Raw genomic sequence first — 71,625 nt, forward strand, 5'->3', positions numbered from 1 at the left:
AGAGATATACTGGTTTAATTTGGGAGTAGCCAAAGAAGCCAAGGTTTCCATTCACCATTGAAATATGAGCAAAAATATTCAGCAGCCTAAATTACATTTGCCTGCCAATCCTCTTCCATTTAATTTTCATTTATGCTTATCTAATATATGAAAAATAAACACATGGAAAATGATAATATATACGTTTAGAAGAATGTAAGATTCTTTAAGAACATCTGGTAGTGTTATGAATATAAGTTGAATATAAGTATTTGTTTTGAAATATTGAATTTATATAAGGTTTTCTCAATGACCTGTTGATTCATTCGGCATTTGCTGCTTAGAATGTACTCTTTCAGTTGGACCAACTGTTAGAAAATAAAGTATATAAGGTGGCCAGTCTTAAATATTTTTAGATTTACAGCATTTAGCTGACGCTTTTATCCAAGGCGAATTACAATCATGACTGAATACAACTGAGGGATAAGGGTCTTGCTCAGGGGCCCACCAGTGGCAACTTGGCAGTGGTTGGACTGACTGGCAACCTTCTGATTACTAATCAAGTACCTTAACCACTGAGCAGAATGTAGTTTTCTATATACAGCATTATTAGCAACCGTAACGGTAGTAGCCGTATAATTTGAGTGTTTCAGAAAACTGCGGTCGATAGAATCGTGAATGTACATTATGCACACTAGGAGGAGCCATACAGTGGCAGTGGCACATTTCCTTCCAACTTTAAAACACTGCGCCAGCCGAGGCCGAAAGACATAGAATGGATTCAGTTTAATCCTGTATCAGTTTTATTTGTCCCAAACCCATGCTACCATACCAATGACCGCATCGACGTTTCGGCAACTGACACAAAAGAGGTTTTATTTGCCGCTCGCCGGCATGGTCCTCGCTATCGCCTATCCGCGTGCAGCCGGGCCTGTGACGTAGGATTTCGGGAGTCGTGGGAGGACCGCGAGCTCGCCTCGAGTTATCAACATGGATGGAGAGAATTAGAAATAGCACTCAGATGAACACGTCTAACTGGGTAAGTGAAGCTAGTTTAACGCGAAATGCTAATTTCCATACGACATGCATAACGTTTGTGTATGTTTACGAAACATATGCTGGCGAGTGTTGAGGTTTTTCCGCACCATGTGAACACAGCTGGCGTGCCGTCCATACCGGCTTTCTGTCGGATTGCTGTGGCACAGGTTTATCAGTTTAACTAGAGTTTTAATTAAAGGTATTCAAAGAGACTAACTCCACTTGGATGGATGGTAAGATTTGGCCTTTTTTATATGTTGGCTAGCAAGCGTATCACAGAAAACAACCTAGATCTTTTTCTGCAGTTTTAGGCCAGCGAGTCCTGACGGTGAGCCCTTGCGAAATGGTCCTATTCGGTATATAGTTACTGCATGTTTCCCGTGTTTCTTTCTCTGTCGTACCTACAGCGATAGTGAGTAGCACGGTGAGGTAAACAAATCTGTCCTGCAAATGAGGACCGTATTACTCGTCTGACTAGTTTTCCCCACCCTGAACTCCTTACTAGAAACGTTATGTCGTCGTGACAAATACCTCCAACCAGTCATGGACAATACACGTCTCGGTAGCTATTTAAGAAATGGTTATCGGCACAGCTTGGCTTACGTTTATCTGACATTTAAGTTTAGTTGGGTTAAATCCTTCCTAATACGGAGAAGCAAATCAGTCAGGCAGCCTGCCAAAGGTGTAGCTACTGGTATGGAAGAGTTGCTGGAAAGTGAACCAGCATTTGTAGTCTGAAAGTATCTTAAATGCTGTGAGTGTGGACTAGTGAACGAGAATTTACACCACACTTTTTTTTTTCGGCATAACGTGCTACAGAATACACAGACTTTCTGCTGGTGTTAAAATAAGCTTTATAACAACAATAGCCTCGCCAACAGTAAAGTCCAACTCTTGTTACTGTGTTTTATGAGTTAAAACAGTCAGCATAGCAACAAGTAATTTTGGCATAACGCGTGCGCCTTTTTTCCCTTTCCCTTTTTCATGGACTTACATAACGATCTAGAGTATTTGATTTATTTGCGAAGAATCTTGAAAGTGTATGCGCAGTTCAGCAACAAGTTGCACTCCAAACACTTCAATCTTAAGGGCTCTTGCACTATTTTTGTGTAGTTGGAAAATCTCGGAGCCGGGCTGGACCCTCGCACAGGGGCGCGTCTGCTGATGTGACATGGTTTTGCCACTTTGCGTCATCCCTCTTGAACCCCAAGGACGCTTCAGACGCAGATCAGATGGGCTTCGAAGTGCTTTATCAGCCATGCCCTTGCACTCGTGAGGGTTCATGTTGTGTGACGTTCTTGGCTTGTTTTTTGGTACATTTTCAAAATGATTTTTATTTGGGTTTTTTATTTATTTATTTATTTACTAATAGATGGTTGCTCACCACAGCACAAAACTTTCCCTGCTGTGATCCCGTATGTGGTGAGAAAAATACCAGTGGATTCTCAGGACCAAGAATTCTACAGAGCTTTCCCCTAGAGGGTCCTGAGCCTCAAATAAATACTTCCACATGACCCCCTGTCCTCATGCCAGAAAGAGCTGTTTCTGTACTCCCAGTGACGTCCAGGAATTCTTCATATGTCATCTGAAGGTTCTTATTGCGTCTGGGATTTGTCCATGGGGCTCCCCTTATTGTGAGATTTCTTGGGATCCTACTTAGCCCTGGGCTGTACTCAATTAGGCCTGACCACAGGCTCATCTTGGCCCAGGGAGAGGCTCTGTTGTACAGTCTGCAGAGTACATGCAGCAACTAAAAGACCTTATAGCCACACAGTCCTTGGATGGGAAGAGGTTTCGTGCTTGCATAGCTGATGTGAAAGTCGCAAGTTTGAGTAGTTGTAAACTCTTTATCTCATTCTTTATCTCATTCAGACTGAAGCCTGAAGCTACTCTAGTTTTTATTATTATTGTTTTCTCCTTTTCCTCAGTGGAGTTGGGCCATCCATCCTCATCTCTCGAGTACGATGCTTATCCGCTTCTACAAAATGAGTGTAAATAAACAGCTGCCTGTCGGCGGCTTTGAAGCCTGGCCTGAGATCGATGGGCATCACAAAGCAGTTGACCAGCGACAGTTTTGGGTCACGTAGGCTGCTGCAGATAAACGGTTGTCCACCACACACTACAGGCATGGCTGTCAGGGGGGTCTTACTGTAACAACAGGTTTCATCTGCTTTTTGTTGCATGGGGCATTCAAGTTGGTCCAGTAAGTTTTATTCAGATAAGGAGTTAATGTCTAAAGGCTTTTATTTGAAACTGCCGAAGCACACGTTTCTCCAGCCTTGGAGAGGCACATGGGTTTGTGTTTTTGTACTCAGCTGCATGGGTTTTCACTTACTGATGCAAGATTTTGTGTTCACATGGTTTTAATAGTGAGACCAAAAATCACTTGTCAGTTTGCTAGAGTCAAGGGCTTGTTCATCAGAGCTAATGTGTTTGCACAGGTTTTTTTTTTGGTCTCAACAGGATCACCAATGTTTACAAAAATGTAAATGATCAAAATTTGAAATAAGAACCTTATAGATGAACAAAATATTCAGACTGCATTTGTTTTCAAGCAGGCATACACATTACAGGGGACCTTTGTAACCGTTGCTGAGTAAACATGTTGGCTGTGTTGTTTGACCCACCAGGGAGCTAATTAGGTTGTGTGCACTACAACTCAGAAGTTCTGGAGTGTGACTTAGTGGCGAGTGACATTTCACTGTCGAAGTTTACTTTCCCGGGGCATTTGGCTCTTCCATTCCAAGTAGCATACTTTAAAGGCAGAGAGCCACAGTTTAAGTCACATGATCATTTTAGAGCTTCTGTATCACTTGCTTCCACTGATATGCTTGTCAAAGGGCTGAAGATACATGGAGAGGTCAAATTCTGGATGTGATTAGAGCAAATATCAAGAGCACTAAATGGGTTTAGGGTTGGGCTGTATGACCTTGAATCTATATCATGATATAATTTGATGCATGGATGGTAATGGTATATTTGTGTTTAAGATTTTAATATAATTGCTCCTGAAGGGGTAAACATTGGTATGGCAAGTGCATGACGGCTATTACTGTATTCATAGCTGTATTACTACATATTTCAAAAAGTACAGAAAATAAAATCTCTATGCTTTCACTAGTCCTAACTACAAAACATTATTTCTGCATGAAATATGAATTAAACATTATCTGTCTAGGGCTATTATGAACCTGCGACTTCAGTGAAAAATTGTGATCATTTAATAAAACCACTTGTAACAATAACTTGGGTTTAAATATTAGCAGGCTACATACATGTAGTATAATTTACCTAAAGTAGAAGTGTTACTCCTCTGAAGGCCTTTGGTAAGTCAAGGCTTCCTTGAACATTTATATACTTGAGAAAAGTTTCTAACACTCATTTTCTGGAGGAAAATTTACTGACATGGCAATTTTCTGGGAATTAAAATAACTTGGTTATTTATCAGTTGTTATATTAGGTGAAATGAGCTAGAATCATTACGTTCTCATGTTTTGTCTGTAAAAATGATTGAAATGACTGATTCAGGCAGGACTAAAAGCACTGAGGTATGTGTGTACACACAGGTTACTCTTGTCACTTTCTCATACTTACAAATGTGTGGTTTTCAAGTGGTGAGAGAGAGATTGCTGGTGTTTTCTAAATTTTAGCTAATAAGTGTATCAGCATAACTTGCACAATATAGTTTGCTGGCTAAGGTCGGAAACTTTGAATGTAACCCAATTCCATTTCCAATTACAGAGGACAGCTTCTTTTTGGAACCAGGTCTTTGAGGTTTGCTTTGGTCTCGGTTGCATTTACGTTTTCCTACAATCCTCTTCTACTTGGTTTTGTTTCTCCAAAATAATGGTTAGGAATCGACTTAGCAACGTGTACTAATGTTTCCACTCACGTGGGAAGAGTAACATGTGTTTACTCTAGTAGCCTGAGTAACATGTCTAGCAGAGCAGTTAAATGGAAGTCGAGTAATAATCTGCTTGTACATGTACGGTTTAACACTGCATTTTTGTTTTGAATAATTAATAAGAGTGAAGGTCTTTTATGTTGCCAGCTGCAGATGTTCATGTTTATTTTGTCTCGTGAGGTGGCTGTTACTGATTAGCTTTTCTTGGGCTTTTTGTGTTGTGGCAAAATCCATACCATGGCACTGCGTCATACCAGTATACTCTTAATACCGGTATGCCACCCACCCCCACATTTTAGTGACTTGCCTCTTAAACTGTGATTATTTAGTGCTAATGTTAGAAATTAGTCAATGCTTCTGTCAGGATTCCTATTTAGAGAAACCCCCTCTTCACAGCCTACATCATAAAGAAAGACACCATCCCCTCTGCTGTGCATTTCAGGTTATGGAGCTAATTACATTAATATTTAAGTAATAGCTTATGTAGAAAGAAAGTTTAAAGATTCCAGAGTTGAATGGGATTTTATGAGTGATGCATGTTGGGGGCTGTAGTTTTAAGAATGGGGCAGGGATTAAAGGAGTGACATGAAATTAACTTCAACTAGGTGTTGCGGTGTCAGTGGTGCATTCTGACAGGCCGTAGTCAAAAAAGTCTGTGGAAACCATATTGTTACAGTAAAAGTTCCCCATTGTTGACTCTTCTCCATAGTAGAGAAATGTATTGTTCTGATTTCATGAAGTATTTGTAAAAAAAAAACCCTCTTTAATTAAAGAACCATGGGTTGCTATCCAAACTTTAACACAACTGTAACTGGGGGGGGGGGGTAAACATTGTTGTTGTTTTCTGTTGTGTTGCTACTTGGTCTGGCTGAGCAAAAATCATGAGTGGTGATCTACCAATGAGTACAAAGTTTCCATGTTAGCATCGCAGGCCTATAGAGTTTGTGGAATTTTCATTAGGATGGAGCCATGGCCACGAGGGTTGTGCCTGGATCTGTCCTAGTGCCTCATGCTCTTCAAGAACTGGACATTTCCATCTTCGAGCCCAAAGCAGAAAAGTGGCGGTTGGTGAGGTTTCGGCTGGACTGGGTACAGAAGTGACTGTGTACTTCAGATGGAGGAGGTGGAGAGTGGAACCCTCTGTGGCAGAGGGATTCACATGGCATTTCACAGCACTGAGAATTTTGAGGTTTACTTTGCAGTGTCAAGTTAAGACCTTTTCTCCAGCTTTCAGTGAAATGCTCTTGTTTGCTGCAGTCACACTGAGATACTGGATGGTTAATTGAACACAGACATAGTGGCTTTAAAAAACTTGATTCAAGCAGGTGTTGTCAGGAGATGAGTGGTGCATGAAAATGGCATTGGAAATTCAAAGTGAGGCTCTTGTCATTTCGGAAAAAGCTGTAAGTGTTTGTGCTTTGTCTCACAGGTCAACCCCCATCTGCTATTGCATTGTCTTTCCCTTTTTTCCTTCTTTTTTTTCTTCACGAGACTGAAGGTCCAGCTGCAAGTCTCAGACAGGAAACCATCTCACATCAAAATAACATCACAGCTGCAGAAGCAGAGAATATCCCGCAAACAAAAAAATCCTCCATATAGTATAATGCAGCGTGTCCTTTTAGTTTTTGTCATATTAGATCATGGTGTATTTGCACCTGCATTTTATGATTTTCCATTATTGTAAGTAATGGTACCTCAATTTGTTCAGCTAGGTCACAGTACTGCAGTGCAGTGTGCTATTGGTATGTCTTGTTCACATATAAAAGGCTTGAATGCTCAGGTTTCACTGAAAGATGCTGAGAACTTTGTCATTTATTAATGAAATGCTGCTTTCTCAAACTTTGCTGAAGTGTATGTATGTATGTGTGTGTGTGTGTGTGTGTGTGTGTTCTCTCAGGAGGCAGGATAAGGGATTTCCTGCGTCATGTTCCCCATCTCTGGTCTGACAAATTTGGGCATTCCTGGCCTATCTGAGTGCTATTGGAACAGCAGTCCCTGATGTGCTCCTCTGAAGAGGACATGAGCGAGTATAGGCTAGTGAGTCGGTATGGTCGTGCTTTTTCATAAGAGGAGAACGATGAAGTACAAAGCGTGTTGCACTTTAATCTTATAGCTGTATTGTTAGTTTTACATCTGGCAGGAAAAGGCACCTGTTCTGTCACCCTAACATCCTGTGTTGCATTTTACAGCTGAGTGATCATGTGGTTAAAAAGAAAAACAAAACAAGAATAAGTCAGAATGTCTACAAGTAATTTTCCTCCACCTAAGATGGCTGCATGGCGCTATTGTGTCTTGCTGAGTCGGCTTGCTGTGTAGCTCTAGGTGGGCGTCTGGCAAACAACAGAAACTTGTAAAGTGTCCATAAATCTCATAATTACATGATGTGGGATTTGGTGGAGGATTATTTCTTGGCTTGAGTATATGCTTTACTTGAAGGCCTGTGGATTTTTGTGGTGTTTCTGCCTGAAGCGTTTGTTTTTCCCTCTCAAATCTACAGTACTGGTCCAGTATCAAATCTTCTCCTTAGCTCAGGAGAAATTGTTAATGAGGACAAGGTATCTGATATCACTCTGTCAAGCTGTTTGAATTAGAAATGCAAACTGGTTGCTTTAAAAGGGGTGAGGTGCTTGAAATCGGTGTCTTCTTCTGTTAACCATAGCTTCAAGGCATCCAAGAAAATCCAGCAAGGGTCAGGAACGTCTCCTAAAGAGGATTCAGCTATGGGATTGGGTCTCTACCGGGGCACAGCTTGTTTAGGACTGGCAGCAGACAGGTGTGAGTGCATCTGTAAGCACAGTGAGGTGGTGGGTGGCCTGGTGTCAAGAAGGGCAGTAAAGAAGCAACTTCTTTCAAAGAACAACATCAAGGACAGACTACAGGAAGTACAGGGATTGTACTTCAGAGGACTGGGCTAAGGTTTTCTCTGATGAAGCCCCCTTCAAACTGTTTGGCACATCTGGAAAAATGATTGTCTGGACAAGAAAAGGTGAGAGCTACCATGAGTCCTGTGTCAGGCCCACAGCAAAGACTCCTGAAACCATTCGTTTCTGGGGTTGCTTCTCATTCATGGGCTCACTCACTGTTTTTGCCAAAGAACACTGCCATGAATAAAGATTGGTATCAAGTTAGGATTTGGCCAGAAAGCTGATATCCAGCATGCCAGGGTAAATTGCAGAAGTCTTGAAAAAGAAGGGGCAGCACTAAATATTTTTCATAAACTTGATGTATGTGTCAAAGTTAAAAAAAACTTGTGAAATGCTTAAAATTGCACTTGAGTATACCATAGGAACATCTGACAAAATATCTAAAAACACTGAAGCAGCAAACTTTGTGAAAAGCAAAATTTGTCAATCTCAAGCTTTTGTACCTCTAGTTACCATGGTAATAGGCACCATGTTTAGCCATGTAACAATTGATGGCATTAATGATGATGGTATCAGTAATGTCAATAATAACTGTAGTCAATTGGTTTGGTTGCTGAGTAGCTACCAGTGTCACTTCAAAGACAAAACCTTCTAACAAGGGTGTGGTACAATAGTGCTATTTTTCTAATTTTTTATTTTTTTTAAGGTTGATCTAAAATGGCTGAGCTACAGTGGCATAGATGGACAACAGTGGTTCAAGAACATGCACAGTGAAATGAACTTTGCAGAATGTGCCAGGTGGTACCGGTACCTTTTATAGTTAAGGTGGTTTGGCTCTAAGACAGTGATTATTTTCAAATGACAGTGATTCAGTGGTCATACATGCATGAAAATGTTAACTTTTACAGCATTTATCAGACACTTTTATCCAAAGTGACTTACAATTATGGCTTAATACAGCTAGAGTAATTGAGAGTTAAGGGTCTTCCTCAGGGACCCCACAGTGATTGACAGTGGTTGGGCTTGAACTGGAAACCTCCTGATTACTTGTCGAGTACCCAGTATTTCCTAAAAATCATTAATGCCACGGCAGAAATTGCAGGTTGTATGTCTTCTTAATACTTGAAAGTTTACACGGGTCTTCTCTTAGAAGATGATGATGATTTTCAAAAAAAAGACCATCTTTAAGAGAAATATCCTCTTTTTTTGGTGCTTGGTTATAACATGTTTGAAAATTGTTCCAGCATCTTCCAAGCAAGATTTCTCTTGTTGCCTTAAACAAATCACAGGCTACTTTGCTCCTTAACTAAAGTTAACATTGCATTAACTTTACTTCAGTGGAAAACTAGGTTTGAACCTCTACATTTTTGTGAAGAATACAAAATGAATAGAATATGTAAACAAAACATTATATTTTATTAAAGTAGTTGTTAGTTCCATCCCAGGCCACGTTTGACCTAGTTTATTTCGGGTTGTAAATGTCAAGCTAGTCACCCTGACGTGGCATTCTGAAAACCTCCAGTAACAGTTGCTTTCTGTGCAACCAGGAGAAAAGGCTTATTGTGCAACTCTCATAGCCAGAGCCCTTCCAAGAGAACAGTGCCAGGCTCCTTTTTCTTTAGATATCAAAAAGCTGTCACAAACAGATTGTTCATAGCATGGCCAGGCCTGTTGTCTGTGATGTCTTCTACGTTGTATGATTTGATGAAGGACAGATCTCATGCGAGAGCAGTTTTTCCGCTGTTGGATCTCCATGTCCTGCCCTGGGGCTCTTGCATATTGCAGGCCTCTTCCTGTTTTTCGGCATGACGGAGTATGGCTATATCTCCAAGCTACTGACTGGAAGCTATCAGTGAGGAATGTCACTGCAGGAACCGTGAGGTGGTCACAGAGTCTCTTTGGGTTCATTATAAGGCCATTTCCGTTAGAAACTGGGCACCCACTATGAGATTTAAGGTCCTGAGTTGGCATTTATGCCAAGTCTTTGGGTATCTCCTTTTCTTTTTTTTAATTGCCAGTTAAATCACTAGTTATTATGAGATGTCATGTTAAACATTATGTGTTTAATTGTGAATGTGTCACTATATGACACACGAGAGAGTCTGCATTAGAGTAACTCTCTTTCAAGGTCTATATCTCATTTCAAAGGGTAAGGGCTATTGTGTGTTTGTGTGTCTTCCCCTTTTGACTATGGTGATGTTCGGGAATTAAGATTTTTTTAATGGTCCAGCTGGTATAAAAGGTCATAAATTTCACAACATTCTTAGCAAAACAACATGTAATGTATAAAAGGCAGTTTCGTGTGCATTTTAATTACAAGAAATGGTAAATTGAATTCAGTGTTTTTCCAGAGTGCCTGCAGTTCTGTGTTTTGCTCAAGACATGGAGTCCGTCCATCGTGTACAACCTGTTGCAATGATTTGCTCACCTTAAACCTCTCTGCTGTCAAACACACCTCACTCAATTTATACACACTGTCATGAAAACTTACACGTACGCAGACATCATATCACCATCCATCTGGACCTTTGCATTACAAATTTGAGCCATGCAAATGGATGTTTGCCTTGAGCATCTCTGTATTGCAGCTCATGGCTTTACAGACACAGGGAGCACATTTCATATAAAAGCACTGGGGAATGTAGTCAAGACTACCTCTCAGAACGTTTGGTGAAGGTTATATAATCATTAATTAGACATAGGAATTCACTTTATTTGTAGTACTGAAAAGCTACAAAGATCTCTCCAACACTTATCTGTATTCAGAGAATAAATGACTATAAGTTTCTTGTTTCACTTTTGAAGTAATGAAGTGCCTGTTCTCTTTAGGGCCATGGTCATGAAAACTCACATGTATGCGGACATCATATGTACATCCATGGTAGTTTCATGCCTTTGAAATTCCTAGGAGGTCCCCAGTTATGTGAAATTGCAGAAGAGCTTGATGAGGTGGCGTAACAGATTTGCACCTGAGGGGGGTGAGGGGTGGGTTTGTTCTGCTACACAGAACAGCAGTCCTGCTCACATGAGCGTTCCAGGACGTCACACCACATACGGACCCACTGGCCATTAGGGAAGAGTCTTGTTCTATTATGCAACATGCCATTGGTCATATGATGTCTCATTTCCTTTCCATAAATTCCTCGGCAATTAAACCTGTATGCTGAGTTGGATGAGTCTTTCATCCCATCACGCTGTAGCTAACTACATGATGAGTGAAAGTGATTACCACGATGCTTTATCTAAAACTGGCAAGTATATCTGTTATGACACAGTAACAGTCGTGCAGGCTTCCAATATGCCTGTTCATTTTTGATAGCATGCCTGCAAGATAAATTCGTCATGTTTTTCAAAAAATTAATGGTTGCTGCCCCCCACTTACAGCATCCAGAGTCAATTCAATTACAGATGTTTCCATTGCTCAGATTGGTACTTAGTCTATAAAAGAAACCTTGCTAAGATGGACTGATTTTAAAAACATGTTGCTTGGCTGTGCTCGAGATAAATGCACCACGAGACAGCTGCTGGGGCCTATTTTTACCAGGCAGGTGCGTCAGACGCGGTGAGCCCACAGGCCTCAGTGCTGGAAGGTACTGGTCAAAACAGCCCTGCCCTGTCTACACTGAGACCACGGTCTACATTCTGGGCCAGCTCTGTGGGCAGTCCTCACCAGGACTCGTCACCGCCTCTGTGGTCATGGCTAAATGGTTCCGTTTTAAATACAGGGGTTGTCAGCTTTTCTGTCTTTATTTTCTTTGATTTTATTTGGTATGAAGTTGACGAACTTACTATGTCCATCACAAACTGTTCAGGGAAATATTTGCTACAGATATTTCTGCGTTCAAGAATGTCTGGAATGATGCACAGACCTAAAAATTAAAAGGTGGGGGGTTACGCCACCGCTAGTCAGACATATCTGAATGTTGTTCTGCATACCATCACTGTCACCTGAGGATCCAGTGCTGAGCTTCCTCTTTTCTTTTGTCCTCGTCTGTGGACCTGGTTAGTGAAAAACAGCAACTCAAAATACTGGTTCTGAATGTAACATGAACTACAGAGCAACAAATTCTACAAATCGTGGTGCTTCCAAGAAATAACAAATGGAGTTCTCTAAGCTGTTTCTACCTGCTTGTGTCTTGGCAAAGTGATGAAAGGGCATGTGTCTTGAGTTGCAAGTAGGCCTAAGGAACCTCCGTTTCTCTTTTGATGTGTCTATTCATATTGCAGTGAAGCTGAACTAGCTAGCCCCACCTTCCCCCTTAGAAATTCCTCTTTGCTGTCAATTAAACTGCTATTATCTCCCTGTGTGGGTGATTTTTTTTCAAAGCACTGTCATACAAACTTCCTAGATGCCCACAGCGACTCTTCAACTCGTCAGTGCACATGTTTACTTGTTATTTTTGCGCTTATGGGAAAGGGCTGTTGTGTTGAAGACGATAGGTAGTGCAGTTCACCACAGCATCACAATCACCGGTCTGTAGCTGCGGATAAAAAATCTCCCTCCTCAGCCTGTGCTATGAATACATGGCAGTATGATTTTTTACCCCTCTTCTGATTCAGACAAGTGTGTCTGTGTTTGTCCATAACCCCGGTGAACAGAGAGTGAAGGACCTCACACAGCTCTTTGGATCATCGCTATCGTACTTTCGTGCATTAAAGGGTAAAAAAGCGTGCTTACCGCCCTTACCCCCCCACACACACAGAGAGAGAGACAGGGTGTGACGTTATCTCACGCTTTTCTAATCCATTTTCCGAGTTCAGCATCTGTTTACCGGCAGGAGGATCACATTTTTTTTTTATATGAAAATGTCGGTCCAAAGCTTTAATTTAAAATGCTTGCTTTTCGCTAAAAGATCTCATTAAGAATATTTTTAACCCATCTGGATAGCAGACCTATTCCCATTTGAAGTCGGTATTGTTTCACAAGTTCAGGATTAGATTTGTGTAAAATCTTTATAATACATTGGCCTATGAACGGCAGTTGTTTGATTTACACTCCGATACGTTTCGAAACAGGGACGCGCACATTAACCGCTATCCGACAGCAAGAATTTTGACCGATCAATGCCATCAGTAGATAAGCTGTACATGTGTCTACATGTGCAACCACCCACATGTAACTTCAGCTGCGTGGGAGCAAAAAGGAACACGACCAAGTACCGTGTGGGACCATTTCGAGATTATCTTGTAAAATGTGCCATACCGTGTTGAAATATAGCAGTAGTAAAAGCACAATGCAATGCCACTTCCGAAGCAAATATCAGTTGATGGAGGACAAACTTTGCTTTCCATGTTGGCGGGTGGAAGAGATAAATTGGAGAAGCCTTTCAGTGTTCGTGAAGGATATTTTGCCCGTTGGCGTGCTCTGTGGTGCGTTTTAAGGTGCTTTGTCGAGCCTAATTACTAAATGCATTCAGGACCGACTATTATCCTTCGAATTGAAGCTCGTTTGATTTGACTGGTGTTTGTAATGTCACACTCCTCTATTCTAAATCGTACACTCAGGAAAAAAACTTCAATGAGCGTCACCAAGAATCATTACTTCGGCGCGCTGTTTTGTGGTATGTTCAAGTAAATATGCTTTTTTTTTTTTCTAAAGGTCGGTGAGTAAGCAAACGAAGCATCTCTAATCTAAAGTAACTTTCGACGATAACGTGGCAGATTTGGGTCGTAAAATGTTATCACTTCCCGACATAACTTGAGACTCCAGAAAGCCGGTCAAATCTTGGGCGCATTTATTTGTAATTGACCCATCGTCTAGAAAGTTTAAAGTACCTTGCGCAGGGTTACCCGTGTCACTAGCTGTGATGGCTGGCTTGCAAAGAGAAATTGCGCAGCAGACTTACGCTCGGCTTGCTTTCGTCTGTCGGCGCTCTTTTTCGCGTACTCTGTTTCACGCCCCCAGTGCGCCTCTCGGAATAACGATATTTTCTTAACAGTTTCTGAGTTGAATGTTTTCCTGACTTGAACGAATTCACTGTGGCTTTTAAAAGACACAAACATATGTGTTATATTTTGACACAATCCACTTCAAAGGTGAGTGCGAGTGTTTATCTGAAATGCGCTCTAGCGGAGCGCAGGTTGCAAGCCAGCTCCGGGTAAACCAATTTATCTATGAAAAACCGCAAATTAATCTAAAGCTCAACGTGCTAGTGATGCATGTTTACCCGTGGATTTGAAAATATATATTGATAATTGATCTGGATGGCTAAAATAAATAAACTTTTGAAGGTTTGTGGATTCTATGAGAGAATCACATTGTCAGAATATTTTGCACTAGCTAAGACCATGTAATATGAAGTTTGTGTAGACACATCAGAAGGTTTTTCTATGCTTGTGACGTATTCTGATAAACCATACACCAGGTGACTAAAGTTTCTTATGATGTATGAAATAAAAACTGCCAGATGCCTACAACAGGATATGTTGTGCAACTCTGAAGTCTAACATGTTGGTACATGTTGGTACATGACGCTCCATCTCGGGCTCTGAAACTGAAACCAATGCAGTATTTGAATCCTTTGTGCCATATTTGTTTCAAATCATGAAATTACACAAAATATGAAACTATTTCTCTCTCTCTCTCTCTCTCTCCCCCGCACTCTAGCAGTTGGAGTTCCTGCTGTAGTACTATACTTCATGGCTTTCTTGCAGAGAGCTGGAGACTACTGCCACGCTCAGCATCGGCGCTTTTGAGCCAGGGGACGATGCTCTGCGTTGCACCCACCGGCCTGTACTGATCTCCACCTCATCAGCCTTCTCCCTGCCCCCTTGTCTGACCACCTGGCCTCAGCAGCTAATGGGGTGATCTTTGCGTTCCTGCCAAAAGGAAGCTTTCACACAGAGGCTTGTTAAGCCAAGGGAATACAATTTAAGCACCCCAAGTGTCTTGAATGAGCCTTAGTTTATTTTCATTACAAACAAACAAACAAAAAACACTGAATACAATTCAGCAAGGCCAGGGCTGTTGGGTTTACTTTTCACTGCTGCGTAAAGTTTCTTGGAGAGTCTGTGCTGTGGAAAGAACCAGCATGGCCCGGATGAACAGGCCAGCCCCTGTGGAGGTGCGCTACAAGAACATGAGATTCCTCATCACGCACAACCCCACCAACTCCACCCTGAACAGCTTCACAGAGGTGAACCATAGCTCTAGCTTCACGACCCAGCACCACCAGTCATTTTGTTGTTATGGGAACCACTTTATTTCATGCTTTGCACTCTTTCTATGTTGTCCTTTTCACCCACCCCCCACCCCCACCACCAAAAAAATCACTGTTATCCTTTTACTATGGTTCCTCCCATCATCCCTCACTCCCCCGGAAGTACATGTGCATGCACAGCCACACAAGTGTGTATATATATATATATATTTTGCCCTCGTCTCCGCTTGGCTCATGCTCTTAAAAAGGCGAGCCCTAACACTGCATCTGCAAAGCCCCCATTACTGCAGTGACCCATCCCATGCTGTCACATGGCATGGAGGTGCAGGTGCAGCTTGGAGGCTTCTGTGCCCGCTCACATGGCAACCATGCATCTCAAATGCATCGTCCGCGCGCTCTTACTCACACTCACCTGATGTGCTTGCCTTTTATTTATATATATATATATATATATATATATATATATGAAGGGAGACCGATCATGTTAGATATAGCACATGTAAATGTTTGAGTTTGTCTGCATGCTCTGCTATTTTTATATTTAAATGATACAAATGTGTGTTTTGTTTGTATGTTGAAATCTTGTTTTCTTTAGTCTTTTTTGGCTCTTTTCAGGACCTGAAAAAGTATGGCGCCACAACTGTGGTTCGTGTGTGTGAGGTGACCTATGACAAGACCCCACTTGAGAAGGACGGCATTACTGTGATGGTGAGTGTTTGTGTGCTCTCCTGCTTTTCAAAACCATGTTTACAGAGAGAGCAATAGAGCGAGAGCGAGAGAGAGAGAGAGAGAGAGAGAGAGAATGAGAACCAGAGGAAGAGACTTGCACACAGACCATGAGATTGTGTGACAGAGCCGATCATTAGGAGGCCGGTCATTAAAACGGTTATCAGAGACACAGACCTCATGTACCCCTTATTTCTCTCTCTCTCTCTCACACACACACACACACGATGACACTGACTTCGTAATGCAGAGCTGTTCACTGAACTACACATGTTTCTTATTACTTATTCTAGCATCAACATTTCCCTGTTGCTAGGAAGCATTGGTGCTTGCTCTGTCTGAGCTCCCTACCTTCTTCCTTTTTGCTTTTTGTTCATATATATATATATATATATATATATATATATATATATATATATATATATATATATATATATATATATATATATATATATATAAAAGCCAGAGTCTGTTGGCTTCTCTGCCTTCTGCTGAATTGAAGGCCACACAGAATGTGTTATACTGCTTACGACAGGCACAAGAACACTGGCAAAGTGTTCAGATCTGTCTCAGTCACAAAGCACAGAGCAACTTGAGCCTTGGATGTTCATATGTACATTCAGGCTGAGCAAGGGCACGGGACGTTGGACATGCTGTGGTGTTTTCAGGACGTTGTTTCATGCGTATGGTAATGCTGTACCCAGGCCCCCTGAGAGCTAGTACTCAAGAGATATGAGTGACAAACAAGGCTCTCATGGGAACAATCAGCAGTTCTCTCTCTCTCCCTCTCTCTCTCTCTCTCTCTCTCTCTCTCTCTCTCTCTCTCTCTCTCTCTCGGGAAGGTGGAGTAAATGAAGAACTGCATCTGTAATTTGAAGTCAAATACCTGTTTGATTTAATGAGCAAACATATCATACCATGCATTGTTTGCAGCTCTTGTCACCATGATTATGTGCTTGTTCTTTTGTGTGTATGGGCAGAGACAGAGACAGAGAGAGAGAGAGACAGAACTTACTACCTAATTCCCAAACTAGGTCAGGGCTGTTTACCCAACCCACATTACATCAGTGGACCCCATCTGCTCACATTCAGAAAGTTCTTGACTAAGCTGCCTTTCATCCTTTGGAAGGTGTGAGGATAGTTGTATCAGGGCCTTTGAAAGGTTTCAAAGAGTTTTTTTTTTTTTTTCCCTTTATTGCTCACTTTCCTTCCAGATTTTATCCTGGGAGGTGTCACATACTCTCCTGCCCTTCCTGAATGTCATGTCCCTAGAGCTTTGGGGGGAGGGGGGGGGGTGCTGTTTAACGTCATATACTTTTCTTTCTCTCAACACTGCAGTGATATAAGCACTGTACTGCTTCTATGAGCAAGGCCTGTAATCAGAGCTCAGTCTCTGCCCAGTCTCTGTGGCTGTGTGTTCACGGGCGCTCGCACTTATGTGGACGTGCTGGGCTCTGTGTGTGTGTGTGTGTGTGTGTGTGTGTGTGTGTGTGTGTGTGTGTGTGTGTGTGTGTGTGTGTGTGTGTGTGTGTGCGCGCGCGCGTATGTGTGCATGGCACGTTGCCGGTGGCAGCTGTATTGCATCAGGGCCCCTTCATGGTGTTTTGGGTGGGCGGGAATGGGCTTGGTGGGGACGGGCAGAGAGATGGGGCAAAATGTTCCGTAGCAGTTGTGAATCAGGGCTCTGACCCCTCTCTTTACCTTGGGGTCAACGAGGCATGAGGCAGATTGCACACATGTATGCCCACACTCGGGCAATGACAGCTATCATCTACATGCTTCACCACCCCTCATCTCTTACACTTAAACACACACGCGCTCTGTAACAGAAACAAGTGCCTCTACTTTACTCAGTATCACCATCAATAGCTTAAAACCTTGTATTCCTTCTAAATAAATATGTGGACAAAAAAAGGCCTGAATTATTCTCTCCCAAACAGACTCATTTAAAAAGAGAAAAAGCTAAATAAATGGAAATCATATTGACTATAAATTCCTCCTGCAGCTGATCCTATACCAGAGGTTTAGGTTTGGCCTCAGGACCTGGATTTCTGTTCTGTTCAGGCACCCAACATGCTGTTGCCAGGTTATCAGGTTCTGCAGCCTTCGGTGGTTCCTGAGTATCAGGACTTGGAATAGAACAAACCATGGGCTTGTTAGAGGTCACTGTGAACTGGGTTGAGAGCCCCCTGCCCTAAACCTTATTCAAATGCTAGGCTTTGCATGTATGCTTGGTTCATTTTTACCCTGCATAACTTAAGCTCAATTCAGGTGAGCTTACTTCATTGTTTTCTTGCAGACCACCATCTTACTCACCTTGAAGTGAGGGACATCTAGACCAGGTGTTCTCATCTCCACTCCTGGTGTCCCACTGCTCTGTGCCAGTGAAAGCTATTCCCTCAATTACCTAGCTCTTCACAAATTGGGTTAGGCAGACCAACAACGCTGACTGTGTTGCCAGAGGCTAGCTATTGACCGCTACGTGTTTGTGTGCAGGACTGGCCGTTTGACGATGGTGCTCCACCTCCGTCGAAAGTGGTAGAAGACTGGCTGAACCTGCTCAGGAAGCGCTTCAATGGAGGAGCCGGGGCTGCTGCGTGGCCGTTCACTGTGTGGCTGGCCTTGGAAGGTCAGTCGGTGTCCAGTCTGCCTTAGCCAGCATCCACTCTGGTTCTGTTTATTTGCTACGTTAAAATACCCTAGGATGCTTCTGCCATACATGCATACAAAAAATCACCATATCATTTAGAAGAAAAAGAAGAAGAATTCACCAGGGAATCATAAGGTGTGGTGAAGTTAAACAGATTGACACTGAGTTGCAGACAGCAGCCGTATGAACGGTGCGAGTGTGTGTATTGGAGAGAGGTGCCTCCTAGGGTTTTTAGGTTCATGTACACTTGCCTGGTGCCACATACACCTCTCTCTTGCTCAGCCTTGAAGCTTAAGCTGGAAAAGAATGTGAACTGTGTGCACTCCAGAACATAAACCTCTCTTCTCTCAGGAGACATTTTTTTAATATTTGTTTATTTTTACTGGTGATTGTTGCCAAGGTTGATGAGCTTCTTTGGCCTAGTGCCATGTTGTCTCAACTGGCAGCAAGATATCTGTCTAAAGCTCCAAGTGGGCCCTCAACCACTCCACTGCATAGTCTCTTGTCTGACATACTCTTGTTGTTGTTGTATTGGTATTGTTATTTTATTATTAGAAACACTGTGGGGTGAGAGCCCGAAGACAAAACAGGAAGTCGCTTTTTACTTGCCTTCTCCAGTGTGTGCTCTTTCTTTAACCTACAACATGAGACTAGGGTCTCTCCGCTAATGGGGTCTTCGTCCAGTCTGACCTTTCCTGCGGTTTTGATCCCTACTGTTCTGTTCTGATGGAGCATGGTGTCTGACACCAGCGGTACACATCTAGGCCTCCATGTGGTGCCCTAGATGCAGTTTTGCTAGAGGAGCATAGAAGATTTCTGCCCACAGAAACCTCTGAGCAGCACCACAAAAACTCTGATAGAGAGTGGGCTGAAGTATGAAGATGCCATTCAGTTTATTAGGCAGTACGTACACACACACACTCAGACTCACTCACACACTCACTCTCTTTCTCACACTGACACACAACAGCTTGTATGGTACTTACCAACCTGGTGGAAATACTTTTCATATCTAAGCCTGCTTAGATATGGAAGCAAACAGTGCTGGTTATATTTGGAGTTATGTTCCCATAAGGGCCTTATGGGTTCTGTTCATACTATCTCTCGCTCTTGCTCTCTCTCTCTCGCTCTCTCTCTCTCTCTCTCTCTCTCTCTCTCTCTGTCAAACACACTAAACAAAAGGCAGCAGGGCTAATGATGGTTGTTATAAAGGCACTGAGTCGAGAATCATAGTCGTATTGTTTGCGTCTTCAAGGTGGGGAAACCCACCCCCACCCCACCCCCCAGTTCTAATGCACATTTCTCTCATCCACAGGGAATTGACTTCAGCTCTTGAGAAACTGCCAGTGTTTTCTTGGCCTGGCATTATTTTCATTTAATTCAGAAGGCAAATTCTCCCTTCAGCGGGGCTTGTTCTGAAAAGTGGGAGGGGAAATTACTGTTTGGGAATCTTCTCAGAGGCTGTCATTCAGTATTTAGGAAGAGCTCTGGTTTTTATAAACTCATTTTAAGTCTTAATCTTAACAACTCTGCATAGGATCCCCATTAGTAGAATTAAGGAAGTAATTTTTTTTGTAATGATGGTTAATACTTAACAGTCCTAGAAGTCTTTGTTTTCTCTAAGTATCAGTAACTTGACCCATTTTATTCTTGATTTAAGACAGATGGGGGGGGGGGGGGGGGGTTTATCTTGGAACATGACTTTCACTTTCCACACTCACACCCACACACCTGTTTGCAAAAGGGGTTTGTGTCCCATTCCTCATGTGTAGCTTTTCTGCAGGGCTCCAGTGCTGGTGGCTTTGGCTCTGATAGAGAGTGGGATGAAGTATGAAGATGCCATTCAGTTCATCAGGCAGTACGTACACACACACACACACACACACACACACACACACACATACACACACACACACACTGCAGCTGCATGTGGTCATCACACAGTCCTTGCCAGAGCTGGAATGTAGTCAGATGGATTTAAAATGGATTCCTGTGAGGTTGGATAATTCTGTTGTTTTTATTAAGCTTATGAACTTTATCTTGGGTGACCCTGCCCTGGTAAGTAACATTTTGATCGGGAATAAAGAAAACAATGCTTTAGTGATTCTTGAACCAATATTGAAATTCTTGGGCCGATGCGATAACCAGTGATTATCATCTGGTTGTGATGAAATCCAATATTAATACCTGTTAATTTTACCTTTATGCATTTTAAAGCAAGAATATACTATAATCTTTATATGGAGTGCAGTGGGTATAAGACCTGTTAAACTAAAAAATGGATCATTAATTTATTGTGCATAACCATGCATAATAAGTAAATCAGACATTACTGTAGAATTACTGTAAACATACATTTGCTTTAAGTAAAATAGTTTAATTCTGTTTTACTTTCTAACCTTTCTCAAATGTCATTTTAATATAACTGCAAAACTATAGTAATCAGACATACTTTGCTCAACACATAAAAAGAAAAAAAAAATGTAATTGCCCATTAAAATTAACCATCTGTGATGATCATTTTACAATATACAAATGAGACCTAAATTAAACAAGGTTTAATCTTTTGGATAAATTAAAATTATCGGCCAAAATTCCAATATCGAAATGATAACAATTCAAAATTGTTCTCACCATGAAACTGTGCATTAGTGATACTGATGGTGATACTTTGATAGTGATACTGATACTGTACATCTCTAGTGATTTTTGTGTGTTGTAAACAGAGTTTTAAATGGTCAGAAATTCCACTGTAATATAATTTATAACAACACTCAGGTTTGCTTAAACCAAGTGCTGATTGTTCTGTTGACATCTTGCTCATGTTTTCACAGGAAGCGACGGGGAGCAATAAACAGCAAACAGCTGACATTTCTTGAGAAGTACCGGCCCAAGCAGAGACTGCGCTACAAGCACCCGCATATCTTCAAGAACAAGTGCTGTGTGATGTGAGGCTGGCACCTCCGCAGTCGCACCTGAGCTCGACTTCACGCCCTGAGCCGTAGTGGACGCACTCTGGCGGCCTGCCGTTAATGTCGCAACTGATTTGGTCTGACTGTCTCCCCACTGGTGCCTAAAACTCCCCACAGAGTGAATACTGCCATTGCGCCTCTCAGGTCAGAGGTTGCCAGGGGTCTCGCCCCCTCCCAGGTCAAAAAGAAGCACCAAAGTTATCTAGGAATGACACCTATAAAAAAAAAACAAAAAAAAACACCTCAAATAAAAAACTTTGGGCCTGATGGACTAGCTGATGTGAAGCCAGTGGGTGTCATTCAAAATTATTATTTTTTTGGTATGTTTTTGGCCTTCTGTTTCTCTCGCACTCTGGAGACTCAGGTCCAGTATTTGACAGCCTTAGCTCCTCTGTTGCTGCTCTGAGACACTGTCGCTTACTGTAGACTTTTCCCATGACATTTAGGAATTTTGTGAATAAGTGCAGTAATGGAAACGGACTGTAAGGATGTGAAGAAGGTCTCATCAACACTTCTTCAGACATGAGCGGAGACTTTGAAGTCTTGTGGAGAAAGTCATGCCCCCTGTATTAAATGGCCTAAGAGGAATAAATAAAGGCTTTTGTGAACTTAGTATCAAAAATGCTTATATATAATGTGGTTTTATTTGTTGATCATGTTCTTTCTCTAAGCTTTTCATGAAATGGAGATGAATTGTTCCAGAAGTCACTTTATGTGTGAAAATGGGTCTTTCAGGGTTTGGTGGACATGGGTCCCTATTAGTGATACCATTGCCTGCCTGTTGCATGCAGGTCAGAAGACATCTGACATTGAACAGGTGGCCTTCTGTGGTTGAATTATTCTGATGAGCTCATGAACTGGTGTCAAAGTTTAAGATGCCTCTCTGATTTTGAGAAATGCATACCTCCTGCTGTAATGATGATGATGACTATAATAAAGTCTGTTTATGAATCATCTGGTCTAGCGTCTTTTGATGCGTAATGAGATGACTGCATCATGCGTGAATAGAGACATGACTCAGCTTATGTACTGCGGTCATGTTTAAGCTTCACTTTAGACATGAGCATGGGGCCCTCTGCAGGACAAAACTTAAATTACATTCAGTTCCACGTGAGTCAGGTGCAAATTACATGTTCTAAACTGCACAAGGATGTGCAGACTTCCAAATGTAACCCTCAATGACCAAAGCTACATTTTTATTTTAGTATTTATAAAGCTATAGTCTGTATTTGGTGTATTATATTGGTGTATTATATTGTGTATATTGTGTTTGCGATCTTGGTAAAGATGATTAAATTACATTAATTAAGAGCAGTGGTAGCTCAGTGATTAAGGTACTTGACTAGTAATAAGAAGGTTGCCAGTTCAAGGCCCACCACAGCCAGGTTGCCACTGTTGCCCCCTGAGCAAGGCCCTTAACCCTCAATTGTTCAAGTTGTGTTCAGTCAGAAGTCACTTTGGAAAAAAGCATCAGCCAAATGCTGTAAATGTAGTGTGTTTGCTCTGGGCTGCAGACAGTGGTGGGTATGAGAACTGATCATAGCTTTTCCCTTAGTCAAAAGGCTGATGCATTCTACTTGCTAATTACATTGAATGAGGTTAGTGTGAGGATGGTGTGGTTGAACTAGCATTTATATAATCCATTCAGGAACATTAATTAGACCAGCGGCTGTCACTAGTGTGACATTTTAGCATTCTCTGTTCCATCATCTGTTTCAGCTTATCAAACTATCCAGCCCTTAGTGTACAGAGTAGCACAGTGAGTGGCAGGCTCCTCCTGCTTCAATACAGACCTAAGCATCTTCACAGAGCCTTATCATTACCTCATCCAGGTAATATGGACAGTCCATTATGTCATCCAGATAATATGGACAGTCCATTACTTTGTCCAGCTAATTTGGACAGTTTCCTCTCCTGGAACTGCACACAAAGTTCAAAGTTCAAAGAGGTTTTATTGTCATTTCAGCTATATACAAGTACAGAACAAAAACAAGACAATGTTCCTCCAGGGCCATAGTGCAACACAAAACAGTGCAACAGACAACATGCTACACAAGTGTAAACAGTACAATATAGTGCAAAAATGTCATTAAATAAACATTAAATAAACAATAATAAATACAGGACAGGACAAATACAAAATGAGTAGACAGTGCAATTATTTAGTCCAGTACACAGTACTGGGCATATGTAAAGTGAGTTGTGCATAAGAGTCAGTGACATGCTACACTGAACATAGCAGTCACCGGTAGCAGCCAGAACAGTTCAGAGTACAGTGCTGGTTTAGTACAGTACTCTAGCAGCAAGTAGGATAATGCGCAAGTCTGCAACAGGAGTGCATAGTTAGTTTATTTGTGCACTAGTCTGATGCAAAACAATGTGTGAGTGTGTGTATGGATATGTATGTATGTATGTGTGTGTGTGTGTGTGTGTGTGTGTGTGTGTGTGTGTGTGTGTGTGTGTGTGTGTGTGTGTGTATAAGCATGTGTGTACGTGTGTGTGTATAAAAGTGCCCATTTTTGGAATCTGAATTAGAATTGGAGTTAGCCAGAGTTCAGGAGTCTAATGGCTTCTAGGAAGAAGCTGTTGCACAGTCTGGAGGTGTGGGACCGGATGCTGTGGTACCTTCTTCCAGATGGCAAAAGGGTGAGGGGTGTGTGGGGCCTTTCACAATGTTGGTGGCTTTCCAGATGCAGCGTGTTATATAGATGTTCGTGATGGAGGGAAGAGAGACCCCAATGATCTTCTCAGCTGTTCTCACTAGTCTCTGGAGGGTCTTGTGGTCAAAGGTGGTGCAGTTCCCAAACCAGGTAATGATGCAGCTGCTCAGGATGCTCTCTACAGTACCTCTGCAGAAGGTAGTGAGGATGGATGATGGGAGATGGGCTTCCCTCAGCTTCCAAAGGAAGTAAAAATGTTGCTGGGCTCTCTTGGTGATGGAACTGGTGTTCAGGGTCCAGGTGAGGTTCTCTGCTAAGTGAACACCAAGGAACTTAATGTTCTTGACGATCTCCACTGAGGAGCCGTTGATGGCAAGCGGGGAGTGATCTCGCCTTGCTCTCCTGAAGTCAACAACCATTTCTTTTGTCTTGTCAACATTCAGATACAGGTTGTTGACCTTACACCAGCTCACCAGTTCTCGCACCTCCTTTCTGTATGCTTACGCGTTGTCTTTGTTGATGAGACCCACCACGATCATGTCATCAGCGAACTTGATGATGTGATTCGAACTGTGCATCGCTGCACAGTCATGAGTCACCAGTGTGAACAGCAGAGGGCTGAGTACGCTGCCCTGGGGAGCACCAGTACTCAGTGTGGTGGTGTTGGAAGTGCTGTTCCCGATCCGAACTGACTGAGGTCTACCAGTGAAGAAATCCAGGATCCAGTTGCAGAGGGAGGTGTTCAAGCCCAGTAAGCTCAACTTTCCAATCAGATGCTGAGGAACAATGGTGTTGAATGCTGAACTGAAGTCTATGAACAGTATTCTTACATAGGTGCCCTTTTTATCCAGATGTGTGAGTGCCAGATGAAGTGTTGTAGAGACGGCATCATCTGTAGAGCAGTTGGAGCGGTACACGAAATGCAGGGGGTCCAGAGAAGGGGGAAGCTGGGTCTTGATGTGTCTCATGATGAGTCTCTCGAAGCACTTCATGATGATGGATGTGAGTGCGACTGGACGGTAGTCATTGAGACATGACATCATGGGCTTCTTAGGCACGGGGACGATGGTGGTGGTGTTGAAGCATGTTGGGACCACAGTGCAGCTCAGAGAGATATTGAAGTTGTCTGTCAGGACATCTGCAAGCTGGTTAGCACATTCTCTGAGCACACGACCCGGGATGTTGTCTGGTCCAGCAGCTTTCCGTGGGTTAACTCCACTCAGAGTACGCCTCACATCAGCCGCCGTCAGGCACAGCACCTGGTCATTTTGAAAAGGGATGGACTCTGCTGCAACGTTGTTCTGCGCTTCAAACCGTGCATAGAAGTCATTCAGTGCATCTGGGAGGGTGGCATCACTGTCACAGGAAGGTGATGTTTTCCTGTAGTGAGTAATGGCCTGAATGCCCTCCCACATGTGCCGTGTGTCACCAGTGTCTTTGAAGTGTCCATGGATCCTCTGTGCGTGTGCACGCTTTGCTTCCCTGATTGAACGTGACAGTTTGGCTCTTGTTTTTCTGAGAGCCTCTCTGTCACCCGTTCTGAAGGCTGAGTCATGGGTCCTCAGTAGCATGTGCACGTCAGCAGTCATCCATGGCTTCTGGTTGGGCCGTATGATGATGGTCTTGGAGACAGTAACATCATCAATGCACTTGCTGATGTAGACCGTCACTGATGTTGTATACTCTTCCAGGTTAACAGTTCCACCGTCAGTAGCAGCCTCCTTGAACGTGATCCAAGTCGTCTGCTCAAAACAGTCCTGAAGAGCAGAGATGGCTCCTGCTGGCCAGGTTCTCACCTGCTTCAGAAGCGGTTTCGAGCGCCTGACGATCGGTCTATATGCAGGGATCAACATTACAGACATGTGATCAGAGTATCCGAGGTGGGGGCGGGGCTCCGCCCGGTACGCACCGGAGAGGTTTGTGTAAACGAGATCCAGCGCGTTCGCTCTTCTCGCACGTTGATTGAATTTAGGCAGTACTGACTTGAGATTGGCGTGGTTGAAGTATCCGGCGACAATAAATAGTCCGTCTGGATGAACGTTCTGCAGTTCACTAATCGCTCCATACAGCTCCTGGAGAGCCTCTCGTGTGTGCGCACTGGGTGGAATGTACAGCGCGAATATAAAGACGGAGGTGACTTCCCGCGGTAAATGAAAAGGTCTGCATCTGACAATAGCAAACGACAAGCACAGAGTTTTTACACCAGGACTCGCTGATATAAATGCATACTCCTCTGCTGCGTGTTTTGCCAGAGAGTGCATTGTCTCTATCGGCACGGATTGAGACTAATCCAACCAGATGAATGGCGGCGTCTGGAATACTGTCGCTGAGCCACGTTTCAGTAAAGACTAAAACACAGCAATATCTGAACTCTCGCTGTGAAATCTGCTGGAGTCTGATGCAGTCCAGTTTAGTAACCAAGGAGCAGACATTTGAGAGAAATAAAGATGGTAGAGCAGGCCTGCTAGGATTAGCTTTTAGCCTAGCACGGACCCTAGCTCCCTTCCCCCGCTTCTGCTTCCTTGCACAACGCTTGCGGTGTCTCCCCCTTCGGCATTCGGACTCAGGCGAGGCCGTGGTGTGCAGGCCTGGTACGCATAGCAACGCGAGCTCACAGAGCGTCTGAAGCACGCCGTCGTCCAGGTAGGTTTGTGCATTATGTCTTAAGTGTAGCAGGCTATGACGGTTGTATACATGGAGGTTGGTTGTTTCCATGTATGTGTGGTTTAAATTGCTGGAAGAATGTAGTAGAGACGACAGATAGTAGCACAATAGCACCATTATCGGACCTGGTGTGGCCGCTGCGTGCTACCGCGCCGCCATCATTTCATCAAAAATGAAATTGCTTGTTGTTACACATATCACTTTTCTAAAATCCAGCTGCCTTACTGGTGTTCAAGTAGACTGTATATCAGTTCAGCTACAGCAGGTCTTGTATGGTGTTCGCAGTAAGAGTCAGTGCTCAAGCCTCAATGGTGTGTGTGTGTGTGTGTGTGAGGAGTGGGAGCTATCTGGTCTAATTCCACAGAACAGTTGCTTTAGCACAAATAGCTGAAAAGGTTCATGTTGGCAATGTCAGAAGGGTATCACAACACCCAGTGCATCCCAGCTTTCTGACCCCTGTTCACTGCTGAAAGTGGCAACAATGAGCACATGAGCATCAGAACTGGACAATGGAGAAATGGAAGATAGTGGCCTGGTCAAGACATGACACAGGAATGCACAATGGGAAGAAAGAACCGACAGATGCAGCAATATGGCAGTGGTGCAATCGCAACGAACTTGAAGGATCTGCAGCTAATGTCTGTGGTGCCAAATACCACAGGACACCTTCAGAGGTCTTGCTGAGTTCATGTCTCGACGGGTCAGAACTTTTTTTGGCAGCACAAGGGATACCTACACGATATTTGGCTTTAATGCCAGGGGTAACTGATGTGTGTATTTTCACATTCTTAATCTCATATCTTTACTTTTATTCTTTTTTAAAAACTCTATATAGGTATGTATATTGGAATACTTTCCACAATATTTGTTTCAATAGTTATTTAAGTGCAACTCATTCTCTTTAGATTTACAGTATTTTACTATACTGTCTTTTGATACATGTTGTACTGATACTGTTAGACATTTTGAATCTGAGATCAGTTTCCCATCTGGGATTAACAAAGTGTAAATGTTATAAATCTTGCCTATCACAGTAATTTCCACTGAGAGTTTACACAGAGCTATTCTTCAATTTAAACTAAAGGATGGGCTTCAGGGTAGTAACCAGCAGATTGTGTCTGTAGTTCATTTAAAAAGATAGTTTTATTTTTAGATGATGACGATATATAAATTACTTGATTAATTAGTCTGATTGTTTTGTGGACTTCATTCAGGAATGTGCATATTTATTTTTCATTGATCTAGACCTCCCAGCAGATCTGGTAGTAATGAATTAGTGATGCTTAAGATCCAGAGAACAAGCAACAGCTGATTTAAACAAATATTTCTCCAAATATGTTCACTGGCCAGCAAACTATAAATGTGGGAATTTAATTCAGTGTCAATTCACAGAAATATAAAGAAAGAAAGCTGGGACAGGCGAGCACATTACCATGAAATTGATCATTACATTTACAGCGGTACATGTAATTTATGGTATTTGCTATCTGTTTGTGTTGCTCTATGTGGGGGAGACCTCAAGAGAGCTCCACAAATGGATATGCATAGTGCTATCCAGTTGCAGAGTATTTTATGTCTGAATTATTTGTCTGAATTCTTCTATTTTTGCATTGAAAAAAAATAGGCTATTGTTCTGTCATCCAGGGCAATATTAATAGGGATCGCTGTGCTGGGAGATGGAAACTTTTTATATACATCTGCTTGATAAACTGTTCCCAAGCAGGCAAGCAAAGTTATTTATATAGCGCTTTTTACAACTACTGTTTTTACAGGTACATATGCCTGGGTCCACCAAGCTGTACATATATGTACCCTCTGGTTATTTCCTGTTGTGGTTATTCAAGTTATTCATAGATGCACCAGATAGAATTATGAGAATTAAATGCATAAAATCGTAGAAAAGCATCTAGAGTTTTTACTCAGAGGTTTATTTTAAGTGTTTCTCAGCCATTACAGCACATAGGTCCCATTGGTTTTATTTGGACCATTTTAATTTTGTCAGAGCTAGTGAGCCAATGAATCATGTAATCTTGTGTGTTCTGCATAGTGCAGTTCTACGAACATCATACGCATGGAGAGAGAATTAAACACACAATAGTGGTTTCGCACAAATCCAAATATGAGCAAAATGTTTTGGGTGATGTTTTTACACTTCCTGTCTGTCCGAATATAAATAACAGGGTTCACTTCCTGATGTTAGGGAGTGTGAAGCTTCGGTGTGTACAGAAGCTTCTAAAATGAAAAACACCAATGAAAATTAATATTGGACCCTCCAATAGGCCCTTGGATAAAACATCCACAGGTAACGCTTTAGTTTTCTAAAGTGGGCAGACAAATAATGTTCTAATACTTTTCAACTTAATTTATGTGGTATTGTTTTATACAGCTTACATGGACAAGCTCTGTAAATATGAGGATGTTTTCTCATTTTCTGCAGAATCAGAGGATGATGCTTATATAAATTGTGAGGGACTGGACTGGCATCAAAACCCCAAAGAACCCATAGGTAAGATGTTATTAGCTACAAAAACATTCCATAAATGTTCACCATTCACCATTTAGTGTGAACTAGTTTAGCTACAGTTACAAAATGCCTCATAATTGTCACAAAGTAGGTTGAGATAAATAAAACATGGAAAATCATATGTAAAATATAGATCCCGCAAGAAGTGTGTTCAAGGTAGATTAATATAACTCAGGGATTGCTCACAGATGCCTCTGAGCAGACTGTCCTGTCAGTCCGAAAGAGGAGACCTCCTTTCTCCAACAGATCTCTGAAGGTCCTTCTGGTTGGCCTCTCTGTCCTTCTGCTCTGTGCTTTAGGATCAGTCTGTGCTCTAGGGAGTCTGTGAGTATCACTCAGCTGCACTTCAGTTTCACTGGTTATGCTGTATTGGCTGTTGCTTGCACTGTGCTCACATGGGTCAAAGTGGTTTTATTCAATATTTTTGTTTTTTAATAGAAGTATTGGTTAAAACAACGCATTATAAACTCTATGAACCCAGTAATTTTACTAACCCATGACGTGAATATGATTTTAACCTGCATGTTCTGCTTCTACAGATTCCAAAAAAGTGCTCCCCTTTGACACATTAAGAGGGCAGTTTGCTATAGCAGAAGCCATACTGTTAATGCAGGAACAAAGTGCTACAGGTAAAACTTTGGAGGTTCCTGTTTTGTTCTAGCTCATTATGGGAGAGATAAAATTATACACACAAACCATTAAAGACAAAGAAATGCATAGAGATTTGCATAGAAATCAAATAAGAGGTGCCATAATGTTCAAGAAAGTTGAATATTTCTAAAAAAAATAATATCTTTATTATTAATAAAAGACAAGCTTTACTATTTGTTATTTTGATAACATTTTGTTAAGAAATTAATCAACTTACCATAGAGGTGTAACATGGGGAGGCAGGCCATTGTTCAAACAATCACAGATGTCTACTTAACACAACAATATACAAATGTAAAACACAAGAGACAGCTGAACACAATATAACACAGTCAACAACAGAGGCACATGTACAATTCAGGGTCAAACACTGACAAAGCACAACATTCAAACAGGGCTTTAAATGCACATACTAACAACGATAACTAGGGACAGGTGTAATACATGACCAATTAACAAGGTCGGGGCGTGACAATGGAGACACACAGACACAAAAACATCACTCAAACACAGAAAGGAGTCTAGGAGAAGGGGCCATGCCTTGGCAGGTTTTAGCTCATTTACATTTAAAGTTTAAATCAAAATACAATTCACTTACAAAACTGCTGGCCTGTAATTTATCCAAATTCTACTCATTTATACTCTGAAACACAAATTATACTGATGATAGATTCCTGTATCTTTGTCAATGCCCTTAACAAGGTTGCAGGCTTAAGATACACCCCCCCCCCTCCCTCCCCAAATTATATCTTATTTTCTGCAATAGGTGTTTTTTTCTTCACTTGTTAAAGAAACTTATTGGATTGGGCTGAACGATTTGGAGACTGAGGGAAAGTGGAAATGGGTAAAGGGCGAGCCCCTGAATAACATAACGTAAGTTCATGAAGTTCATTCTTATAAAAACTGGGCTATAGAATATGGGCCATTTTTATGTGATGTAGAATAGTGAGCCCTTACAAAATATTTTCTTACTTTTGTTAGTGCCAAAAAGAACAAAAATAAAAGCTAATTCAACAAACTAAGATATATTGCTGTGCTTTTTTTTAATCCATGAAGGTTCTGGTATATGATGAGAGATGAACCAGACGAGCCTGATTACTGGAAGTATGAGGACTTTTCAGGAGAGAACTGTGCCAGTCTGAGAAATGGTGGATGGTTTGATTCTTGTTGCCGTAAACAACAAACATATCTGTGAAAAGTAACAAACTGAATTCTCCTCAAACGGCACTGTTGTACATGAGCTTTTGTGCAAATAAATAAACAAATGTCATCATCCAAATGATTAATTTTTAGGCGAGATAGTCAATATCAGGTTGTGCTCTTCAAAAAGCCTGATTTATTTTGGTTAAGTCCCAAATTTTGTTTTTACATATGAACTGTTGGCATTAAATTAAGCTGCAAGAGATGTAAGACCAGCCACATCTTATTAACAGAGGGAACAATGATTGCAAATTAAAAAAGGGATTTTATTTATCAAGTGTACAGGATTACACAGGTGGGGTGGTGTGAGATTTTCTCATCATTTATTGCATGTTTTGTTGAGATCTGGTGAGTTCAGCCTGGTGGCTGCCAGATTTTCTGAGAGCAGCAGATTAATGGGAATATGTTCACTTATTAATACATAATAAGTGATATCACAATTAGTGATACCTTCACTTATTGATAAATATAAAGATTAAAATTTCATAACTTTTTACGGAAACTATCAGTGATGCATAAGTAACCTGTCCTGAAAACCTTTCAAATCAGTTGGACAAAGAATTTAGCATGTTAACCTTTTGCCTAGTTGCCAAGCTGTTTAGACATCAACCAGACATTTGTTTAACGTGTATAATATAAGGTGGATATTACATAAAAGCCTACAGTTCAGTCTAGCCACACTATGCGTGATGCACTTCTAGTCATAGGCATATAATGCACATTATTTGACATTTGCTAAGTGTAAATGACTTATTAGTTTACTGGTACATTCAAAATGATTTACTAAATAGCAGGTTCAGTTATAATCATGGAAAAATGGCTGCAGTCACAGGCAATTTTGTGAATCCCCAGACATCTGTACAGTTGTGGACAAAGGTTTTGAGACTAGCACAAATTTTGGTTTTCAAAAGGTTTTCTGATCAGTTTTCATGGTGGTAATTTGCATTAACTCTAAAATTACTACACTTCAGCCCTGCCACAAAACAGCCTGCTAACATAATTTCAGTGATCTTCTCTTTAGCTCAGGAGAAACTATTAATGAGGAAAAGGCAGCTGATATCACTCTGTCATTCTAATTAGAAGAGCAGACTGGTTGCTTTAAAAGGGTGGTGAAATTTTGTTTGAAATTTTATTCTGTTAACCATGGTTACCTCCAAGGGAGCACGTGCAGTCATCATGGCCTTGCATCAATAGGGCTTCACAGGTAAGAACATTGCTGCTTCTAAGAGCACCTAAATCAACCATTTATTGAATCATCAAGAACTTCAAGTAGAGAGGTTCAATTGCAGTGAAGAAGACTTCAGGGTACCCATGAAAGTCAAGCAAGCACCAGGACCGTCTCCTAAGAGCAGTTACAGGATCAGGTCACCACCAGTGCTGAGCTTGCTTAGGAATGGCAGAAGACAGGTGTGAGTGCATCTGCATGCACAGTGAGGTTGGAAGGCTTTTGGAGGATGGCTTGGTGTCAAGAAGGGCAGCAAAAAAGCCACTTCTCTCCAAGAAGAATATCAAGGACAGACTGACATTCTGCTGGAAGTATATGGATTTTCTCTGATGAAGCCCCCTTCAAACTGTTTGGGATATCTGGAAAAATTGTCTGGAGAAGAAAAGGTGAGCTCTACCATGAGTCCTGTGACATGACAACAGTGAGACCGTTCATGTGTGGGGTTGCTCAAGGTTTTGTATAAGAACACTGCCATGAATAAGGAATGGTATCAATACATCCTCCAAGAGCAGTCTTCTTGCCGTAAATGTAAAAAACATCTGTGAAAGTAAAATACTTCTCCGTAAATGGCAATAATGTACATAAGCTTTTATGTAAATAGATAAACAAATGTCTTGTCATCAAAACAGCTCCTTTTTAGGAGAAATTATCAATATTAGGGTGTCCTAACGCCAGCCAAATTTTATTAACAATAATTACTTGTGAATTTAAAAAGGGGTTTTATTCATGAAGCATAAAGCACCACCCTGAGTTCAGTCAGGGTGGTGCAAGATTTTCTGACTTTGATTTTATGATGAATCTTTCCACAAAAGGTAGGTATGTGATTGTATAGATAGTTTTTACCTTGTATTTTAGAGACTATAGATTGTCTGCATTATTAGCAAATATTTGCTCAAATTAATATATTAGGAAATTAATTTTGTTCATTATTTTTAAAATATAATATAATTGCTAAATGGGCATTTTAAGTCTGAAAGAGGAGGACCCATATGTTTCACTTAGTATGCTTTTACTGCCATTAAACACTGCCCTGAATATTGACTATTTATTGCTACAACTTGGAATTTATCTACATCATCTCAAAAGCAGCTATTCCAAGGCCTTTGCTGAAAAAAACATCGACTCCTTAGTGTGTTGTATTTACACATCAGTCTCTAATATTCAATTTCAAGACAGATACAGGCAATATCAAACCAGTTAAATTATCAGAATTGTTTAACATATAATTCTTAATGAAATATTTTGTTCTGGTTTTTGCACCTTTTTTTTTTTAAGTCACTGTAACGTTACTCCTAAAAGTTTCAAATGTTTTAAAAGTTAAATAAACAAAGAATACTTTTGTAACTTGTAGTTGTTGTTAACATACCTCACACTTAGGTTCAGAGGCACTAACACTATTATTTTTCAACATAAGTGAATATTTTGATAATAGGCACTTTTCCACATTAATCATGTAATCCTACTACCAAAGAGTATCACAATTAGTTCATCAAGGACATTATTCAATGACAAACTGGATGTGATTCAAAATATTTCCATGTGAAATGGACTACTAATGAAATTTGACCATTTTAATGAAGGTTCCAAACCATAGAGATTTAGGGACTCAACATTCAGTTTGAAGGGAACTTCATACAGCGCATGGAGCAGGAAGCTAATATAAACATTTACTCATCAGTTATTGCAAATCTTGTCCAGATTTTCTGGTGTGTTAAGACTGGTGTCTGGCTGATTATCTGAGAGCAGCAAATGAATGGGAATATGTTCATTTATTTTTGTGAGGAATATTATTTCACAGCTTTTTGCTGAAACTACACTATATTGCCAAAAGTATTCGCTTGTCTGCCTTCATACTGTGATGGAAAATATTATTCGATCATGTATTATGTGATTCATATATAATGATTCATATATAATCATATTAATCCTTCCATCATATAATCCTATATGAATAGTTTAGTCTGCATACTCTGTCTCTGTATATTGTGTGAACAAATGACTGTTGGAATGTTGCTTTATGACCTGCATGTGTTGTGACCTGCCGGGGTTGTAAAGAGGGATTAGGCTTTTGTTTTTTTGCAAATGGTGTCTGTGCTTTGAAGTGTCCTGGCATATGCAGGAATGTTCATCACCAAATGGAGCAGGGAATGCATAAACAAGATCACAGCGCACCCCCTCCCTGGGGAGGGGGTTGAAGTTTAGATATAAGGAGTAGTGTCAGTCTACCCCTTTAGAGCTTTTGCTTCAGAGCATTAGCTCTCACACAACTGTGTTTTGTGTGTCCTATTTTCTTTATTAAATTACTCTTTTAATCACGTCTGACTTGCTGTTTATTCAAATTTCCACCACAATTTGCATATGCAATCTTAATCCATAGGGTTTAATATGATGTTGACCCACCCTTTGTAGCTATAACATCTTAAACTCAGGACATCTTAACAGCAAGCCAGTCAAGTTCTTCCACAGCGATCTCACTCATCCATGTCTTTATGGACCTTGCTTTGTGCACTGGTGCGTGGTCATGTAGGAATAGGAAGGGTCCATCCCCCAAACTGTTCCCACAACATTGGAAGCATGGAATTGTCCAAAAGCTCTTGGTATGCTGAAGCATTAACATTTCCTTTCACTGGAACTAAGGGGCCGAGCCAACTCCTGAAAAACAACCCCACACCATAATCCCCCTCTACCAAACTTTACATTTGGCACAATGCAGTCAGACAAGTGCCATTCTCCTGGCAACTGCCAAACCCAGACTTGTCCATCTGATTGCCAGATGGAGAAACGTGGATTGTCACCCCAGAAAACATGTCTCCACTGCTCTATAGTCCAGTGGCGGTGTGCTTTACGTCACTGCATCCGACATTTTGCATTGTGCTTGGTGATGTAAGGCTAAGATGCAGCTGCTCCGCCATGGAAACCCATTCCATGAAGCTCTCTATGCACTGTTCTTAATCTGAAGGCCACATGAAGTTTGGAGGTCTGTAGCAACTGACTCTGCAGAAAGTTGACGACCTCTGCACACTATGTGCTGACCTTGCTCTGTCATTTTACGTGGCCTACCACTTTGAGTTGCTGTCATTCCCAATCACTTCCACTTTATAATAAGACCACTGACAGTTGACTGTGGAATATTTAGTAATGACGAAATTTCATGATTGGACATGTTGCACAGGTGGCATCCTATTGCGGTACAATGCTGGAATTCACTGAGCTCCTGAGAGGAACCCATTTTTTCACAAATGTTTGTAGAAGCAGTCTGCATGCCTGGGTGCTTGGTTTTGTACACCTGTGGCCATGGATTGGAAGTGATTGGCACACCTGAATTAAATTATTTGGATGGGTGAGTGAATACTTTTGGCAATAGAGTGTATCAGTGATGCATAAGTAACCTGTTCAGGAAACTTTCCAAACCAGCCAGTAAAAGAATTTAGCATGTTAACTTTTGCCTAGCTAATAGCAAGCTGTTTAGACATCAACCAGATATTCTTTTCATGTGTATAATATTGGGTTGATGTTACAGAAATAGCCCACAGTTCATTCTAGCTACATTGCCAAACAAATTAACTGTATAATTGCCCAACTGTCATGAGAAATAACACATAACATGCATAATCCTGCATCTTCTGTGTGATGTTGCAGGGCTTTCTGAATTAATTGATTTAATCAACTGTTCCCTTGACCTGCATCATGCGATTAGTATGCTAGGAAGACAGATACACTGCTTAGGGACATAATGTAACTTCTGTAATTGTTGCACATTTCCAGCATGCCTTTTTTGCACCTGCTGGATCACCTAATCATCAATTCTTTATGTGGGCTTAGATGTTGACCCGAGTATGGACGTAATCAGATTTCTTATTACAGTAACATTTCACAAAAATACCAAAACCATTTACCAGGATCAGTGTCTCATTTACACATATGTAGTTTTCTTAACTCTCAAAACACACAAGCCAAGATCCCAATCTGGTAACCCATGAAATGAGAAGGAATTAACAAACTGAATGTATAAATAATGCATAATAACTGAATATATAATATCATTATTATTATTATTATTAATGTTGAAAACATCTTGCGAGACGTACACATGAATTTGTGTTAAGTTGCAGATTTCCAATAGTAGGCTACTTATTAAAGATTCACACAATTTTGGCAATCTCTGGTTCCTTTTGATAGGAAATTAGGCCTGACTGCATAAAATATGCAGTCTATGCTAGATTCTGATCTCTTTGACTACAGCCCCACCTATTTTGAGTTCCAGTACATGTCGGATTTTAAAAAATAAAAATAAAAATCAAGTTAAAGCCTTTCAAAATCCTATAGCTCTACTTCAACTACTTACTGGGTAGTTGCAATTCAGTGGTAAAGCTACTTGACTAGGAAACAGAAGGTTGCCAGTGTTGGGCCCCTCAGCAGACCCTTAACCCTCAAGCTGCATTCAAGTTGCTTTGGATAAAAGTGTCAGGTAAATATACATATGAATTATTGAAATTTGACCCTCTGAGCTAACTTTCATTACTTTTGCAATTCTTTGTTTGTGTATTCCACACTTCAAGAATTACATGATTTCAATGGATTAGGATAAAATTTGTACTGAACAGTCAAAGAACAGTAAGGATAATTTATAACATTTATTCATGTAAATGTTTTACAGTAATCAGATGAATAAATATAAATAATTGTAATGCAATCTAACAACCGTTAATTTTCAAAAATTAATAATGCCGCTTGTTTTCACTTTTTTTGCAAACAAATTTTGGTTATGTGTAGTATTAACAGGCTTATAGTTCTATCACACCAAAACGTTATTTGGCGCTGCATAATATATTGAGTGCCACAGATCTTAGAGCTGAAAAATCGACTTTTTAAGATATTTTGGCTGCATGCTTTCCCAAGAAGGATTTTTTTTCCCAATTTCGTTGACACTTTCTTTTTTTTTTAATAGCAAACGTTCGTTGTCGGTACAAAAATTAACCCCACACAGGTGCCGCGTGTGCCACAGTACAGCAGGTGGCGATATGCGTAATACTTCGTGTTTGTAACTCAAAAGCACCGCAAAGAAGGATGTGCTTTCGAAGGATGGCGGTTTTTCCTCGCGCTTGTTAATGTTTTGTACTTACAAGTAAATCGAAATCTCTGTTTTACTACGGAATTGCAACGATAGTTAAGTAGCCTGCGCAGAAATATGACTTCGGGGACACTTCGAAGTTACAGAATTCGTGTCGGCGATGAGTTCCCCACTTTTGAGGAGGCGGAGAGGGCAGTCTACAATCTGGCCCGCGCCGAAGGCAGCGCTTTCTGGAGAAGGGACAGCCGGACCGTACGAGCTGCGTCCAAAAGAGTGAAAACTCCGATCAACCCACTGCTGAGATTTTACCAGGTCACCTGGGCCTGCCTTAAAGGCGGGCGAAAGGACCGGGCCAATTTACATTCGAGGTGAGTCAGTCATAACGCAATGGGCCCGAGTGTGGCGCTCGGGGTGTGATGTTTCTATGTCTGTGTGTTTGTATAATTACAGCACGCACAATGAACTAATGTTCACGCATTTAGATGGAGTGATTAAATAGCTAAACAACCAAATACATAAAGCTTTGATGATAGTTATCAACGCACACCTCGTTTATGGTCAGCGTATGAACGCATGGTGGCGTTCATAGTCTTTGCCTGAGTAATTAGTTGATGTTGAATTGATTTGTTGTATTTTAAAGAATTTTTAGCAACTGCACAGCGAAGATTAGGGTCAGCGCAAGTCGCGATGGTCAGAAGCTGGTTGTGGTGAAAGCCGATCTAGAGCACAATCATCTACCTGATATACCGGATGCGCACAAGTCTCGAACTACAGCTCACTGTGACCAGGTGACATTTGTTGTTGGTTTTTTTTTCCTCCTGTCATGAGTCAGGACTGCTTTCCCCTGTGAATTCCACATATCCGACGGTTTTCTTTGCAATGCTGAGAGGTTGATAGTGGTGCTTGAAACCTTTCTGCATTGGTCCAGTTTTTTTTTTTTTTTTTAACATGTAAACAGGATTCAGTTCATTTTCTTGTTATTCTTTTTGATTGTTTATAAGGAAGGTTCAGAGCAGCAAAGCCTGTTTGGGCAGGAGCAGCACGGAGTGCTGAAGAGAAAACAGCAGGCCACGAGGAGAAGAGAGCAGCCGCCTAGCAGAGCTGAGCAGACTGAGAAGGGCCCGATCCTTCCAGAGCAGAGTGTGAAACAGGTGGGGCTCTCTGATAGCCCCAACCTGAATGGGGTTGGGCTTTCTCCGAGTCCAACCTGGGACTATAATCTGGATGGAATGTTGACTGAGATTAAGAATGACACAGGTACAAATATTCCATTAATATTTAGTTTCTAATCAGAACATATCAACATTAAGGGTCGAGCACTATCATTGTAAATCAGATTACAGAGTATTCTAAATCTCCCTACACCATACTGTAATCTGACCCAAACATATGTTACAGCCAGTGAGGGGCTATTTAATCTTTTTAAGTAGATGTGGTGGTCTGGGAAAGATAGGTGAGTAATTTCTTCTTGAAGAAAGACAATAATAATAATGATGATAATGGTGGGCACCTGACCAAAGCCTTTAACCCTCAATTGCTCAATTTGTATTCAGTCATAACTGAGTATGCTTTGGATAAATGCGTCAGCAAATGAAGTTAAGAAGTGAAGCTGGAATTACAAAGAAAGAAAGCACTGTGACAATAAATTTGACATTACTGTCTGCATAGCTTGGTGCAGCATTGACATCTTGAGACCTTTTCTCATGCGCATAATGTTAGTTTCTTCAGATTGTGTTCTCTCGTCCCTGATTCAGATAGATTGGCTGGATCAATATAAATTGACCTGTGTTTTCATATACAGAAATCCTATTCTGAAGTGGATTTTTTTGTAATTTTTTTCTGTTTAATCCCTTGATAAGTAGGAGGGGATAGAATCGTGTTTCAGGGAAAGTAGGGGTGTTGACACCCTGTCCTCTGTGGTTGCATTGCCCGTGCAGCCAGAGAAAGAGCATTTCTGTTTTCTACAGTAATGTTTGTAGTTTACTACATAAAAAGCTGTAAAATAACTACTGACAATTCTAGACAAATACTGACAAATTCTAGAAGGACAATATTAAATAAAAGGAGCATAACTGAAAACCAGCAAAAGAGAGGAGTGAGCTGAGGCAGGAAATATGGATGCCTTGAAATATAAAATATGCGTTGCAGATTGTGCAGATTTTCCCCATTCAAAAAAACTTACCAGTATCTTTGAAAGTTCAAAATGTTGAGTGTAAAGTGTGCTGTTTAGTTTTCCAGTTCACGTTGGCAGTGATTGCTGATGCACTATTAAATTTAATAAATTAGCCAGAGGTGAATCCAGATGAGTGATGTAGTTCCTGCTTGTTTTTCAGACAACATCGTGGAGGTGCTAGTTGATGAGGGCCGTGAGCTGAGTGGAATATATTACCAAGACAAACTCATGCAGAAACACTTTGAGCTCTTTCCTGAGCTCCTCCTGGTGGATGCTACCTTCACCCTGGCCAGTCTGAGTATGACAGTGTATGTGCAGTTTGCTGTGGATGGTAATGGGGAGAGTGAGATTGTCTCTGTGTTTGTGGTCAACGAGGATGCAGAGACTGTTTCTGCCATGCTGGACATATTCAAACACTACAACCCTGCATGGGAAAGGACCCAGAGCATTTTGACAGACCGGGGCTCCACAGATAGGGAGGTCTACAAATGCTGCTTACCCAGAGCCTGCATTCAGTCCTGCCCCCTACACACTTTTCTGTCAATGGAGCGGGAAATTAACCCTGAGAGAATGAAAGTGAAGCTGAAACAGAGACAACATTGCCTGGAGCACATGCGCAAGATGTTGTACTCTAGTTCTGTGGAGGAGTACGAAGAAAATGTGGAGAGTTTCTACCAGACTGGAGTCAAACCAGCTATCAGTTACTTCAATCGCATGTGGAATCCAGTGAGGGAGGACTGGGTGGTGGGTCTGAACGAATCTTGCCTGTTTAAGCAGGGCTGCACAGAGTGGCTGGCGGCCGTGCATTACAAACTCAGCCGGATTGCCTGCAATTTCTCTGACCTGAAGAGCTTCTTCCTCGAGCTGAAGCAGCTCAGCCAGACTCTTCGGCTTGGCCGTGAGAAGCACCTGGTCAAAGCCATGCTGAACACTTTGTCCTTGTCCTCTTCCTCAGAACCCGTCACCGCCGAGGCGAAGTACTCAAAGATGCTGACTCCCTACGCACACCAGCTGGTTCTGAAGCAGCTTTTGCAGATAAGCAATGAGGGAGTACCCGATGTAGAGACAGAGGGAGGAGCAGCCGCTGTTCTCTCTGGCTGCGGGCCAGTTCGGGTCACGGCCACGACGTGCACCTGCCCGTTTGCCGCGCTCAACAGGTTGCCATGCCGGCATGTGTTTGCGTTCAGGGCAAATCGTGGGCTGGATCTGTTCTCAGAGGACGGGGTGGCAGCGAGGTGGTGTCTCAAACATTACTGCAGGAAACTCCTGCAGGAGGATATGGAGGCACTTGATCCATCAAGCACTGATCCGAAACATGGCTTTACTGAGAGCTTGCTGCAGAGACTGGTAAGGCTGACTGCAGCGCCCTCTACTGAAGTCTATGAAGAGCGCATCGAAATACTTGGGAAGCTGGCCAGCCTTTGGAAGCAAGGAAAGCATGCTTCGGTTATTGAGCTAGTTGAGGTCAGATTATAAAATGCATGCTATAATGTAAAGAGACTCTCATGCTAACAAGGACACTGCTGACTCAGCCAGAGGTTTTTGTTTTTGTTTTTTATGCCTGAGAAGTTTCTGTAGGCGGGGAGGTGTTGCATTTAGGGCCTGGCAGTATATTTTGGCAAGACCTCTTGATATAGCACTGGTGTTTGCTCAAAATCACTGGTACCAGCAGTAACACTTGGCTTAGTGCAAACTGAACGTCATTAGCAGTGTATTTGGTCATTGTGCAGAAGTTCTACCTCAGTAACAGTATTCTCTGTGAGCAGGGTTTCCTTTAGAAATCAGGAGAACTATAGGAAATACCTCTTCACCCTGCAGTATTTCTTACCTTTATGATCAACCAGCTGAAGTATTTATCCTTTAAAATACTACTTACATTTCATGTTGTAAGATTTTAGATGGTTAATTTGAAAATGTTGCATGAAAAATTATATAAAAGTCCTGGCAGAATTTCTGAAGGCCAAGCAGTCAGCCACAGTGCTGCAGTGTTGTAATACTTGGAGGATATTGCATTATTGCTGCATTACTTTATTATTGTATATAACTAGATGCTAGATTTGTTTTTTCTTAAATATTTCAATGTTTAATATTCAGCTAATTCATATCATTTACAGTGCACATTTACTCATGGGTAGATTGCCTGTATGACACATGGAAATTGTTAGAAACTGGTCATATTTACATGTTTTGCACTAGCGCCATTGTGCTACACTATGAGGCTTTTATTTTGCTTTTACTTCTAATGAGCATACTAGATGTAAACAATTGATACATTTAATGAAAAATGCTCACATCATCCAGTGGGGGGAGACATGCAATTCAATACTTCAGAATCCCTCTTAAAAAGCTTCCCACAGTGAGGATATACCTGCTCACAATAAGTAATATGGGAATACTGGTCATTCCCTTTTAGTTTGAAGCATTGATTGAATCTTTGTTTCTTTGTATTAGCTGCTTTAACAATAATTATATCCACCAAAACTACAACTGCATTGTACCCTGTATCCTTGTGACTATTGTCTGTTAGTGCTATTTGTAGTTTAAAGTACTCTGTTTCTAATGCGTACCTATTACTATAGTCATAGTCTATAACCTTCTCAAATCAAAGCTTTAAAGAGTAAATTTAGTTGAAGATGCATGTGTCCTGATTCTCAAGAGCAGCGTGTGCTAAAAAGTGCTCTCTGCTGCCAGGAACGACTGCAATTTCCAAGATGTATGGTACAGCTTCTGGGAAGCCTGGTTAAAGAATAATTTGTTCCATCACTGTAGTACAGTAGACATTTTCTCAGACGTCAAGACCTCATAAGCATTTGGAACGTCCAAGTGCATTTTGTAACAACTAACAGATCAAAATTTGCTTGCCTTGCTCCATGCATGTTTCTGCGTCATGAGAGCAATGTGAGGACAATCTATGATGTGCTCTTATCTGAGGGTTAGGAGAGGTCACTATGCTCCACCAGCCACATTTCCCAGCACAGTCCGTGGCTGGGTGCCACTGTTGCTTACGTGGCTATGCAAGAAAGACGAAGGCATTTCCTCACATAACCTTACAGTGCCATTTTGATCTTGGTGAATGGTTTTTGGGCTGTACTTGCTGACCACGCTGCACCACAGTGAAATGCACTGCATGGACAGAAACTGCTCATTTAATCCCCCACATTGTTCATGTAGGCACAGCAGATTGCGAGGCTGATGGCTGGGATGAATCCACAAATTATGGGAACTTTCCCAGTAAATCAAAAGTAACAGACATGGCGGTTTTCTCTGGCTCAGAGATGGCAGTGCCTGGGAGTTTCTGCCCTGTCACTGAGCTTATCGCCTGCTAAGCACATTAGTGAATTGCTGTATTCGTGCCTTTAATGCAGATTTAGTTTGTTCTGATGATAAGTTTGTGTGCTTCCAAACCTTTTTTTTCCCCCCTCTGAATTCCTCATGGTTTATGGCATAAATGGCTTTCAAAATGTGATGTCCTATTTTAATTCAAGCAGTTGAGTCTGCTTTGTTGGTATGAATGTCACATGAACATTTCTGTGTAGTGGTTAGAAGTGATTGTCCCATGACTCTAAACTTGTTTTAGTTCATGTTTTATGTGTATAACACTGTGCCTTTGCCAGAATGTTCAACCTTCTTTTCATCTGTCCACAGAATGCTGTAATGCTGTGGAACGTACAGGTTGTCTTTGGCAAACTTAAGACAGTCAGCAGTGTTACAGAGCAGTGCTTTCGACCTTGGTGTCCACACATGAGCCACATTCTGTTCAGTGTTTTCCTTAATGTCCCCTCCTGATTATGACATTTGTTTGGGCATTCTGCTACATGTCTTTGTGCTTTTAAGGAGAGTAGTGGCCATGCTAAATCTTCTCTTGTAAACTGTTTTCTTGTCTGGGAACCAGTAGGCACCCAAATCTTTAGAAATCCTATTATCGCCATTTCCTGTGTGGTTATGGGTACAAATATATTTTGATCAGATTTTGTTTGGTTGTTCATTTTTTTGTTCATCATGATGTACTTGCAACTAATTGGGCAATGTTGTCACCAGTCAGCAATAATAAATAATAATAAAAATATCCTTAGGTTTGTCTTATTCAGTCAGGTAAGTTTACAGTTGGGGAGTTAATGTAATCTGAACATTAGGTATTATTTACCATAAAAACCAAAATAAAGTGTCTACCTCTGTGTAACTATTTAGGAATTTATGATTAAATGGTCACAAAATATAACTGATATCACTGATGCAAAACACACAGAACAAAGTGTAGGGTTATATCAGAAGTAAACAAGATATGGGGTAATACTTTGTGTACTCCTTATGTAACCTCTTGCTTAGCCCTGATGCCAGATCCTGCAGCATTCCAGAACAGTTGATTCTAATGCCTGTGCTTGATATAATCATCACTGCTTAAAAAGGGCTTGTTGATTTAGCCTGCACAGCTTTAGAAAGAATAAATATAACCCTTACTAATACCCCTCATTGAAATATTGTGCATATATTTGTTACTGTTTTAGATAGACTAGATATAACTACCTATAGTAGAAAACCTGTAAATACAACCTTCACAGCTGTAGATACAACTCTCACTGTGGTAAAAAGGCTGTAGTTAAAATAACTATTGTACACAGACTGTAGAAACTGTTTATATTCTAACTGCAGTAGAAAGATTGGATATAACCCTTGCTGTTATATACAAACTAGATTTGGCCCTAACTGCAGTAGGAAGACTGCTTCTTGGCATGTCTGATCTAACCTGTCAGACCTGCAAAAGAGGTGCTTGAGTTCCATTCTCTGATCATTGTTTCACTGTGGTTTAACCCTGAATTAAGATGGGTGTCTACAATTACATAAAACAAAATTCACCTGCAAATTAAGGAAATGCACCATATTTTGCTATACCTTTTTGTTGATGGTCCCCTATAGATGATTTGTAAATTATTAGTTTATCTTTAGCAATCACCTGCCTACTCAAATGCAAATGAAATGTGAAATATTCTATTAAATCTAACAAATACAAATGGACAGAGGCAAAAACAACCACCTGATTGCCTTCCTGGGTCATGAAAATCCTTGAAAGGATTAAAACATACCTAGACCCTTTGCATCTTGGTTATCAGGTAATAGGTGTGGATGATGCCAAATAATTTTTACTGGAAAAATGTGTAAGTGATTAGTCAAGCTGTTGTTTGATTTTTTTTTTAGCTTTTAACCCTAATCCTCCCTCATTTTTTGAGCATGTGAATGTTATTAACTTAGATCACCAATTGGATTAAAAGATTACAGTTTTTTTAGCCTTTAGGCCACAGAGTAAAGAGTTAATGGGAGATTATTCCTTTCTTTTCCACTCTCTGGCACGCAGGTCTCCAGACGTACCTCAGCATGCTTGGCTGACATTACGTCATGGATGACAGCCCACCACATCCCAGGTACTCCCAACCCTTATCAGGACCTCACAGTTTCCTCTGAGAGCTCCCTGGTATCACCACCTGAAGCTGCCCGTAGCCTGGGCATAACTTTGGACAACCAAAGTTGTTCTCAAATCATGTTTCAAATCTAACCCGGTCTTGTAGAGTCCTCCTTTGTAACATACGAAGGATTTGGCCCTTTCCCTCGCAGGAAGCTGCCTGGGTGCTTGTGCAGTCTCTTGTGATGTCAAAGCTAAACAACTGCAACTCGCTACTTGCTGGTCTTCCTCTAAGAGCCATCAAACCTTTACAACTTGTCCAGAATTCAGCAGCACGACTGGTCTTCAATCTTCCGAAGTTCACACGTTACTCCACTGCTGCGTTTCCTTCATTGGCTCCCTGTAGCTGCATGCATCAGATTTAAAACCTTGATGCTTGCCTACAAAGCCAAAAATGGACAAGTCCCTTCATACATGAGGTCAATGGACAAAGCCCGATCCGTGCCTCAAGTACTTCGAACCTCAAGTATGGCTCGGCTTGAAATACCTTGCTTCAGGATTCATGGACGACAAGCATCGAGACTATTTTCTGTCCTGGCTCCAAGATGGTGGAATGAACTCTCGCTTGCTGTCCGGACAGCAGAGTCCCTTGCAGTCTTCAAAAGCAGACTGAAGACCCGTCTATTTGCAGAATATTTAAATAACAACTGACCCTGCTCCTATATTGACTAAACAAATTAGTACTTATTGTGGGATATTGTTTATTATACATAAGTTGTCTAACAAACTCCAGTACATATTGTTTATTGCACTTATCAATGTGTAAGATAGACCTTATGTATTTTGTAGTTCTAGGCTTCAGGATTGATTCCTGTATTTTTACAGTATTCTAGATCATTGGTATATTGGACTCTAACCTGCTGTACTGGCTAGGATGTATACTATGAATAAATGACAAAGCACTTTTGTAAGTCACTCTGGATAAGAGCGTCTGCTAAATGGCATAAATGTAATTGTGAATGAGACTCCGATCAGATTTATACAAATACTGGGCCACCTCAGGGCTGTGCTCTTTCTCTTTTACTTTTTATCCTATATACCACTGTCTGCAGGTATTCATAGTCATACCACTTTTTGATGAAATTTACTGAAGACACAGTCCTTCTGTGGAGAGTCCTTGTGCCATTTTGAACCAGTTCTTTCTGAATTTGTTGAATGCTATAATGGTGCTGAATTAAAACTAAACATTAAAAAAAAGAAAATGATTGTGACTTTCTCTTACCCGTATTAGTGGTGTCATTATTAAAAGACTGCATCAGTACAAGATTCTGGGCACTATTTTAGATTACAGACTGAAGTTCAATAAGAATACAGAAATTACTGTCAAAATGCCATCAAAGGCAATTCTGTTTCAGCAAGTTAAAATCCTTTGGTATAAAGAAAACATTCTAAGCACTTTTTATTATATTTTGGTTGAGTGTCCTTTCATGTTCCTGCAAATGACAGTTTTTTAGCCTTAAAGACAAAAAGTACTTGCAGCAGACTATGAATTCCTTCTCAAAGATTGCTGTGGTACAGTGCACTCCTTGTCTACATACTGTGATCAACAGACACTTAGGAAACCACATAAGACACAGAACAATATTCTTTATACAACAGAGTTTGCTGCTGCTACTTCCTTGAGGTTGATGGCAGTATACTAGCACAAGGCTTGTTTATGTGAGCAGTTACAACGGAGATAAAAGAAGACCATCTGCAAACCATTCTACTTAAGAAAGCCAAGGGCATTCCTCATGACTAGATACTCATTTTGCTTGGTAACGTTGAGTGGCTTTCTTCTGGTCCATGTCTCTGCTTTTATCCCGGATGGATATTGTGAACAAGACTATGTTGTGTACAGTGTAATCGTGTTTGGAATCATGTTCTGAGTCATGTGTCATGTGATTTCATTATGTCTATTTATGTGTGTTTGCGTGTTTGTTTATGTATGTTTGCATACTGTGCCTGCTTGGGCTTGTCACCAATTGCCCTCCAGTGATAAATAAAGCTGTAGTGAATTGAACTGAACTGAATAGAATTGGATAAACAAAAATGAAAAATAGCTGAATAGGAAATGCTACAGCATTGGAGCATTCAAGTCTTGTTTTCTAAGTTGCTGTTATAACAGTAGTGCTTGGTTCCTCATCAAGTTCAAGAATAGAGTTGTTTCTCCACTCATGATCCATCAGATCAACATCATCCTTCACCTATTAAAAATGATTAATTATCATATGTATCTTAGATTTTTTGTTCATAAGCTTGTAATTGTTATTGTATTTAATGTTCATTTACAGTGTAGTGAATGTTTTCTTTTTTGTCTTAAAATAACAAATTGGCTTCCATTCATGTTAAACATAAATCACATGTCCTGTGTTTTGTGTTCATGGGTTTGGTGTTTGCTTACAGTGTGCATGGCTGACTCCATCCTATCTTCAGTCATGTGAGTTCGGCCTGAAAAGTTGCAGGACACATTTCAGACAAGCAAGGTGCACTGTTGTAATGTCTCAAAACATTTAATGGAATGTGCCACACAAATCACTGTGTAAATAAATATGTAACCCATGAAACTCATGAAAATGATACTCTTATTACTGATGTTACTCTGTAATAAAGGCCAGAAGAAGTAGCTGTTTCACTCACTGCACTGCATTTGCTGCCTCCAGACCAGTGCAGCTACTGTAGCTGCTGTGAGCAAAATCCCTCCTGTGACCAGCACACCGAGCCATATATGCAGACTGAAATAAACAGGAACACAGAAGGTGACATCAAGAATAATACATGTCCTTTGACATCTTTTGTTATGGTCAACTAGGAAACATCAGAAGGAACAAAGCTGGATAGCACAGCTTTGGGGGACATTAGCGACAGAGATGCTAAGGCAGGAGATAAAAACACGCACCTGTTTTTGACACTGGGTGCAACAGATGGATGTATTGTCAGTACTGTAATGGTAAAAGTAAATGACATTAATTGTGTGTCGATAACAAAGGAAAACCTGCTGAGTCTGTTATGTTGAGGCTAATCTAACATGGACCTGGTGATGTTGCAGGTTTGCTCAGATTTACCTGCAAGAGGAAAGGTTGACCATGTGGTTAATTTACTTTCAGGTGATCCTGTTGTCGTAGGAGATGTTGGTTTATCTGAGATCAGAGAGGAGGTTGATCTTGGTTCAAATGAAGTCACACGAGCAGATGTTTCTAGTATTTCTGAAGTGAGCAGTGATGTGCTTGCTGAGGGTGTGGGCAGTGATGTCAGCTCAGGAAACACTGAGGATGAAGTGAGAGTAACTGGTTTTCAGTAGATGTAGAAGGGACAGGCACTCTTTTGCTGAATATAAGTGCAGGACGCATGAACAATATTGTTTGCTTGCTCAGGAAAAAAAGTTACTTCAGTACGGATGATTAATTACATACACGAGTTGATGCATGATGGTTGTTTTAGATTAGTATTTAGAGATGAAGATTAGAATTAGGAAAAAAAGTTAAGATTAAGACTAGAATTATTTAGGATTAATATAGTTAGTGGTTGGATTTACTTGGGAATATGAATCATTAATGTATGCTATTTCATATAGAGTTATATGGTTGGTGGATGGTATAGTGTGCAGGACTGATTAGGTTTGGTTAGACCTAGGCTGTTGGATCTAGTGTTAGGTTCAGAGACTTGTTGCATGGCACTGGGCCACCCCCCACCTGTGCAGTTTGGAGTAGTGGGAGCTGCAGTAACATTGAGATGGACAGGGACCTGTATTCCTGCTGCCATGCACCAGTACCAGCCAGCGTCTTCTCTCTGAAGACCCACCAGTGTCACAGTGAAGCAGCCACGGCCTGCATCACTGAGGTGGAGCTGTGCATGCTGGGATGGGTGCATGCCATGCTCTGATTGGCAGGAGTGCAGGTCTCCACTTCTGCACCACTTCTTCTCAGTGTCCTTCAGCTTGTCACTATAGAAACAGTCTATGCTCACATTTCCTCCTTCTGGGCCAGATACTGTACCGTTATTCACCCATAGGTCCGGAGTATCTGCGAGCAATAACACAAGAATCATGGTTTATTGGCTTTTTTGTCACACCAATGGATAATTCATAATGTTTGATGTTTGTAAAGTGTTATTAATTTTGCATATCATAAGAAATGACTAAATAGTTAATATTCATATTAGAAAATAATATTTAGAGGAATCACAGCTTGAACAGGATCAGGGCCTTCATCTATCAGCACATTGAACACATCTTCCATTCAAAACATTTATCCAACATTTCCATCCAGTACATACAATTTGCAACCAGTATATTAAATTGGGGTAAATAGTGCGCTCTTAGTACAGGTAGAGACTGTGTCAACATTTTCTATTTAACAAGTTTACTTAGAAATAATGAAAATTAATTTCCAGTCTCATCAAACTATTCCATCCTCATTTAAAAACAGGAGGGCATTTTTTTCTTTAAGCCTGATAAAGTGTAGAAATCTTGTGCCTGTTTTTACATTCATTCTGAACGTGTGATTATGTTTACTTAAAAAACCCAACAGGATTCTAGTTTATTCACCTTTGGTCACCAACAGCTCCAGGGAAGTCCTGACATCTGCCTTCATGAAACCTCCAATCTTTATAGCACACCAGTAGCGTCCTGCATCTCTGCTCTGGAGGTTCGATATCGTGAGAGTGACTACCAGCTCTGCGGGGCTGTCTGTGATGCTTAACCTGCCTTGGGAGTCCCTTACAGCTACACATGTGTGCCAGAGTTTACCTCTGCACCAGAACTTGACATGTTCCCTGAACATCCTGTGGTAGTGGCACGGGATAGTGATGGAGCTGCTGCTCCTGGCAGTCATCTTGTCCACTGTCCATAGACCAAAGCTCCCTGCCAGAAATGTGGTGACAGGGCTGAGTGGTTTTACATCTGTAAGTGTAGCGCTGATACTTTCTCCATACAAGATCTCATTTGTGGTAAGGTGTTGTAATGTGGGAAACACAAATTTAAAAACACTCTTTTGCAATAACAGAGCAACTGGTTCACTTCAAAAAGTAGTTTCACATCAAATCAACTAGGTGAAATAGGTAGTACATTTTAATTATACTTTTTAATTATTGTGAATAAGATTTGTTTGGTGTGTGATCATTGCATTACCAAAAGGACTGAATTATGGAAGAAATTCCATAATACTTTTTTATTCAAAGTATTAAAATATTATATTCTGATATATATACACCAATATGCAGTAAGACTAATCATACTTTATAATTAATCTCACACACACAAATCTTTTTTTTTTTTTAATCATAGTACATGAGTGTATAGCTCGTATTTTTACTCATGTCATATTTAAATTGTACACAATGTATTATTTATAAAGATGTGGTTGAGGACACTTTCAGTGTCTGAGATGGGACCAGTCAGGTCAAATCAGACAATGGAAGGATATTACCAAGTATATTAGGTAAAACATGTATAACAATGGTTGTTCTTTTTATTCATGGGAACATAATAAACTATTGGATGTTCACCTATTAAAGGAGTGTTGCCAGGAAGAATTGCCAGAACTTCTCCACAATGGAGAAATGAAGGTAATTTGGTTTCACTCTGAACAGTATCTTGCCTCTGGAGAGAGAATTTCCCCCACACTTGTATATCCTTTATAAGGTAGCTTTGACAAAATCACCCTGGACATATTCTATCAACAATAATGATAACTTCATCTAGTCAAAATTCTCAGTGTCTAAAATCCCCTAAAAATCAACTGAAGCCTGAAGTCTACAATGATGCGCTTGGATGTCTTTGTACAACTCTGGTCACATACTTCACCTCTGAGACACGCTAACAGCTGATACAAATAATAAGCCTAATAATTGGCTGATATATATAATGTAATTTTAAATAGACAGCAGGCATCATATATTAACCACCATGACCAACTTAAGACTTTTTAAAGCACTGCACCATTATCTTACTGTGTCTCAATGATCCTTCCCTATGAAGTGTGAGACCTACCTGGTATTCCAAGAAGTACAAGGACTGGGACCAGCTGTAGAGTCATGACTGTCTTCTCCGGGTTTCACCAAAGTGTTTGGCTAGTGTTGCTGGTGAACAATATGATTCGGACAAACGTCTATACTACTTTTTTAGACCAACTAGTTATCTCTTTTTGTATGTGTTGAAGAGCTGAAATAAAAGGTTGCCTTGTTTGATTTCTGTGAGTGTAGATCTGTTTGACAAATGCACAATATGTGTGCCTTTTGATATGTGTAGCTCCGTACTAAACTCTCACTTCCCCAAAGCACGCTGTACAATTTCAACACACATGAAGAGAAAAAAAAAAAACACTTTTCTTCATTTTTCCTCTTCTATGTCAAATCTTCTATGAGACTGGACTTTCCAGTGCAAATAAACAGAAGATGAGTCATATTCAGTTATATCTTGCCCAATCACAAAGTTAATCCATCTTTCTACTATTTGGACTTAAGACACAAGGCAGTCATACTGCTATATGTAATTACTGAACTAATGTAAGCATTACTACATGGAGCTGTGCCTGTATGGGAAGGGCTAGAGGGTGTTTTTATGTTTTATCACCAGACTTAATGAAATGTCAACCCACAATTCTGTCTGCTCATCTGAGCCTGTCTGGGTTCATGCACTCCCTGAGCATCTCGACCAGAACCTCCTCTCTTCCTCTGTAAGGGCATCTTTTCACCAAACAGCAAGCCAACGATCGGTTTGATCTAATTATTTCAGCATCAGACAGCAGTGTTTCATTTGTTTTTTCTTTGGTAACATGCTATAACAATAGGATTGTTAGTGACTGTTAATTACATTATTGTATAACAATACTGTATATTTATAAATAAAATTTACTTTGTAAATGGACTGGCACAGGATGATGCTCCTATCAAAGCTGACTTGAACAGCCAATTTATAGTCACACACAAAGAATGCCTGGAGCAGTTTACAAGAGCCAGTAAAATAAAATATAACAGAGGGTGGTTTCTGAGCATCTGAGTGCATAGAAAATTAAAAAACCTCCAGAACTGTACTTTTGGTCAAGTACTACCTGATATTCTTAACCATTTACAAATAAAGGTTCAGAAATTCTTATATAAAGTCTTCATTATCCATAAACTAAAATACAGCACATAATATAAAGTTCAAATTCAAGTTCAAAGTTCAAAGAGGTTTTATTGTCATTTCAGCTATATACAAGTACACAAAAAAATGAGACAATGTTCCTCTAGGACCATGGTGCAGCACAAAACAGTGCAACAGACAACATGCTACACAAGTGCAAACAGTACAATATAGTGCAAAAATTTCATTAAATAAACATTAAATAAACAATAATAAATACAGGACAGGACAAATACAAAATGAGTAGACAGTGCAATTATGTAGTCCAGTACACAGTACTGGGCATATGTAAAGTGAGTTGTGCATAAGGATTATTATTACACTATATTTATTATCAATTGTTTACAAACTTTTTGTAACATTTAAGGGTGAAAGAGGATGCGGGCACGTCAAACAAAGACATACGTTTTAATGTAGATTTAACACTCATGACTCAAAACACACATTAACACATTACTTGGGTCAATCACTGACAGCTTTGACGATACGACACGAGACTTATATACACGCATGACAATTACACACAACAAGGATCAGGTGACCGACATGAGAGGGCCTGGCAATACAGATACACGTTTGAGGGGGGGAAGGGCCATACCGTGACATATATTTATTATCAATTGTTTACAAACTTTTAGGTAATGATTAAGTTTTCTTATTAAATCTTATTAAATGCTATACATGTTTTTATAAACTGTTGCCTGTAATTATGGTGTTATTGATTCTCCTTTAAGTTGTCAAGCATATAAATCATCTGTAAGTAGACAAATTACTAGCAGCCTATCCACTGTTAGTAGTCATGAGAAAAGGCAATAATAATGCAATAAGCAGCCAGACAATAAATTCCACTAATTCCACACACACACACACACACACACACACACACACACACACACACACACACACACACACACACACACACACACACACAAATTCCACAAATTTCTATGTGGACATTTAGGATTGAAATGAAAGATATTTAAAATATAAATTAATCTTGGGTTGGTCCTTACCCTCTGAGGTTATAAACTTCCCACACACTTTGTAGGTGTTTCATAGAAACAATCGTGTATCTAATTTTTTTTTTTAAAAAGACTAAAAATAGAAAAGACAGTTTGAAGACAATTTACTGGCTTAAGCAATGTTTTGGGAAAGCTGCTCCACTTTTTACATCTTCAGTAATTAGGTAAATCATACAGGCAATGGGACAGAATGGAGGATACTAGCACAGGTAGTAAAAAGGCACAATTTAAAACAAAAATAAAAGTATATTCAAAATGGCTTTCAACAGGTCACATAATTCAGAAGTTTGTCAAAGCAGTATTACATATTGAAATGCTCAAAATACTAGTCAAAACTAATACAGTAAGTAAATTATGGTACCATGTTGTAATCTAAATCTGTACAGATGCATACATAAGTGATTCTGCTTTTATATTTGATTTAAAATATATGTGTTGTGTCATTCCTTATGGACTTTTACAACATATGTATTTGATGTCACATCTTGTGTGTTTTTACATGAGAAAAAAGAGAAAACATAGTGTAGGTTTTATTTTCGGGCCTACTTGACAATCTTTCGCTGATAAACAAATTAGCATGTATAGGTTGTGAGTGTACCAGTGCATTTAAACTCACTGTGTAGAATATGCATGAGTTACTCAGGCATTGACGGTAGATGTCTGATTTTAACTAGTTAGTACCGGACCATGACCTTCTCAAAGGATAAACGAGTTTGAATCCCAGTCCCTGTTGAATGAAGTATGTAGGCATATAAAACCTTTGTGGCTTTACTGACAAGCAGCATTCCAGCAGCAACTGTCAGTTCCAGCAGCAAATAAACACGTGAAGACAAGTTTTGGGGAACAACGCCTTGAAGATTGTTGACAAGATTCTCTTTGAATGCATTAGTGCCGTTGGTCCCTCATTGGTCAGTCTAGGGTGATTACGTAACCCGGTGGGCGTGTTCTATTTTGCGACTATCAAATCGAGACTACTGGCATCTTCAGACAATAAGCATAAATAGGATTATTCTGCTTATTACAGGAGTAAAAACTGTGCCACAGATATTACCTCTGCTGCACGGCATAGTCGAAACCGACCGCATCCATTTCTCAAGGGAAAATATTTTGTTTGTTTGTTTGTTTTTAGAACACAATGAAGCTTGTTAGGTTTATCATGAAGAATGCCGTTTTGGCAAATGTGCCTAAACATATCGATCACTTTTCAAAATTCTCACCTTCACCGTTATCGATGAAGCAGTTCCTGGATTTCGGTAAGAGTTATGAAATGCACCTTAAACTCAAATATATCAACATTTTTATGCTCATTCATAATTTTCATTAATTATACGTCTAGGATACTTTTTAAAAATATAGCATGATATTCGACATAAACAATTAAATACAATTTATGGACTCAACTTATGATTTATAATGTGATGCACATATGCTTCATGCAAGAGGTTATCTTTGACAAAGACTTAAGGATTTTGCTAAAAGTGATATGAGATTCAAACGCAGGTGTAGAGCTTTGGGATGATCTTCTGTCACTGCTATCGCAGGTTCTACAAACGCCTGCGAAAAGACATCGTTCGCTTTCCTCAGACAGGAGCTCCCGGTGAGACTGTCGAACACCTTGAAGGAGATCAACCTTTTACCAGACAAGTTACTCGGGACGCCCTCTGTTCAACTTGTGCAAAGCTGGTAAGATTCTGACCGGAACAAGCGATACTTCGTTAGGTGATGTGCAGCCGCTCAAAACACGCTCATACTGATTTCCTACATTTCGTTAATAATGTTTTGACAATCCCGAACATATCTAAAATATAAATTTTCAAAACAATTGTTGCCCTGTTTATTTGTATGAATTTGCAACTTTTTGTATGAGGAATTATTAAGCAGCGTGCTTGCGCGACAGACAACGTAACTGCACGTCGATCTTTGTCCCAGTTTCTGCTCTCGCCTGTTTTGATTCTGCTAGATTCCGCTGCACTGGCCACCCCGTTGTCTTAACAGTTGCTTTCAGCACCCAAAACAGGTGTTATGCGAATATTAATAATCAAAAGTCTTTATTACCATTGGCACTAACGCCTGGTATAAGCTGGTGTTGAAACACCTAGTAATAAGTGGCACCGCTTTAGGTTCGTTCTCTCGTTTTGTTTACTCCAACGTCTGATTATATACGTCCATAACAGCTGCAGAGCGGGTGGAACATGAGACGTCTGCTGCTGCCTATAGGCTTGTTTTTGTGCCACAGCACGTCACTGGAACAGCGTGTTCCAGCGCCGCTTCTTCTGTTGTACGACTGGTGGTTACCCAGCGTCTGTCTGTACGTTTACGCGGGACATTGTGCATCAGGAGCTGATTTTGCTTATTTGTAAACTTAGAGTAGACGCTGGCATGACGAACATTTACAAGTTTTAAATATTTTTAAAAAGATGTATAACAAACCTCCAAGAAACTCGAAATGAGTTACTTTGTATGTGGGAAAGGCTGAAACTCCCTTTAGATGATTAAAGAAACAGAGTTACACGAATCAACATATGCATTCATACTGAAATCTGAGGAGCCCAGTTACTGAGAAAAGTAAACCCCATCTTTGCGATTCCTGGAGTACATCATATTTAATATAGGGTCTTCCTGAGAGTGAGGGGCTTGGCTTGTTTGTCTCTGAAATGCGGCCATTTGATTGGTGGAGAGACATGCGGGTAGTTTTTGAGGGTTCATTAAAGAAGACGTTCCACCCAGAGTATCAGATAGGTAGGTAAGGTGGATTTAGGATACACTGTAGAAAATGTGTTCTGAATCACTGATCATGAGGTAGAAAAAAGTTTTATTTCTTCACCAGTTTAGGGAAATTAAATTATTCAGCAAGAAATATTATTCAGCTTTTAAGAAATTTGACTTCTCCTTTTAATCAAATTAATAAAAATTTGAGTACTGCATCAATTATTACCAGATAAAGATGACATTACACCCTTTGTAAGGACTATTTCCAAGAAGCTATTTTGTTGTGTTGACTTGATGATGCTGGCCAGGTCTTGGTTGGGGATGAGGGGCAGAGTTGGAGTGAGGAAAGGTGCAGCTTTCCATGTATTTCTGCATAAGCCAAGGTCAAGTAGAACACAACGAGCTGTGGGAAATGTACCAGTTGAAACTATTTCCTGTAGCGGAAGTCATTAACACCACCAGCCATTCACAGTCCCATCCACTGACATCTTCACTGAGCTAAACAGCCCACACAGGAGAAATAATAACCTGTAAACCTCTTTGTTTCCCCCACCTCAGGTACGTTCAAAGCTTGATAGAACTCCTTGAATACTTAGGCAAGAGACCGGATGACCAAAAAGTTCTACAGGAGTGAGTATCGTATCCCCAGTGAAATACTTGTCTCATATAATCAGCACTACTAACATAATGGAGATGATGCTCATACTAAAGTGTTGTATTTCTGTCCTTCGCTCCAGGTTTGTGGAGGCTCTGGTAATCATCAGGAACAGGCACAATGATGTGGTCGCCACCATGGCTCAGGGTGTAATGGAGTACAAGGATGCATTTGGGCAGGACCCCGTCACCAGCCAGAATATCCAGTACTTCCTTGACCGCTTCTACATGAGTCGCATATCCATTCGTATGCTAATCAACCAGCACAGTAAGTAACTGTTTAAAATTCCTAATCCCAGCATGATAACATCTCCACCCTAACCCTAGTACAGTAACATCTTCATCCAAACCCAACACAACAACATATCCACAGTAACTCTGGTACAATAACATCTCCACCCCAATAGTATATAATATCCATCTTATCCCCTTGCAATATATCCATCCAACCCAATGCAGTAGCATCTCCCTCCAATCTTGATTCAATAACATCTCCACCCATTCGCAACACAGTAAGAACTCCACCCTATCCCCCATTATAATAACATAATACAAATAGAAATACAATTTCCTACACCCATCTGCCATGCAATAATATCTCTACTCAGCTCTAAGCAGTAACATCTCCACACTAACAGTTCCCCTTCAAGCACCACACAGTAACAACTACATTGTAATCTCAGTAGAGTTGGCTAATCCATGTTCAACCTAACACAATGCAACCAAACCACAGCACTGTAACACTTCCACCCTAATGAACTACTCAGCAATTACTTTGTTCACCAGTTGTACTGACCAATAAAAGAGACAGCCCCATTCTAACCTCACTCTTCATGAACTGCAGGATTTCTCCTCCTACTGGTCTCCTAAAGGTGTGGCTCTACTGTTTCCTTCTTTACTTCTAGCCCTGATTTTTGACCATGCCTCCCAGCCCACACACCCCAGCACTATTGGTTGCATTGACCCCCATTGTGATGTCACTGAGGTCATCCGAGGTGAGTAGCAGAATCACAGTTACAATACTTTAGCCTTTCACAACAACTGCAAATGAAGAGCTGGTTGTAACATGTGGCCCAATTTTCACCCACAGATGCCTATGAATGTGCTAAAATGCTGTGTGAGCAGTACTATTTGGGATCCCCAGAGCTGGAGCTCAGGGAGATCAATGGTTAGCATCCAAGGACACTGTCTTCTCAAAATGGTCCACTACTTAGTCTTTCAGCCTTCACTCACACTGAATTACTAGGGTCAACTTGTTGACTCATTGTTTTTCAAGACCATTAACTGCAGTTGCCCTTTGGGCAGTGCACTGAAACATAAAAATGTTTTATATATTAATTTAGGAGGACTGAACTTACTGTTTGCTGTGCTTCTCATATTATCGTTTCTTTGTCATTTGGCAGCAAATGACAAGTCCCAACCTATCCATATCTCCTATGTGCCTTCTCATCTGTACCACTTGCTCTTTGAGCTCTTTAAGGTAAGAAAGGTCAGCTTTGACATGCTCAAAATACAGGTCGAAGGGGGGTGGGGTGGTGAGGCCAACCTCATAAAAGCTTTCTTGGCGGGAGGTGAGAATAACTGAAAATAGCAATTACTGTTCTCTGTTTTCTCATCTTTACATTCAATAAAAAAATGACTCCACACTTCTTGTATGTATATTCCTTTATCTGAGATCAAGGGCTGTGTATTGTCAAATGCATCTATTTGTGATTTCTGCTAGGCTGGCATAGTTTGCTAGTTTCTGTAGCATTAATTAAAAATGGTAAACCTATTACAAGTTTCAGCAAAGACATTAGTCAACCATTATTTTGAGCACAGCTGAACACATGAGTAGTATAGTCAGATTTGATAAAATTAGTTTGATTGTCTCTGTCACTACAGAATTCTATGAGGGCCACCATTGAGAACCATGAAGCCAGCAGCACTTTACCACCAATCAAGGTTATGGTGGCACTTGGTAGAGAAGACCTGTCAATCAAGGTGAGTAAAATCGAGAGCAGAAACTCATAGGAGATGTTGTACTTGTGCCAGCTTTGCAATAAGCAAGATAACAAAGCTATCACCCTAAACAGGTGTCCCGATTTTACGTTTATGATTACGTAAACATAAGTTCATGAAATGTCATGCACCCCATTCAACCTTCATCCCATCAAAGTACTGATTACGGGGGCAGAGATCTTGCAGCTGCCCTCTGCATGCTGCTTCAGCATGTCTCCTCCCCTCCACCCCAACCAGTGCTCTACATCACCCTGACATTGTTATATAACCGACTATAATCAGCATCACTAACTGGCACTGAATCACGGATCCTAATACACATTAACCAGATACGCAGAATTCCCCCTGCCACTGAGAGAATCATACTGTTAGATAATGATAATGTTAACCAGAACCACTGGTGCTGAACCTTTAAAAGGTCTGTTTACCTCATTTTACCTAAGCTCAAAACCTTTTGGGTCACTGAGATATGTTTATTCTCAGCTGCATCTTAACACATAAGAGAATTCTTTAAGCTATGACCTCTTGGTGGGTGTGTGAGTGACTTTAGTTGGTTGGTCTCTTTTTTACGTTTCAGATGAGCGATAGGGGTGGTGGTGTTCCTTTCAGGAAAATTGACCGGCTCTTTAGCTACACGTACTCTACCGCGCCCACACCCACAATGAGCGACCAACATCGTGCTCCACTGGTATGCTTCACACACACACACACACACACACACACACACACACACACACACACACACACACACACACACACACACACACACACACACACACACACACACACACACACACAAACAAACAAACAAACAAACACACCAAAACACACTACTCTTACAACACATTTTCCTCCTCACACACAAAAGCCCATCATAAATCAGATGTCATCTACCTGTTTTGACCAGTAGCTTAGCTCTACCTTCCATCCCTGCTAGGCTGGCTTTGGCTATGGTCTGCCTATCTCTCGTCTTTATGCTCGCTATTTCCAAGGTGACCTACATCTCTACCCAATGGAGGACTATGGCACTGATGCTGTCATTCACATGAAGGTAAGACAAACTGTAAAACATATCCTGTAATTAAAACAACACCATAATGTAATGTATATTTTTATTTTGGGGTGTTCAGATGTAATGTATATATCCACTCTCTAATCTACAGTAATATTCCTCCTTCTTTAGGCTCTGTCCACAGACTCTGTGGAGAAGCTTCCTGTGTTCAATAAAACCGCCCTACGCCACTACAAAGTCAATCAGGAAGCAGATGACTGGTGTGTACCAAGTAAAGAACCTCTGAACTTGTCTAGCTATAGGGTTGCTAAACAAAACTCTGGTCTTAACTACTGCAGCAGCAAAGCAGAGGCTTTGATCTGAGTGTTCCTGCTGGGGCCTACTATAACACTGACTGAACCTCTAGTGGGTTGTGAGGAACCAACCAAACCTTCTGGACAAGATCTTCTGGCCACCTCAGCAGAGAATGTATGCAGTTCCTGCATAAGCAAATAGGACCACTTGCAGCTTCTCCCAGCGTCCTGTAGGCCAGTGGGACTGAATCACTGTCCATATCAGAAAGACCAAACTATGGTTAATGAGTGGTGGAACAACTCAGGTTTGTGTCTTCTAGTAAGACATCACCCTGCAGAGGTCTGACCCAGGTAAGAAGGTATGACTATGAACCCTGTACTGTATGAGAAGGTTTTATCTGAGTGAGAAGACAGGGATCCACATGGAGAATGTACCCAAGTGAAGCTGAAGAGATATAAACCATAAGTGGTTGAAAAGCCATTGCGAAGAAGAAAAGCAAAGAGCATGAAGTGGTGAAGTGGTGTACTACAATGATGTTAGTTCACCCCGAAGTAATTTCGCCCCAAACTGTAATCTAAGCAGTCTTCTGTTCTGCAATCACATTTGCAGCAATTTCATGTTGTTGATTGTTGATTATTTCAAACGGTGCTGTGCCACATATATGACAATGAATATTAAAGAATCAAAATATTTTCTAGGACTTGCTGATTGAATAAGTTTTGCATAGACGTTTTAAAATTTAGATTTATTTTTGTGTACTTTATGTATATTAGCATAGAAAAACGTATTATTTTCACAATGTTTTACTATTTTTAATCTGGTTTTACTTCAATTATTGATTGAATTATATTAATACAAATGTTACTTTTTTTTTAAAATTTTTACAAATGCACTTCTTACATGTATATTTTTAAATATACATATTTTGAGAGTAACCTTTAACAAAATGTTCTCACAATAAACACTGAAAGATATCAACATGCAATTACATACCCACATGAGGCAAAGAGCTCAGTGCATGTATCACAATGCACACATATGTGGGATTTAAATACATCAGGTTTCCTAAAAGTTTCCAAATATATGCTTTGGGGTTTTGTTTGACCTTGTCAGACAAGCTCACTGTGGATCTATAAACCTTTGCACCTTATACACTCTCTTCTACTCACAGTACCTCACAATTTACCTGTACCTCATACACAACCGAATCTTTAGTATGCACAAGGACACGATTTCTCCAACACGTTTCTCATCCTGAAGACACATATAGTAATATCTCCTGTGTTATCATCCACCTCATCATATGAGGTTCTGTGTACCAGTGCAAGTGATAACAGTGCATTGGCATGAAGAGACCATATTCTGAACCCAGAAAAGACAAATACAGATTTCTCACAGAAATGACTGTATTTAGTAGTCTCTGGGTTTGTACTTACTCATCCTGATAATAATCAAGCACCTTAGTGATGTAACAGAAAGGTGCTTCAAACGAAGTGGAACTATAGTTTACTGATCAGTCAGATAAGCTAACCTTAAATATGATCCCATAAAGCCCTGCTCAGGTAGTATAATAACACACAGACACAAAGCATAGATTGCTTATGTCAGTCAAGAGCACACATAAAAGCGTCACCATGCAAACCGTGATGCCAGAGGGGAGGAATCATTGACAGTTTATTTCTCCATCCAACAGGGTTGTTTTTATGCTGTCTTTGCATATGAGTGCTTGAGGGTGTGTGAACAAATGATGCATCAATTAACAGGTTAAACTTGACAAGATCACTAAGTTTCCCAACACCCCAATACACATACCCACACTACTACTGCTGCCTGCACACAAGCATACTGTAGCCAGTGCCAAGTCTAGCCTGGGGACAATACTGTAACCACTTTGACTGATTGACTCAATGTAACTTTTTCAGAGACTGACGAGAGATTGAGTATTGCTGAGGTCTTGGAAGAAGAAAGATAAGTGTCCATGGAACAATGGTAGACTTAAACCAGATTTTTAAAAAATGTATTATTTATATTAATATTATTATTATTATTATTACATTTATTAATTTTAATTTTTTTTGCATAAGCAAGAAAAAAAATGTTCTCAAAGTGTGATCTTGAAAAACAGTGTCATTCATACTTTTCATACTGTGAAAAAGAGAAACACACCAAGCATGACCTTTATGTTTTTAGCAACTTACTTGGCCTGCTCTACATAACATGAAAGTTGGAAAACAGTATTTTAATTAAATGTAAAGAATTATATGCAGCTGCGTATAGTAACGTACAATAAACACTTTGGTGGCTATCAAATGTTTTTAATAGACTATATATCCTGGCAAGGTTGCTGTACATCATTTTTTGCCACATAAGGCAGACATTCTGCTCCTTATAATGTATGACACGTTCATTGTAAACAGTCCTCAGTATCAACACAGCAGGTCATGTGTCAGTACCTAAGCATGTGCTCTGGGACAGCAGCACTCAAATGAGAAGTGTAATACTTGATCACCACATTACCATAGTACATTAATATTCATAGTGTTTGCAGTTCAGTTCCACATTTAACAAGGTCTGAAGGAAAACATGGGCTTTACACATCCCTGAAATGTAAAGTAAGCCACTGAACCTTTTTCACCTGCATTCAAACAATGTTATAGGGCACCTTTATGTGCTTGGAGGAGGGCACTAACTGCCCCATTTGATAACCTAACTGCCACATCTTATAACCTAAGAGATTAGGTGGCATTGTGTTTTATCTTAAAGTCATTTTATCTGCACAGAAAACAACATTTATTGGCTTTTATTAATGTATATTAATAAAAAGTCTTTTTTAATGTAGTCACATTTTGCCTCGTCTATAAAAATATTTTACTTAACCGTTCTAGTCACATTTATATGTTCATCTTACTCATGATTAAAAGCATCTTGTATTTGCATTCTGTTTTGAAACATATTTTAGTTTTATAATCTTTTTAATGTTCTGTTGATTGTAAGCACATTTGATATATTTTGAAATTGGGCAGTATCATTTTATTTAATTATTTACTTACTTATTTATTTATTCATTCCATTACATGAAAAGTCAGACATCCACAGTGAGTTCCACTGACTGATGTCCTCACTGATCTAAAATTCTCTGGTAGGAGAAACTGTTTTTACCCAGACTCAACTCAAATTAAGCACAGTAAGATCTACACAATAGCCTCAGTACAGTAATATTTTTATTCTAATTTCAAAATAGGAGCAAATATAGTAAAAGCTCTACCCCAAGATCTGTGTGATAAAAATTCAATTTGGAGAATTAAAAAACAATATAATCAAACGGCTTAGCAGAGCAGAATTTGCATTGTGCGATATATAGATGTATGCAACAAAAGGGCCGTTCGCTGTCAGACAACATTCTCCCAGGAGGCATGAAACCAGTCACATTATTGATCCGCTGCACATACCATGACAAGATCCGCTGCACATACCATGACACAGGACAGCTGAGCAGACACAATCTGCCCTTATCACATGCACAGTTGGCTTGTGTCACCCTGATTGAAATAAGACATCCAACTCACCCAGAGAGGGTCACAATTTTGCTCTCTTGGATTTCCAGCCACAGATGGCCATGGCATAGTTGGGACTCAAATCAGTGAACACACACAGATATGGTGCATGCTTTTCCATTGAACCACTCAGGATCTACAGCAGGCTTACTTGATAGCATAGACATATGTTATTAAAAGGTAAATCAGGGATAAGGTCTGGTCTTTCACCCCATTTCACTATCAAAGCATGTGATCTATGATTAACGAGGCAGAGATCTTGCAGTCCTCTTCTGCTCCAGCATGTCTCCATGCTCTCCCTCACCCTGACATCATTATATAACTGACTATCAACAATATTAACTGGCACTAAGTCACAGATCCTAACGCTCATTAACCAGATTAGCAGAATGCCCTCTGCCAGTGAGAGAATCATACTGTAAAATGCTATTAATCATTACTGCTGTTGCCGAAGCAACTTTTAGAGGCACTCTTTCTTTTTAGTGTTATGTCCTACTGCTAGCTGTGGGTACTCTGGTTGCTGACTGCTGTGTAGGATGAAACAGGATGCACATTACCTATAATAGATATGTCAGGTATGACCACAGTTCTAAATCTTCATCATATCCTTCTGACCTTGGCTAGCTGCACCAGTGTCCTCTGCCTCCTGGTCCAGTCAGAAGCATTAGTCCTCGTCTCTTTCAGCTGGTCATTACATTTTTTCAGCTCACCAACAGAGTAATGACATAGTTTCATTTGTCCCTAGAGAAACCTCTGGGGAAGGCAACTATTTGGATTCCTGGTGGTGTGGCCAAGCCATCTAATCTGATGGAGAGTGAATGGAGTCTTCAGCTTCAGGCCTGTTTTAAGGTCTCTGGACATGACACATGGTCAATGGTAGCTTAGTGGTTAAGGTTGACTTGTAATCAGAAGGTTGCTGGCTCAAGCCCCATCACTGCCAAGTTGCCACTGTAGGGGCCCTAAGCAAGGCCCTTAACCCTCAGTTGCTCAAGTTCTACTCAGTCATAATTGTAAGTTGCTTTGGATAAAAGTGTCAGGTAAACTTTCCAAGGGAGATCATTATTTACTGTGTCAAATGATTTGGAAATGTTCACAATGACAAAGAGCATTTCATGTTTCTGTACTTGAAGTTGCAGGTTACATACATTAAAGATGATGTCTACTGTGCTTCTATTGTTCTTGAATTCACACTGGTATTTCTGGGAGTGGCTCTGGGTTAGTGTGATGAAGGAGAGCTTCAAAATGTTCACTTCATCTTTGTCAAAATGGCCTATGTTCCCCACACATTTTCATGGCTTGAGTCATAGATATCCTTGACAACTGACCATTAATAACAACAATACAAACATCCCTGAGACTTTGAAACAAGAGAGTCAAACAGGTTCAGACATTGCCCGGGTCAATAATGTCCACATCAGATGATGGGGAACCAGGGCAAAGTAATAAAAAGCTACTGGAACAAATATAAGACACTCATGGATGAGAGTGGAGAATAGAGGACTATTGGAATGCTACTACACATGCAACCTCAGTGTGAGAGGGTATATGCAGAGGGTATGGATGCTTACCCTGTCACACCTAGAGAGTGATGAGTTAGAAGACAAATCATCATCACCCTCACACCCCAAAATTGTGAACCAAGATGCACATTGTCAAGGAACATTGTCATGGAGAAGGAGGTTGGAGGCCAAGATAAGGGCAACATGAAAATAAGCAAAAAGGTGTGATGAAGGTATTTGAAAAGTACAACAAGCTGTCCATAGCTGAGGCTTTGGAACGCACTGGCTGCCCATCTAAAGAAGTACACAAGAGAAGTAGAAGGCAGGAAAATATACAGGATGTTTTCCCACAAGCCATCCCGAGTGTACTCTTAGATAACAGCATAAGGACAGACCCACCAAAGATGGAAAATTAACAACACTGGAAAAGCATATGGGAGAAGGGGGCATCACACAACAACAACTCCTAGTGGTTACTGAATCTGAGACCAGACCACAGCAACCTTCCTAAAGAGGATCTAGTTACTGGAGCAGACATGATTCAAATATGAACAGTTGGACAGCTCCCTGATAACCATCAACATTTACTGAAGCCCTGTACCTTTTGTAGTTCTGCATAGCTTCCTGAACCCTCTCAGTGAAATGTTGAGGACAGCAACAAGTACATTGGAATCCTACAGACAAATAGCAATCATGAAGAGGCCACAAAGAAAGCAACTACAGCCAAAGACCTACAAAGAGAGGTGAGTCCTGAGAGGACAGCTGAATGAGGATAACAAGATCCAGGCTATCAACACCTTTACATCAGATACTCCACTGGCATAATAAGATGGCCAAAGAACGAGATAGAAGCCACTGACATCAAGACAAGGAAACTCCTCATGGAGGGTTTAATCCCAAATTCAGCACTCAGACTGTATACTAAGCAGAAGGAGGGAGGCCGAGGATTAGTGAGCATCAGAGCCACTATCCAACATGAAACAACCAAGATCCAGGTGTACACCAGGAAGATGGCCCCAAGTGATGAAGTGCTTAGTGAATACCTCAGACAGCAGAAACCCAAGAAGGATGTGAATGAGGAGGAACAAGAACCATCATATGGGGATAAACCCTTGCACGATCTGTATCACCAGCTAATATTGGAAGTGGCTGATGTGGAAAAATCCTACCAATGGCTGGAGAAGGCTGGATTGAATGACAGGACAGGATCAAGCTCTGAATACATGATCGATAGAGGCTGGGATCTATCACACCAGGCAGGACTCCAGATGGAAGCTGTGCAAAGATGTGCCTGAGATAATCCATCAGAAAACATTGTGATGCAAGATGCTAGCAGGCAGAGTGTATATGGAACACCACAACCAAGTGGCTGGCATAGTATACAGAAGCATCAGTTCCAAGTTCCAAGATCAAAGTGGGAAGTTCCAAGATCAAAGTGGGATACGCCCTCATACATGGTGGAGAATGACTATACTAAGATCCTATACAACCCCAAGTAACAGGAACATCAGGAACACAGAAAATGAAAAGCTTGAGAAATAACAATGTGCAAGAGAAGAGCTGGAAAGATGTGGAAGGTGAAGGCAATAGTGGTTCCAGTAGTAATTGTAGCATTAGGGGATGTGACCCCCAAACTGGGAGAATGGCTTCAGCAGATCCCTACAACAACATCTGAGATCTCCATCCAGAAGAGTGCAGTCCTGAGAAGATACTACACATACAGTTAAGATACTATGCAAGACCTTGAATTTCCAAGGCCTTTGGTATAGGACCTGAGCTTGAAAGAAAAGAATGCATGGACGAGGGCAAGTGGTGAATTTTGTTTTTCAAAAATTAAATATTCCCCCTCTGGGTGGTCACTTTTTCCTTCTTTTTGCCTCATCAATCTCTAGTTGTGACAGCAGTTGCCACTTGTGGACTGTGACAACGGACCCATCAGCACTGATGGTCATGGCTGAACCCCGGCGTAGCACTGATTATGTCAGTGAGTTTACAGAGGCAGTAGTGGGGTTTATTGGAAAACTGGTGGACGACACGATTCCAAGAACCACCATCAAGAAGTTTCCCAACCAGAAGCCCTGGGTGGACAAAACCATCCACGAGGCTCTGAGCTCTTGCACTGCTGCCTCCAACACGGGTATCATCAGCGGGAACATGGACGAGTACAAGTCTGTGGCATACGGAGTGCGCAGGGCGGTGAGGGAGGCGAAGCGACGCTACGGGAAGAAACTAGAGACACAGTTCCAGCAGAGTGGCTCTAGATCCCTGTGGCAGGAACTATGGATGATCACGGACTACAGGAGCCCACCCTCTGGACTGATGAGTGCAGATGAGTCTCTGGCAAACGAGCTGAACACACTCTTTGCTCGCTTTGGGGCTACATCTAGCAGCGCTAATGCTAACAGCGTTTATGCTAAGAACGCAAATGGTGCTATCGGCACAGCCAACATCGCATGCGCAGAGCCCACCATAGAACAGTGCCCTCTCATCATCACGGAGAGTGACGTGAGGGGAGTGTTCAGGTGTGGGCAGCGGGACCAGACGGTATCTGCGGGAGAGTCCTCAAAGCCTGCGCAGACCAGCTAGCCCCCGGTATTCAGCAACATCTTCAATCTCTCCCTGATGCTCGGTATCGTCCCATCCAGCTTCAAGCGTTCCACCATCATCCCCGTACCGAAGAAACCTCCACCCTTCGGCCTCAATGACTACCGCCCTGTTGCCCTCACATCAGTCGTGATGAAGTGCTTTGAGAAGCTAGTCAGAGATTTCATCACATCTTCACTGCCAGCCTCCATGGACCCACTGCAGTTTGCATACCGCCATAACTGCTCCACTGATGATGCAATTGCACATCTGCTCCACACCACACTGATCCACCTGGACAAAGGGAGGGGTAATTATGTTAAAATGCTGTTTGTAGACTACAGTTCAGCATATAACACCATCATCCCCTCTCTACTCACTACTAAGTTGGAGGATCTAGGACTGCATACATCCCTGTGCGACTGAAACTTCCTAACAGACAGACCACAATCAGTATGGGTGGGCAACTGTGTCTCATCCACCCTCAGCCTCAGCACTGGAGCTCCTCAGGGTTGTGTCCTAAGCCCCCTGCTCTACTCACTACTCACGACTGCGCAGCCACTTCCAGCTCCACCATCATTGTTAAGTTTGCTGACGATACCATTGTCATGGGCCTGATCTTGGACAACGATGAGAGGGCCTACCTGGAGGAGATTAAACATCTGGAAAACTGGTGCCAGGAAAATAATTTCCTCCTAAACATCAGCAAGACAAAGGAGCTAATTGTGGATTGCAGCAAGAAGCAGAAGCGGCACTGCCAACCTGTGAGGATCAGTGGAACCACGGTGGAGAGAGTAGATAGTTTCAGGTACCTTGGTGTTCACATCTCGCAGGACCTGTCCTGGTCCCGCCACACCAACTCCCTGGCAAAGAAGGCTCGTCAGCGTCTTTACCACCTCAGATGCCTAAGAGACTTCAGACTGCCCTCTAAGGTACTGCGGAACTTCTACACCTGCACTATCGAGAGCATCCACATGGGGAACATCACAGTCTGGTTTGGGAACAGCACCAAGCAGGACAGACAAGCACTCCAAAGGGTGGTGCATTCAGCAGAGCGCATCACTCATACGGAACTTCCTGACCTGCAGAGCATCTATTACAAACAGTGCCAGACCAAGACCAGGAGGATTGTGAAGGACCCCACCCATCCCAACAATAGGCTCTTCTCTCTGTTGAGGTCAGGGCTTTCGCTTTCCCTGAGGCTTTTGCTCCCTGATGACCAAGACAGAGAGACTGTCATTCGGGCCCTGAATCAGGGAAACTGATAAACTGTGGGGACCACCACGACCATGCAACTGTAAATATTCACTTGTAAGCTGGAACTGTACATTGTGTACATACATTTATACATATCCATATATACATTGTACATTGTGTATATAAACATATTATACATATATTGTACATACATTGTTAATATATTTTGTAAAGATACAGATATATATTTCCCTATACACCCCTGTTTTTTTTCCTCAGTTTGGACAGAGCACTCTCAAACCATTTCACTGGGAGTTATACCATGTATGACTATGCATGTGACAAATAAACCAAACTTGAAACTTGAAACTTCTATTCTCATCCTTCTTTGATGATGTTTGAACACCACAGACGTCTGTGGATAAGGTGTGGCACATTGTTTTCCCCCCCTCCCCATAGTCGGCTCCAAGTGCCAGGACGGTGGCAACACGACACACCAACTGCAGCAGCCTTGTGCCTAAGTGCTATGGGTTGGGGAAAGACTTGGTGACCTACCCGTAAAACCTTCACCGTGAAACTCTATGGATCAGAATACATGTGCTTCAAGAATGGAACGTGAGAGGGATGAGCATCGGAAAGCTGGATACCATCAAGAGGGAAACGGAAAGGATGAGCGTGGACCTAGTGGGAGTCAGTGAATTGCACTGGATCGAATCTGACAACTATACCATTTACTACTCAGGAAGCGAGAAGAAAAGGAGAAAGGGGGTTGCCATTGTGGCCAATAAAAGGATTGCAAGGTGTGTAGAAAGCCCTAAATATGTCAGCAATAGGATCATGTCTATCTGCATCAGAGTGAAACCTCTGAACGTGACCATTATCCAAGTCTATGCACCAACAGCAGATGCATCAGAGCAGGATGGTGTCAGCAAGATCCCCATGCAAAATTGTCATGGACTGCTCCCGCCATGTGCAGGGGGATTCACAAATGTAATGTGTCTCTGTTTTGTAACCACACCCCCCGGGATTGCACACACATGTATAGGGTTTAATGTTAATGTCTTGTTTGTCTATTTAAATGCCTGTCCGTGTGTGCTCCCTTTGTTGGTTATTGTCACTACCAATGTCTCTACTTGAGTCGCTAATGTGAACTATAGCTGTAGCCTGTAACATCTGTGTTTGTTTTTATCAATTCGTGTTTGTGTATATCCTAAATGTTAAATTTTAATAATGTTCACCTTTATAATTGTGAGTGTCACTTGTGTTGTCTATGTTATATGTCAATAAATATCATGCATGAACGAGGAAGTCTGTGTGTCCTGCACCGCGCCCTGCGGCACTCGGGCCAGCAGCATTACAAATATGCAGTCGAAACAAGGAACATATTTGGGCAGAGATGACCCAGATGAACCGTGGGCAGAGATCAAGGAAATCATCACTGACATTGCTCAAGACACATACCATACAAGAAGCCAGTGCATGGTGGGAACTGGCTAACTGCAGCCACCCTCCATATCGCTGATAAAAGAAGTGAGGCTAAGCTAAAGGCTGGCAGGACGAGGTGATGTGACTCGATGTTGTCTTCCAAAGAGAAGCCAGGAAAGACAAGAACAACTTCCTGAATGCCCAAAGCACAAACTGCAAAGAAACCTATAAAAAGGGCCACAGCTGAGAATTACTTGCCACCGTGAAACATGTGAAGAAGTCTTTTTCTGTCCACCAAGCAACCATCAAGGACCATGATGGGAATGAAATCAGTGATCAGCAGGACATCAAGCAGAGATGGAAAGAGTACTTTACACTGGCACCAGGTCTGACTACTCAGAGGAACTTAATGGCCAAGAGGAACTGGAACCAGACCTTTTTGAAAGTGAAATGGTGTGGGCACTGAGGCAGCTGCCAAACAACAAAGCACCTGGCATCGATGGAACCCCTGCTGAGCTGCTCAAACGGGTCCCAAGAGCTGCACTAACAACACTATGCCGGAAGATATGGAGGACCTGTACATGGCAAAGGACTGGAAAAGATCCATTTTCATCCCGCTGCTGCAGAAGGGAGACACCAGGGATTGCACCAACTATAGAATGATTGCCCTGGTCCCTCATGCCAGCATGGTGCTTCTAAAGATCATCCAGAAGTGCTTGGGCAACATCGTTGATCGAGAACTTACTGATGTCCAAGCTGGATTCCACAAGGGCAGAAGGACCCGTGACCACATCGGAAATCTGAGATGGATCATGGAAAGGGCAAGAGAGTATCAGAAGAAGCTCTACCTGTGCTTCATTGACTACACCAAGGCTTTCGACTGCATCGAGCATGACAAGCTTTGGGTAGCACTGAGAGAGGTAGGAGTGCCAATGCACCTGATCAGGTCGATCAGGTCACTCTACGACAATCAAGAAGCCACAGTGTGAACCAGGTATGGGGACACGGAGTGGTCCAAGATCAAAAGGGGCACAAGACATACTATCTCATTTTCTTTTCATCCTCTATGCAGAGGTAATTATGAGGAAGCTGGACTTAGACAATTGGAGCACTGGGATGAAAGTAGGCGGAAGAACCATCAGCAATCTGAGATATGCAGACGATATGACCCTGTTGGCAAAGAATGAGAAGGACCTGAAGAAGCTGATCCTGAAGCTGAAAGAAGAAAGCTAGAGATGGAACTTCAGCTGAACATCAAGAAGACCAAGATCATGACCACCGCTGACAAGGAAGTCCACATAAAGATCAACAATGAAAATATAGAAGTGGTCGATAGCTTCATATTCCTTGGGACCCTCATCGATCACAGTGGAGGCTCGAGAGCAGAGATCAAGCGTCGATTAGCGCTGGGGCGTGCAGCCATGATGAACATGGACCAAATATGGAAATGCAATGATGTCGTGGTCACCATCAGGCAAAGGCTGATTACAGCCATCATGTTCTCAATTGTGACATATGGCTGTGAGATGTGGACACTGATGAAAACTGACAGAAGAAGAATTGATGCCTTCGAGATGTGGTGCTGGAGAAAATGCCTACGAATCCCATGGACAGCTAGAGTTACCAATCAAGCTGGAAGATATCAACCTAGAGGTGT

The 71,625-nt window shown here is 41.1% G+C and overlaps 4 protein-coding genes, 1 long non-coding RNA gene and 1 pseudogene across 11 annotated transcripts; 5 read left to right on the forward strand and 1 right to left on the reverse strand.

Moving 5' to 3' along the window:
• Positions 1-889: 889 nt before the first annotated feature.
• On the forward strand, positions 890-22,247 carry ptp4a3a (protein tyrosine phosphatase 4A3a). Its single transcript, XM_027023350.2, is given in 7 exon segments — positions 890-1,018; positions 14,393-14,921; positions 15,561-15,653; positions 18,168-18,251; positions 18,254-18,300; positions 20,105-20,179; positions 21,156-22,247. Coding segments are annotated over 6 exon segments (660 nt in total). The 5' UTR covers positions 890-1,018; positions 14,393-14,678; the 3' UTR covers positions 21,274-22,247.
• A 3,586-nt stretch (positions 22,248-25,833) lies between these two features.
• Positions 25,834-31,065, forward strand: LOC113585695. 7 transcript variants are annotated; one of them, XR_003411536.2, is made up of 8 exons: positions 25,834-26,596; positions 26,952-27,387; positions 28,798-28,919; positions 29,055-29,123; positions 29,330-29,465; positions 29,681-29,770; positions 30,559-30,665; positions 30,849-31,065. It is a non-coding gene; the product is annotated as an uncharacterized LOC113585695 (long non-coding RNA). The 7 variants fall into 7 exon arrangements; XR_003411537.2 differs by having other exon boundaries at positions 28,818-28,919; XR_004776403.1 differs by lacking the exon at positions 26,952-27,387 and having other exon boundaries at positions 25,836-26,596.
• A 6,227-nt stretch (positions 31,066-37,292) lies between these two features.
• On the forward strand, positions 37,293-45,978 carry LOC113585687. The gene is made up of 7 exons (XM_027023345.2): positions 37,293-37,656; positions 37,929-38,076; positions 38,290-38,545; positions 39,622-40,925; positions 44,812-44,878; positions 45,069-45,138; positions 45,969-45,978. Exons 1-7 carry the CDS (start codon positions 37,406-37,408, stop codon positions 45,976-45,978), a joined length of 2,106 nt encoding a protein of 701 aa, XP_026879146.2. The 5' UTR covers positions 37,293-37,405.
• Positions 45,979-47,140: 1,162 nt separating this feature from the next.
• Positions 47,141-50,987, reverse strand: si:ch211-264f5.2 (uncharacterized protein LOC570749 homolog). The gene is made up of 7 exons (XM_027023361.2): positions 50,885-50,987; positions 49,442-49,756; positions 48,588-48,917; positions 47,961-48,161; positions 47,795-47,837; positions 47,536-47,630; positions 47,141-47,346 (listed from the first exon to the last, which is right to left on the reverse strand). Exons 1-7 carry the CDS (start codon positions 50,928-50,930, stop codon positions 47,255-47,257), a joined length of 1,122 nt encoding a protein of 373 aa, XP_026879162.2. The 5' UTR covers positions 50,931-50,987; the 3' UTR covers positions 47,141-47,254.
• A 3,035-nt stretch (positions 50,988-54,022) lies between these two features.
• On the forward strand, positions 54,023-60,403 carry pdk2b (pyruvate dehydrogenase kinase 2b). Its single transcript, XM_027023368.2, has 11 exons — positions 54,023-54,293; positions 54,582-54,723; positions 56,308-56,379; positions 56,487-56,671; positions 57,309-57,398; positions 57,494-57,571; positions 57,807-57,883; positions 58,288-58,386; positions 58,982-59,092; positions 59,342-59,455; positions 59,588-60,403. The coding sequence occupies exons 1-11, from the start codon at positions 54,176-54,178 to the stop codon at positions 59,777-59,779; spliced, it is 1,278 nt and encodes a 425-aa protein (XP_026879169.2). The 5' UTR covers positions 54,023-54,175; the 3' UTR covers positions 59,780-60,403.
• Positions 60,404-69,167: 8,764 nt separating this feature from the next.
• On the forward strand, positions 69,168-71,201 carry LOC118241923 (annotated as a pseudogene).
• The last annotated feature ends 424 nt before the right edge of the window (positions 71,202-71,625 follow it).

The sequence above is a fragment of the Electrophorus electricus genome, chromosome 8 (genome assembly GCF_013358815.1).
Source record: "Electrophorus electricus isolate fEleEle1 chromosome 8, fEleEle1.pri, whole genome shotgun sequence".
Taxonomy (NCBI): Eukaryota; Metazoa; Chordata; class Actinopteri; order Gymnotiformes; family Gymnotidae; genus Electrophorus; species Electrophorus electricus.

What these genes read in the sequence shown, in the direction of transcription:
- si:ch211-264f5.2 (XM_027023361.2), bottom strand. Translation starts at nt 50,930, where the DNA reads ATGACTCTACAGCTGGTCCCAGTCCTTGTACTTCTTGGAATACCAG. An exon ending in CACTACTCCAAACTGCACAG is followed by an intron (nt 48,162 to 48,587) that starts GTGGGGGGTGGC and finishes CTTCATCCTCAG; the next exon opens with TGTTTCCTGAGCTGACATCA. An exon ending in GCACCCAGTGTCAAAAACAG is followed by an intron (nt 47,631 to 47,794) that starts GTGCGTGTTTTT and finishes TGTTTATTTCAG; the next exon opens with TCTGCATATATGGCTCGGTG.
- pdk2b (XM_027023368.2), top strand. Translation starts at nt 54,176, where the DNA reads ATGAAGCTTGTTAGGTTTATCATGAAGAATGCCGTTTTGGCAAATGTG. An exon ending in GAAGCAGTTCCTGGATTTCG is followed by an intron (nt 54,294 to 54,581) that starts GTAAGAGTTATG and finishes CTGCTATCGCAG; the next exon opens with GTTCTACAAACGCCTGCGAA. An exon ending in GGAGCTCAGGGAGATCAATG is followed by an intron (nt 57,572 to 57,806) that starts GTTAGCATCCAA and finishes GTCATTTGGCAG; the next exon opens with CAAATGACAAGTCCCAACCT.
- LOC113585687 (XM_027023345.2), top strand. Translation starts at nt 37,406, where the DNA reads ATGACTTCGGGGACACTTCGAAGTTACAGAATTCGTGTCGGCGATGAG. An exon ending in CGGGCCAATTTACATTCGAG is followed by an intron (nt 37,657 to 37,928) that starts GTGAGTCAGTCA and finishes TGTATTTTAAAG; the next exon opens with AATTTTTAGCAACTGCACAG. An exon ending in CTACAGCTCACTGTGACCAG is followed by an intron (nt 38,077 to 38,289) that starts GTGACATTTGTT and finishes ATTGTTTATAAG; the next exon opens with GAAGGTTCAGAGCAGCAAAG.